The sequence below is a fragment of the Mauremys mutica genome, chromosome 2, assembly GCF_020497125.1.
Source record: "Mauremys mutica isolate MM-2020 ecotype Southern chromosome 2, ASM2049712v1, whole genome shotgun sequence".
Classification (NCBI taxonomy): domain Eukaryota; kingdom Metazoa; phylum Chordata; order Testudines; family Geoemydidae; genus Mauremys; species Mauremys mutica.
Window position 1 is genome coordinate 289,376,110 of NC_059073.1, and position 72,089 is coordinate 289,448,198.

At 47.1% G+C, this 72,089-nt stretch overlaps 1 long non-coding RNA gene across 1 annotated transcript; it reads left to right on the forward strand.

Moving 5' to 3' along the window:
• The first annotated feature begins 20,379 nt into the window (after window positions 1-20,379).
• LOC123364846 lies at window positions 20,380-48,263 on the forward strand. The gene is made up of 5 exons (XR_006577312.1): window positions 20,380-20,486; window positions 40,786-40,934; window positions 41,315-41,359; window positions 42,295-42,514; window positions 46,781-48,263. It is a non-coding gene; the product is annotated as an uncharacterized LOC123364846 (long non-coding RNA).
• Window positions 48,264-72,089: the final 23,826 nt, after the last annotated feature.

A 72,089-nucleotide genomic window follows, 5' to 3' on the forward strand; every position in this document is an offset into this window, starting at 1 on the left:
TCTAGGCAAGAACTGAGAACGTGAGCTGGCATTTTTGACAGGTCACCACAGTATATCCCCCCACTGCTTTGTCTGGGATTAAGAGTCAAAGGGAAGAGGGTTCCTTCTTTTCCCCTGGGAGACTCTTCCACGGTCTAGTAGAGGAAATATGATTCTGAGGAGTTATGTGCTAATTAGTAGTCTACATTTTCCTCTGCTTGTTTCTTCATCCCAGTATCACACCGAACAATGTCCTGCTTTCAGTGGTTCTGTACATTGAAGCTGGGCGTCAGCCTCCCAGCCTGGGTAGAGAGAATCATGCTAGCTTCACTTGAGTGTGGACATTGTGGCACAGGTGATGGCATGAGCTAGCTGCCACAGTCCAAACCTCCCCCTCCAGAGGTGCAGCAGGGCTAAGGCAGACTCCTTGCCTGCTCTGGCTCCGTGCCACTCCCTGCGGCCCCTGGAGGGGGGAGGGAATCTCCGCATGCTGCTACCGCCCCAAGTGCTGACTCCGCAGCTCCCATTGGCCGGGAATTGCAGCCAATAGGAGTTGCAGGGGCGGTGCCTGCGGGCAGGGGCAGTGCATGGAGACACCCCTCCACCTAGGAGCCGCTGCCAGAAAGATGGCTTTCAGGAGGCGCACAAGGTAAGTGTTACCTGGTGGGAGCCTGAACCTCTCACCCTCTCCTGCACTCCACCCCCCTGCCCCAGCCCAGAGCCCTCCCAGAGCCCACACCCCCTCAAACACTCAAACTCCCTCCCAGAGCCTGAACCCCTCACCCTCTCCCGCACCCAAACTCCCTCCCAGAGCCCGCATGCCACACCCACTCCCACACCTCAACCCACTGCCCCAGCCTGGTGAAAGTGAGTGAGGGTGGGGGAGAATGAGCAATGGAGGAAGGGGGGATGGAGTGAGTGGGGGCTGGGGCCTTGGAGGAAGGGGTGAAGTGGGGGCAGGGCCTGGGGCTGAGGAGAGGGAGTTGGGGGAAGGGGGGAGTAGGGGTGGGGCCTGGGGCTTGGGGGGCTCCCCAAAAATTATAAATCAAAACGTGGGTCCTTGGGTTTGCTGAAGTTTGAAAACCGCTGCTCTAGGTAGCTGCAGATTTGGTGGCCCCTAGCGGAGTCCTTCAGCAGCTCCAGAGTGGGGCTGGCTCAGCTGTAGGGAAGGAGTTGAAGCTGGAGGAGGAGGACGGATGGAGTGGATAAGCCAGTACCGGTCATATGAGCAGTGTTTTCCATCTCTGACTTCAGTGGGTCAAACCTGGGTGGGTTCTGAGTACCATAATTCACAGGGACTTAATAGTGCTCCATCCCTCTGAGGATTTGGCTCTGGGATGCTGGTGGAGTGGGAGCCTAGGGAGGATATGCCCCCCCCCACTGCATGGGAAGGAGATGCCCCAACACAGGATGAAAGGTGACGTTTCCCCTGCGGGCTCTCTCCTTTTGAACGTTCTCTCATGCGTGCTTTCCTTGCAGGTCACTCGCGGTAACGTGAGAAATCCTGTTCTCATTTGAAACCCTCGGGTGTCTGTGCTTCCCTCTCCTCCGTGGGTGCAGGAGTACGTGTGGGGCACGGCGCTGATGAACAGCTGTGGGGAGCGGTCACTCCCGCTGAACTCTGCAGTGGTAAGTAACCACAGGAGCATCCTGTACCCTCTAGCAGCACAGGCCGCCATGCTCTTTCCACGGCATGCCAGGCCCCGGTTCCCAGTCGCACATCAGGCTGTCCTCAAACCACTTCCCAGCCACATCAGATGGTATCGCTCCACACTCCCACTTACTGTACTTCCTATTGTACACATTTCCTGTTCACATCACACCCAGCTATGCAATTCCCTATCACATCATATTACACCCAGTTTCCTGTCACAGCCAACCCAGCCTATTTTCCCTTATTACACACTTTTTCTCCTGTTATTCTGTAGATCTCTCTAGGTTTAAAGGACATGATGTCATCTGATGCCCCCCCCCATTCCCCTTTGATTTAAAACTTGCCACTAAACCTAGGACACAATTTGGGGATGTGAGAACACGATGGGGATTCAAAAGAAGAGGAGGCAACAGGGTCTAGGTGTAGGGTGACCAGATGTCCCGATTTTGGGGTCTTGTTCTTCTATAGGCTCCTATTACCATGCACCCCCATCCCGATTTTTCACTCTTGCTGTCTGGTCACCCTATCTGGGGGTTAGCGCATGACACAGGAGGTAAGATCCACAGGGTTCTAATCCTTGCCAAGGGACAGATTCTTTGGTATGAGCTGGATGCTTTGTGCTGCTCCCGCAGCGCAGAGAGCTGGAATCTGGCCATAAATTGACAGTGGGGAATTCTCCTGCAAAAGGGAACGCGGCTGCTGTTCACCTGGCAAAGCTGGCTTCTGTGCCAGCCCCCGCAGGGTGGGGATGTGTGCTGGGAGAGGTGTGCTGAGAGTGGGCTGTGGATGAGGTGGATTGGAATGCTTCTACTCCACCCCATGCCAGTGGTGCAAGTTACAGCAGCTCCTAGGCTACTCTAACTGATCCATAGAGTTTAAAGCCAGAAGAGACCATTAAAGCATCTAGTCTGACTACCTGTATATCACTGGCCATTAAATTTCATTCTGTTACCCCTGTATGGAGCCCTATAACTTGTGTTTGGCTAAAGCAGATCTTCCAGAAAGGCAGCCAGAAAAGGGACAATCCACCACTTCCCTTGGTAGTTTGTTCCACCGGTTAATCACCCCCATTGCTAAATAACTGTGCCTAGTTTCACATTGAATTTTGTCTGGCTTCAGCCATTGTTTGTTATGCCATTCTCCACTACATTAAAGAGCCTGTCACTGGCAGTTATACACTGGAATCAAATCACCTCTGAGTCTTCTTTTTTGCAAAGCTAAATACAACGAGCTCAGTAAGTCACCCACCGTAAGGCATTTTCTCCAGCCCTCGCCTCATTTTTGTGGCTCTCTCCTGCACTGCACCCAATTTCTCACCCTCCTTTTTAAACATGGATACCAGAACTGTACGCAGGATTCCAGCCTCCGTTTCGCCGATGGCGTGTGAAGACGTAAAATCACCTCCCTCCTCCTCATCATTACCCGCCCCCCATGTTTATACATACAAGGATCCCATCAGCTCTTTTTGTCATCATATCTTGCTGGCAGCTCGTGTTCAGTTGCTTGCTCACTATGACCCCTAGATCCTTTTCGGAGACTCTGCTTTGCAGAAAAGAGGCCCCATTCTGTATCAGGTTGCATTTTGGTCGAATGGGCCCAGCTTATGAAGCAATTCAGATATTTCCGTATGACTGCCTTGTCATCACTGTTTACTACTCTGCCCATCTGTGTGTGCCACCCGCGAATTTTGTTGGCAGTGATTTTATGCTTAGTTCCAGATGAGCGGTGAAAATGCTCAATAGTATCAAGCTGAGAACTGGTTCCTGCAGAATCCCACTAGAAACACCCCCATTTGATGACGATTCCCTAGTGACAACTGCTTTTTGAGATTCTGTCAGGAACCCAGCTCTTAATCCAGTTAACGGGTGGCATACTGCTAATTTTTTAATTGCAATTTTGCGCAGTACTAATTCAAATGCCCTATGAAAGTCCAAGTATATTCCATCTATGCAGTTACCTTTATCAACCAAACTTGTGCTCTCATCGAAGAATGAAAACAGATTTGTTTTTGACAGGACCGAATTTCCATAAACCACATTGACTGGCATTAAATATGTGCCTATGTTTAATTCTTTATCAGTGGAATCCTGTAGCAGCTTTTCCATTATTTTGCCTAGGATTAATGGCAGGCCATGCGGCCTATAGTTATCCAGAGCATTGTGCTTATCCTTTTGAAGATAGGCACAACATTAGTCCTCTCCCAGTCTCTTGGAATTTCCCCAGTATTTCAAGATTTATTAAACATGCACATTAGCTGGCCAGCGATCTCCTCGGCCAGCTCTTTAGCACTCTTGGGTGCAAGTTATCCAAGCCTTCTGATTTAAAAATGTTTGTCCCTAGTAGATGTTATCTAACATCCTCTTCAGTTACTAATGGACTGGAATAATGTCATCATCCTGATAACAGATGAGTTCATCCTCCTGCTTCTTTCACAGACAAACCAGCAATGTTTGCTGGCCACTGCTGCCTTTTCGGCATCGTGATTAACAAGGTTACCCTCTCTATCTAGTAACACCATTGCTAGGATTTCTTTGGTTCCTAATATACTTTAAACATGTTGCAGCCAGGCTGACACTGACTCAGTGAAGCCATGACTGGGGCACTGCCACCCATCACAAAGGGCAGCTCTGAGCCTGGGGAGAACCGAGCCTGGGTTTTGTTTCCTGCTGCTGCCATCATGGCCGCATGACCTTGGGTAAGTCATTTAATCTCTATCTGTCTCATTCGGCGGGCCAGGTCATGGCACCATTTGGCCCAGCCACCCTTCCATCTGGACAAAGGGGTGGCCGGGACAAATCTATTCAGAGGGGCAGCTGGGACAAGTATCAGTGGCATTGTGACCATGCAGCTGGAGTGACACTCCCGACCGCTCCGGAAGCAGCTGTACAGATTTAATACAGGACCATTGCTTAAAAGTGGTTGGGGTCATACCCCCCACCCTGAGCTCTGTGGCCCATGGAACGTTGAGCCAGTGCAAACACTTGGGCGGTGGGAAGGTCGGAATGCCTCCCAACCCCGCATAACTGGCGCCACTGGCCTCAGTCTGGCAATTTGTACAATGCTCACAGGCTAATATCTTTTGCACAGGGATGTACTGAGGCTTAATGAATTCACGTCTGTAAAGTGCATTACAATTCCCAGGTGAAAGGAGCTAAAAAGGGCCATGTATCGTCGTTACAGAGAGCCACGTGGTTCTCCAACGCCGGCCTTTGGAAATGTCTATGGTGGGCCTAAGGGCTTGCCTCTGCTTGGAAATTTACCAAAAGAGCTATTAAAAGAGAACTATTGCAAAATAACTCCCCGATTGAACTTATTCTACTTCCAAAGTGGATTCCACTAAAGAGGAGAAAGTCACTCTTGTTTTAGAATAAGAGCAGGCCTGCACTAAAAACGGGCTTTAGTGAAGGGCTCGATGCCAATGGGAGAGTGCTATGTCAGTGTCTCCTGCTGCCAGAGCTCTGCCTACAGCAGCACTTAGGTCGATATAACGGTGTGGATTTTTCACACCCCTGAGCAGCGTGGTTATACCGAAATAATTCTGTAGTGTAGACCTGGTCTCAGAGCGTCCACATGGCAGGCTTATCCTGAATGAGCTATTCCGGAATAATTAGTCTGGAATTGCTATTTTGATCAATTTCCAAGCACACACCAACCCTAATTCTTCTCTGGCATCTGTGAAAATCAGGAGTGATTCCACTGAAGCCAGCGGAGTCAAGGAATAACTCCTGGCAGTGAGCGGAGTTCCTCCAGATTCACATCAATATGAGCGAGCACAGAACTGGGGCCAGTTACACTGCTGTAAAAAAGAGGAGAATCAAACCCAGTCTTTTGACCCCCAACCCCGCCCCGCCATCATCCCAGGGTTTAAAGAGGCTGGAACTTTTCACTTCATTACCCGTCTGACCCCACCCAGAGCCGTACAGCTACTTAGTAGGCCTCCATGACATTTTCCCCCCTTCCTGCTGAAGCTCCATGGGTGGTCCCTTGTAATTGTCTTCTCTTGAAGCCCTTCTGAGGTCCTGCCTCTCAGGAATCAGGCCTTGCAGTAGAGATAATCTCCAGGCAGCCTCATCGGTGCAGCCGGCTGATTGCCCACACCACCTGACTGGCTCGAGGGGCCAACAGGACGGCCCTTATTGCAGCAGCAGCTGGCTGGTGCTCAGTGCTCATGCCCATCAGAGTGACTGCTCTGTGCAACCTTATTCCTGTGCTCCTGCCTTGCCTCTGTCCTGCCCCGGCCTTGAACCCCTCCTGGCTCCGGTCACCGACCCCCGGCTTGACGTGTGCCTCTGGCTTCTGACTGCTGCCTCCAGTTCCGGTTTGACCCTGGGCTCTACTGACTCCGGCTTGACCCTCGGCTCTGGTCTCCCGTTTCTGACCTCCAGCTTGACCTTTGGCTCCAGCTACCGACTCCAGCTCTGATCCTGATCCCTGGTTCTGATGCTTGGTTCCCAATGCCTGCTCCCATTACTAGACCTGACGCTTGCTCTGACCTCTAAGCTAGACTGCACGCCCCCCCATTGCCTTACACTGCCTCCTTGCAAAGATCTAGTATCGCCAGTCCCAAATATTAAAAAAAATCATATCACCCTTCCCCATCCCAAAAATTGTGAGACTCGTTTAAAAATCATGAGAGTTTTTTTAAGCTGAATTCTTATTATTTGCCTTCTAGTTTTTGAGCTTTCTGGGTGCACTTGGATCAAATTTTTGAGCTTTTTTCTGCAACCATGAAGGCTAGAAACTTACTTTAAAAAAGATGAGGACAGATCTTCCTTTATTCACTTTCCTCCAGGAGCAGAGACCTTAAGGAAAACATCAACTATTGCGAGACTTATAATAAAATCACAAGAGATCAGCACACCCTTCGTTTTAGTGCTGGCCTAAAAATGGAAATCTGGATTTGTGAAAACTTCCATTGTGTTGAAGTTGTTTTTGCTTCAAAGGAGGAGAAACATGTTGTTTGTTTTCAAATTTTGTCATAAAATCTGTTTTAGTTGAAAATGCTAGTCAACAGTTATTAAAACTCCCAGTTTGCTCAACATCTGGTTTTGGGTTAAATAAATTTAAAAAAAAAGTTGATGAACATTCCAGTTAAAAATGTGCTTAAAATGTTACCCAACTCTTCATGAAAAATAGAAATTTTTATAATAAAATTATGAAAAAATTAGATACAAATTTCAATTAATAATTATTAAAATGGCACTGAATGTCCCCTGGAAAGTGGAAAATTTTAATAAAGGCTATGAAAATTGCAGGGGTTGTTTTTGACAGAAAAAAATTCAAATTCTTGACCAGTTGTACATCTCTAGCAGTAAATTTATCAGAGATGTCACAAAAAAAACCTCTACTGAAATGACTCAGGGACAGAAATTGTGGGTGGATTGGGATTTTTATGATTCGACTCTTGAGAAGAGAAATTGCATTTAACCAGTCATTGCACATTTTGTTGTGAGAAACAGACCAAGGATTCTGACTCAGGAACTTTGGAAAATCCCAGGTCTGTCGGAGAACCCATGTTATTACTAACACTGACCTAAATATAATTCCTGCCCTTAAAATGTTATAGAAATGGGACCAGCCCAAAAATGTCAGATCTGGATTCTAACTTCCCTGAAGTCTGAATTTGTTTGGATCTAGGGTATTAGTTCAGTTTCATTATAGAGATAACAGCCACTTACAATGTTTGGATCCGGATCAGAACATCACTTGTCTACACATGAACTAAATTTGAATTCATACCTTTTGTTGCTTTGGTAGCTTAAGCTGGTTAAAAAAATGATTACAGTATATCAGAAGCATTCAGATTATGATGTATGGCTACCTCCACAGGGAGGAAATGTGTACTAAAGGTTTCTTTAATCAGCGGGAAAAGGTATAACAAGAAGCAATGGCTGGAAACTGAAGCCAGATAAATTCAAGTTAGAAATAAGGCACAGGTTTTTAATTGTGAGGGTGATCAGTCATTGGAACTAACTACCAAGGGGAAGTGGTAAATTCCCCAGCTCTTGATATCTTTAGCTCAATACTGGATGCCTTTTTGGAAAAGGTGCTTTAGTTAAACATCAATTATTGGGTTCAATGCAGGTGTAACAGTGAAATATAACTGATGATGTATAGCAGATCACACTAGATGATCTAATGATCTCTTCTGGTCTGATCTAGTGTTTTGGTGCAGGCTCATTTCTAGTTATGCATGAAACGCTGCAAGTTTGATTGAGAAAATCAATGTATAGTGTGGACATTAGACTCCTTTCTAATAAGCTTTTTAGGCCCTGTAAGCATCATTCTCCCACTAGTGTCTCTTCATTGACTTCAGTGGAATAACTCCTGATTTACACTGACGTGAAGATGGAATCAGACTCTAGGGACCTGACTATCCTCTCACTGGCACTGGAGTAAACTGGGAGTAAGTCTAGTGAAGCAAATGGAGTTGACCCAGGGTGAAATCAATGCCAGTAAGGGGGAAATCAGATCCACTGACTCATTCCTTCAAGGAAACTGACCACAGGCTTGACCATGAGCGGTGCAGAATGCCTGCAGCTTTCACTGAGGTCAATGATAGCTGAGTGGGCTCAGCGTGAGGCCATATGATTCTCAAGGCAGCAATTTTGACAACTCACAATGGGCCCGATTCTATAGGAAACACTTTCTACCATGAATGGTGCAGAGAGTGTTGGAGGGGAAACTAAGGGCTCTCAGTATATGCAGTGATGGATAAGTCTCAAAAAGGTTTTGAAAGACAAGGTGGGTGAGGTAATATCTTTTATTGGACCAAGTTCTGTTGGTGAAAGAGACAAGCTTTCGAGCTACACAGGCGTGAAGGAGAGCTCTCTGTAGCTCAAAAGCTAGTCTCTTTCCCCAGCAGAAGTTGGCCCAATAAAATATATCACCTCCCTTGTCTCGCTAATATCCTGGGACCATCACGGCTCAGAAAAATTTGGCAGTTTGGTTTTGATAAGCACCCAAAATTTCACAGTGTTGCCAACATTCATGATGTAAGTGTATGTCTCATGATAGCTGCAATCTCTCTTAAAGCCCCACCTCTTGGAGTCATGTGATTACGCAACAATCCATTTCTTTTAAAAAAGTAAGTTTCTAGCCCTCCTGGTTGTGGAGAAAAGCCTGAACATGTGACCTGCGTGAACTCACAGGGCTCAGAAACCAGCAGTTCAAATGACAAGCATCCAAAGATTAAAACAAACAAATAAATAAACAAACTTCATGGTTTTTAAGCCAACCGTGTGGTTTTGGGCACCCTGGCTCTTCAGCATTGAGCCCTTGGGGTTGGCGATATGGAGTCCTGAGCTGATCCTCTCCACTTGCCCCTGCTCCCAACTTTTGAATTGCAGCTGAAAAAAAGAGGGGGGCAAGGACTGACACCTTTTCTCCAGCACTGTTCTCCTGTGGCTGGATCACCCATCATCTGCTCATTGTGGCGGAAAAAAAGAGATTTTTTACTTTACTTTTGTTAGCACTGCAGAGCTAACACAGCCAAACGGCGAACTGGGATTCTCTACCTCATGCTTCACCACTAGAATGTCTCTTAAGTACCAATGAGCTACACCAGGGGTGGTCAACCTGAGCCTGAGAAGGAGCCAGGCTCATTGCCAAAGAGCCACAGGAATGCACATTGAATGCACAATGAATGCACATTGCCAAAGAGCCACAGGAATATGTCAGCAGCCCCCCATCCGCTCCCCCCCACACACTCCCAGCACCTCCCACCCACCGGCAGCCTCACCAGTCAGCACCTCCTACTCCCTCTCCACACCACCCAAACAGCAGTTTCATGGGGTGCAAGAAGCTGGGGGTGGGGGGGGGCAGGGAGCAAGGGCATGGCAGGCTGAGGGGAGGGGGCAGGAAGGGGTGGAGTGGGGGCGGGGCCTGTGGCAGAGCCAGGGGTAGAGCAGTGAGCACCCCCTGTCACATTGGAAAGTTGGCGCCTGTAGCTCCAGCCCCGGAGTCGGTGCCTGTACAAGGAGCCGCATATTAACTTCTGACGCACGGCATGTGGCTCCGGAGCCACAGGTTGGCCACCCCTGAGCGACACCTCTGCAGTCCCATTGAAGACAACAGGATTGTGTAGGTGACACTGATTTGTAGACAACAGGGCTCCACAGGTTTCACTTTTGGATGGCTATCAAGGCAACAGGGTAGCACAGGTGTAACTGAAGCCAGTGTTCTGCAGACCTTCATTAGTGAGATGCCGAAGAATGAAAGAACCTAGCTTTGTAGGTTATGTCTACACGGCAGTTAAACACCCGTGGCTGGCCCATGTCGGCTGACTTGGGCTTGCAGGGCTCAGGCTATGAGGCTGTTTCATTGCTGTGTGAACAGCCAGGCTCAGACTGGATCCTGGGGTGTGGGACCCTGAGGAGGGAGGATCCCAACGCCTGAGCTCCAGCCCAAGCTCAAACGTCTACACTGAAATTAAACAACCCCATAGTCCAAGGCCCACAAAGCGAAGTCAGCTGACACGGACCAGCCGGAGGTGTTTAATTGAAGCGTGGGATAAATTGGATGGCCTGCCATGTAGTTTACAAATAAGCAGCCATGGTTCTGGCTTTACCAGATATCAATATGGAAATTATTAGGAGACAATAAATAATTGTTGCCCAGGAGGTCAATTTTGCAGCTACTTTTGGGGAAAGGACTGCACACAAGTACATTAGTTGTTGTGAACTCTCCGCCGATCTCCAGGTCTGAACTGCCTCACAAACGTCACATCTGGATCCTGATTCCCACCCGCTACGCCCATTTTTATTTATAAGCTAGTCCAATTTGCTGCTGTGAACTGACCTTCAACATATCTTTATGTGTCAGCTTTACCAGGCCACTTCCAGGTGACACCAGCCTCCCCTGGTGAAAGGCCCTCCCTTTGGGGTTTATTTGCTATTGTTCATCTCCGATTGATGAGATCCCAGTGCATCTTAAATAACATCTGTGGTATCCAAGAGATCGAGGGTGGCTCATGTGATGCACAGCCCCTAGCAAGCAGCCCTTCAGGACGGGCTGCAATCACACACAGCTGTCCCCAAGAGATTGACATCTGCCCCCAAGAGCAATGCAACCAGCTGCCTCTACGGCGACCCCTGCTGCCTGTGCAGATCTGAGCGTCAGGGGAGAAGGAAGAAAGGGCTTTCAGCTACACTTCTAGCTGGCTTTTTACAGCCCACTAATGGCTCATTTCTTTTCTCAGCCATCATTAGATTGAAATGTAACGGTCCAAACAACTTCCCACCTCCTGCTTCACCCCTTCCTTCTACGGGTATGTCTTCACTACAAAGGGAACCTGGGTCCAGGCATCCTGGGGAGCCAAGCCCAGATCTGAGCATCCACACTCGACTCAGACCACAACCACACTAACCTGGGTTAGGCGCTAGGATTTGTCAGCCTAAGCCATCGTTCTCAGTGCTCCACCAACCTGTATTGCACTATGTGTTGGGGGGAAGGGATAGCTTGGTGGTTTGTACATTGGCCTGCTAAACCCAGGCTTGTGAGCTCAATCCTTGAGGGGGCTGTTTAGGGATTTAGTTAGGGATTGGTCCTGCTTTGAGCAGGGGGTTGGAGTAGATGACTTTCTGAGGTCCCCTCCAATCCTGATATTCTATGATTGTATTTGTGGTGTATCACAGAACTCACTGGCCTTGCACCAGTACCTTAGGTCACCACAGTCCAGCTGGTATTTCCAGGCACTAATGGGCATGGCAGGGATCTACATAAAGGAAAAGTCCCTTTCATGTCTTTAAGGTGATCAGTACTCTACTAGTCCTGGATCTATATGGTAACACCACAAGAAGCCAGCAGATCATCTTGTCATGATCTCCTACAAAGAAATGCTCTGTAGACCTCACAGCTCAGGAGTTTACCTTATAACTAACACATGTATTTTTATTAACCATAAAATCTGTAGGAAAAGGGCCAGAAGATTCTATTGTATTTCGGCTGGGCTCCAGGGCTCCGTTGCCAAGGTGCGGCTACTGCTCATTGGTAAAGCAGGAAGTTGATACGGGTGTTTTCTGTCCATTGCTGTGAGGTGGCTGCGGGAATATGTTTTTATAGGGGTTCAGAGGAAACTTTATGGCATGAGCTACTCCCAGAGACATAATGGGAATTTGCGATAATAAAATCTGGTCTTGGGAGACTCGTTTGAGTTTTATTAAGTTTTGAAGAAAGATTAAAACCTCATCTAGGGGACATCCCATTATTGCTCCATGACACCCCTCTGCCCCCCCCCCCACTGCAGTGTCTCCTGGCATTTGGCTTTTATAGCAGTATTATGAGGTGGCTTGGAGGTATTTGTGTATTTTCACGGGCACTCTGGTTCATCGTCACCTCCTCCCTCCCAAACAGAGGCCCTCATTCTTCATTACTCTGTCGCTGGTGCTATTAGTCCCCTTGTGATCTCCGCATTTTGGAGCTATTTGGGGGGCCGGGATGGCTTCCAGCATCAGTTAAAACTATCTCTGCGTTGCTCCAAACTATGCTGTTATGCCCTTATAGACCACGGGAAACAGAGAATAGCCAGATGACAGTGTACTCCAGCCATGATATCCCTCCTCTACCCTATCTTTCCCCCTGGCAACTCCACTATGCTAGAGGCTGAGAGAGAGGTCAGCAGCTCTGTGTCTATGGGGAAACCCCCTTACACTGCCAGAGTGGCATAAATGATAAAAGGTTTCGGAAATATGACCTGCGATGAAAGGTTAAAAGAACTGGGCATGAGAAATGAAGATGGAGAGGGGACCTGATAAGGCTTCAGCTATCTTAAGGGCTGTTATAAAGAGGATGGGGATCAGTTGTTTTCCATGTCCACGGAAAATAGTGCACGAAGTAATGGGCTTAATCTGCAGCAGGGAAGACTGAGATACGATATTAGGACCAGGCTTCGAAGGGAGGTTGTGGAATCCCCGTCACTGGAGGTTTTTAGGAGCAGGCTGGACAAACACCTGTCAGGGATAGTCTAGGTTTACTTGGTCCTGCCTCAGCACAGGAGGCTGGACTTGATGACCTCACGAGATCTCTTCCAGCCCTTCGTTTCTGTGATGCTGGGAAAGGAGCATTAGCAGTGCAGAGAATTGGCCTCTGGAAATCCGAGCACATGTTCCTCTTAGATGTGCTGCAGACAGCTGTAAAATCAAAGCTTCAAAGGCGGGGAGGTTAAACATCCCTTAGCCACTTGGGACTACCCAAATGCATCCCCTATTGGTGGGAGCTGAGTGTTGGCTCCTCAGCTCGTATTCCAGACACCCCATGGTACAGAGCAGGGGACCTGGCATTCAGCACCCATGACACGAGGCTGCATTTGGCGGGTGCCAAGCGGATAACATGGTGCTTCGTCATACAGGCTTTTAAGCCTGGGATGACACTATGTGTAATTACACTTATGACAATTCTGCTTGTTTTGATAGGTGGCTACTGGTGTAACAACATCATTTTGTCCTCCCATTCCCCTTCCATTAGCCTGTTTCTCTACATCCTACCAGGGGCTGTCCTTGTGTTATTTCTTTAGACAGTGCCTGGAATAATAGGGCCCTGATCCCTGTGTGGCATCTGTCATCACTATTGCAATAGCCACATGATATGAATGTGTCTAGTTCCTGACTATTGAATTACTTTATAAGCACTGCTCTCCCGGCATGGTTTTGTTTTCGTTAGGTCTCACCAGCTTAGCAAGGTCACATGAACATGGTTAATGCTTGGCTGGGAGACCTCCAAGGAAAATCTGGGGGCCTGAAAGAAATGGTATTGGTGACTCTACCGTTGACACCCTTGTGTTTGAGTCAACATGAAAGCAATGCACCAGCATTTCCCTGGAGCCGCAAAGCCAACTCCCGGATTGCTTGAGGAGATTAAAGATCCCTTGCTAGTTTTCTTCCCAATATTTATTTGGCCTCATTTTACTGACCCTGACCTAGGAACACAGTCCCATCTCTAATGTTTAGGTTCGAATAAAACAGGGGTCCCTCCATGGTGGCTGGGTCAGCCTTGCAGGGGGAAAAATAGAGAATCCTTTGTTATACGACGCCCAGCACAGCTTTTATTTGGATGCCTCAATATGGAGTTCAGGACACTAACTTTCCGGTCCCAGGTTTGAAATTTTTGGACAATATTTCTAATCTTAACAATAAAAGGAACAAGCAGGATTCCAACTCTTGGGGACAAGCTGGGACACCTTTCTGGACTTCTTTATACAGCACCAAGAAGCAAGAAATGGCACAACCCCTTTTTTTAATCTTTGCAGGTCATTTGCTGAGTAATGTTGCTGTGCACTGTTAAGCAACTGGTAGGTTTCTAATAGACTCAGAGACATTAAGGCCCAGAAGGGATCATCAGGATCTCCTAGTCTGATCTCATGAACATCTCAGGCCATAGGAGCTCTCTCACTCACCCACTCCTGTAAGAGGTCCATAACCTCTGGCTGAGTTTCTGACATCCCCAAAGCTTGATTTAAAGACATTGTGTTACAGAGAATCCACCATTTACTCTAGTTCAAACAATCAAGAGACCCGTGCTCCATGCTGCAGACCTGTGCCCCAAAACTACCAGGGACTCTGCCAATCTAACCTGGGGAAGATGACCTCCAAACCTCAAATATGGTGATCAGTTAGACCCTGAGCATGTGGGCAAGACTCACCAGTCAGACACCTGGGAAAGAATTCTCTGTAGAAACTCAGAGCCTCCCCATCTAGTGTCCCATCACCGGCCATTGGAAATATTTGGTAATAGCAGTTATGGGTGGGCCATATGCCCAGAGGTGACTGCCCATCAGTGGTGGGTGCCTAATTCCTATCGTTAGGCCCTGATTCAGTAAGAGCCTTAATCACATATTTAACTTTAAGAACACGAGTTGTCCCAAAGGCACATGCTTGAGCCACTAGCTGAACTGGAGTTTCAGACTGGCACCTTTCACACACTTTCAGAAATTTGCTCTATATCAGGGTTTTCCAGACTATCAAGAGAGATGTCCCCACCTTCAGGAAATTAGAACATAAGAACGGCCCTACTGGGTCAGACCAAAGGTCCATCTAGCCCAGTATCCTGTCTGCCGACAGTGGCCCAAACTATTGAAACCAATTACGCCCGCTCCTGCATCCCAGCCATGTGCTGCTAAAAGCCTACCAATTTTTTATACACACCCCTTTGGCTAGTCCTTTGCACTCTTCCGGGGGCACCTCCCACACTTTGGGGGAATTGCTGCCTTAAACAATAAATACCATTGTCCCATCACCTCTCGCAGAAGCATTAGCCGCTGTTTGTTCTGGAGCAGCGAAGAGAGGCTATGGTTTTAGTTTTGCACAGCACATGGTTAGGGCTGGCTCAACTTGCGTTATGCTCAAGATGGAAAGAGCTTTGGTTTTTCTTTTCTTGCTGGTCCGCGTGTGATTTAGAGCAGTCACGTTAGACGCTGCAGAGGTTTCGCCGACCACAGCAGCATCTTGTTTTCATTCCTGGAAGCTCGTTCCTCTCTGCCCAGTTCTCTCGCTGTCGCTCATTTCCCTGAACCAGGTTTGCTCCCATTTGGGAGGGAGCAGAGTACTCTGCACTGTTTGGTTGAGTCCCAGAGGCTGGCTTGGATATGGGGGAGATAGCTCTGGAAGAAGGGTTGTTGTTTTTCCTTGCTGTGGTTTGGGACTGCCAAGCCGAAGAGGAGATGGAGCTGTAAGTATGGAAGTCGGTTTTGTGCATCGGTATGCTTTGTAATTTGCTACCGGATGGCGGATGGGGATTTTTCTTTTTTTTTTTTTTCAGCAAATGCTTTTGGTCTGAACCTTCTGCACTGTCCCTGGAAGCTCTCGCCTTGTTTTAATTTTTGTCTGTCTCCCTGCATCATGCTGCATATAATCATGTCCGACCGCAGCCCTTTTTAGTCGTGCTGTACATTCCCCTTGCTGCAAATTATGCTTTTTGGTGGTGCCTTTGACATCCAAAATATGTGGACTCAGTGAGCCCACATTGTGCTCGGCAGGGACTGGGTTCTCCAGTGGACCGAGTTTGTTAGTTTTCATTACTCTCTGTTCGAGCTTGAATGTCACTTTTAAATGGAACTGGCCAGAGGGACGGTGAAGATGCAGGACTGGTCAGGCTAACCGGGAACAAATTACTTAACAGAAGCAGCAAAGAGTCCTGTGGCACCTTACAGACTAACAGACGTTTTGGAGCACGAGCTTTCGTGGGTGAATACCCACTTCGCACATGCATCCGACGAAGTGGGTATTCACCCACGAAAGCTCATACTCCAATACGTCTGTTAGTCTATAAGGTGCCGTAGGACTCTTTGCTGCTTTTACAGATCCAGACTAACACGGCTACTTAACAGAAGCAGATCATGATTGTTGCAGACAGGGGCCTTATTTAAAATTGTTCAGCAAATAGTTTTTTGAAAACAGATTTGAGCCTTTGGAATATTCAGGGCAATCATTCCGTGTCTGGAATTTGCTCTTCCGGCTTTGTGATTGGCTGCCTGAGCAACATGGCATTCTTTCTGCTTCCTGATGGAAAGGAATGAAATATAAGGCCCAGATATTTACCAGCATGGATAATTGACCATTGGAACAAATTGCCAACGGAAGTGGTGGATTCTCCATCTGTTGCTATCTTCAGATCCTGACTGGATGCCAGGGGCGTAGCCACGAGTGGGCCCCAGCCCACCCACTTAGCTTCCAGGCCCAGCTAAATTTGAGCCGGGGACAGCCAGCAGCCTGCGTCCTTCCCTCCCCGCTGCTGCCTTTCAATTCACCTGCAGGCGGGTCGGGTGGGAACAGCACAGAGCAGCGGCAGGGGCCAAGTGCCCAGGCTGGAGGAAGCTCCAGACCTCCTTCCTCACTCTCTCTCTTGCTTGCCAGCAGGGGCGGCTCTAGGTATTTTGCCGCCCCAAGCACGGCAGGCAGGCTGCCTTCGGCGTCTTGCCTGCGGGAGGTCCCCGGTCCCGCGGCTTCAGCGGCTTGCCTGAGGGAGATCCCCAGTCCCGTGGATTTGGCGGCTTCCCTGCGGGAGGTCCCTGGTCCGGCAGCTTCAGCGGCTTGCCTGCAGGAGATCCCCGGTTCGGCGGCTTGCCTGCGGGAGGTCCCCGGTCCCGCAGATTCAGCGGTGCCTGCGGGAGGTCCCCGGTCCCACGGCTTCGGCGTACCCACCGCTGAATTACTGCCGGATCCGCGGGACAGGCAGACCTCCCACAGGCGTGCCACCGAAGGCTGCCTGACTGCTGCCCTCTCAGGGGCCAGCAGGGCCCCACCCATGGCTTGCCACCCCAGGCACGCGCTTGGAGCGCTGGTGCCTGGAGCCGCCGCTGCTCGCCGGATCATGCACTCCCATCACCCCGGCTGCTCCACAGCGCTCCCTGGGATTGCAGTCACTGTGTCACCGCCACCCCCACCCTCACCACTATCCCAGGGGTGGCCAACCTGTGGCTCCAGAGCCTCATGCGGCGCGTCAGAGGTTAATATGCGGCTCCTTGTATAGGCACCGACTCCGGGGCTGGAGCTACAGGTGCCAACTTTCCAATGTGCCTGGGGGTGCTCACTGCTCAGCCCCTGGCTCTGCCACAGGCCCTGCCCCCACTCCATCCCTTCCCTGAGCCTGCCGTGCTCTTCCCCCCACAGAGCATCCTGCACGCCACGAAACAGCTGATCAGGAGGTGCGGGGAGGGAGGGGGAGGCGCTGATCGGAGGGGCTTTCGGTGGGCAGGAGGTGCTGGGAGCAGGGTGGGGGAGCAGATGGGGGGCTGCTGGCATATTATTGTGGCTCTTTGGCAATGTACATTGGCAAATTCTGGCTCCTTCTCCGGCTCAGGTTGTCCACTCCTGGACTATCCGCTCTCACCCCACAAAACGGTCGGGGCTGCAATGTAATCTGAGATGTCGATTTCTCCTTTCAGATTCCCAACGTCTGCAACATATCAATCAAAAGGGGCTGGTTTTTGTTTTGGGCGGTGGTGGGTTAATCTGCTCTCCCCACTTCCACACAGCGACACGTGGCAGAGGGGAGCCTTGGATGCATACGTGTGTGGCAAACCCCTCCTCACTGCCTCTGTCTGGCTCCCTTCCCTTCCCCCAGCTGCCAGCCCCCTGCCTGCAGGCCACTGGGGTCGCTAGGAGTGGAAATCTGGGTGGTAGGCACTACCTGTCCTTGTTCACCCACCCAAAAGTCGGGGCTCACCCAAATTTCCACGCTTAGCTGTGCTGCTGCTGCTGCTGCTGCTGGCTGCCTTTCTGGAAGGTGTGCTTTAGTTAAACGCAAACTATTGGGCTTAATACAGAGGCAATTGGGTGACATTCTCTGGCCTGTAATATGCAGGAAGTCCGACCGGATGATGTCACGGTCCCTTCTGGCCTTAAAATGCCTGGAGCTATGAAACGTCTCCTAAACGACTTCTGTCCAAAACTGATTAAATGAACCTTGGCTACAGGCCCAACATTCACTTCCCGCGATGGTTTGTACGAACAAGGCTTTGGCTTCTGTGTTTGGGTTTTAGCCCCAGTTTGCACGGGTTGAATTTAGCCCTGCTCAGATGGCACAACTAGCATCTTTACTTGTCTATGTTAGGAATATGTGTAACTCACACACCTCCTGGGTGGGGTGCTCTGTCCCATCTAGTGGCACCAAGACCGCTTGAGAGAGCGAGAGATTAAAAAATGAGTTTGCTCTACAGCCTTAGCTAACAGCCAGTTGGCTTTTAGCTCATGCGGTAGAAGCTCATGCACTAAGCTTCAGAGGTCCCAGCTTCGATCCTGCCCACCGATGACTGGGGTCTGTTGGCGTTATATATGCACCTGTAGCCTGCCGATGAGTGTGTTATAGAACATAAGAACGGCCATAGTGGGTCAGACGAAAGGTCCATCAAGTCCAGTATCCTGTCCTCTGACAGTGGCCAATGCCATGTGCCCCCGAGGGAGTGAACCGAACAGGCAATGATCAAGTGATCTCTCTCCTACCATCCATCTCCACCCTCTGACAAACAGAGGCTAGGGACACCATTCCTTACCCATCCTGGCTAATAGCCATTAATGGACTTTACCTCCATGAATTTATCCAGTTCTCTTTTAAATGCTGTTATAGTCCTGGCCTCCACAACCTCCTCAGGCAAGGAGTTCCACAGGTTGACTGTGCGCTGCGTGAAGAAGAACTTCCTTTTATTTGTTTTAAACCTGCTGCCTATTAATTTCATTCGGTGGCCCCTAGTTCTTGTATTATGGGAATAAGTAAATAACTTTTCCTTATCTACTTTCTCCATATCACTCGTGATTTTATATACCTCTATCATATCCCCCCTTAGTCTCCTCGTTTCCAAGCTGAAAAGTCTGAACCTCTTTAATCTCTCCTCATATGGGACCCGTTCCAAACCCCTAATCATTTTAGTTGCCCATCTCTGAACCTTTTCTAGTGCCAGTATATCTTGTTTGAGATGAGGAGACCACTTCTGAACACAGTATTCAAGATGCAGGCGTATCGTTGATTTATATAAGGGCAATAAGATATTCTCCGTCTTATTCTCTATCCCCTTTTTAATGATTCCTAACATCCTGTTTGCTTTTTTGACCGCCTCCGCACACTGCGTCGACGTCTTCAGAGAACTGTCCACGATGGCTGCAAGATCTTTTTCCTGACTCCTTGTAGCTAAATTAGCCCCCATCATGTTGTATGTATAGTTGGGGTTATTTTTTCCAATGTGCATTACTTTACATTTATCCACATTAAATTTCATTGGCCATTTTGTTGCCCAAGCACTTAGTTTTGTGAGATCTTTTTGAAGTTCTTCACAGTCTGCTTTGGTCTTAACTATCTTGAGCAGTTTAGGATCATCAGTGCCTTGAAACAATGAACAAACATCACTTTGCCACCTCACTGTTTGGCCCTTTCTCCAGATCATTTATGAATAAGTTGAATAAGATCGGTCCTAGGACTGACCCTTGGGGGACACCACTAGTTACCCCTCTCCATTCTGAGAATTTACCATTTATTCCTACCCTTTGTTCCCAGGATATCATCAAGTGATCTATGCCCTGTCACCCAATCCCAGCTTCTGGCAAACAGAGGCTATAGGTCCCCCTCTGGGCTGAGCCACAAAAGATATAAGTTGTTACCGCCTTTCCCTCTGAAGTCTGGCTCTTTGCTCAAACAATAGCAGTTTGGGCTTTTAGCTCTGTAGATCCTCTGTTCAGTCCTGGTGTGTCCACTGGGAGAGGAGGGTCATTGCACGCTGATATCGCTACAGTGATGGCTGAATCAGAGCTAAAACCCAAGGCCTGAGAACAACTACAAATTAAAGAGCCGGAGTAGGTGAAACCACAGCCCCATTCCAGTCCATCGGTGCACAGGTTTTCCCACCAGTCCTAATGATGGGGAATGATCCTGCATTGACTGGCAGCAGTTCACTGTTTCTGATTACAGGCTGTGTTTTCAGCTGGCATAAATGGATGTCGCTCCATTGACTTAGGCAACCAGACCCATTGCTTAAGTAATGGTCTCAAGTTGCAGTGGGGGAGGTTTAGGTTGGATATTAGGAAACACTATTTCACTAGGAGGGTGGTGAAGCACTGGAATGGGTTCCCTAGGGAGGTGGTGGAATCTCCTTCCTTAGAGGTTTTTAAGGTCAGGTTTTGCAAAGCCCTGGCTGGGATGATTCAGTTGGGGATCAGTCCTGCTTTGAGCAGGGGGTTGGACTAGATGACCTCCTGAGGTCCCTGCCAACCCCGATATTCTATTATTCTATTCTAGGATTCTATGATTCTATGGCATTCCAAACATCAGATCATTGACTGAGGCCAATGGAGCTACAGTGATTTACGTTGGCTAAAGGTTTGGCCCCCCTGACTCTGTCTGCCCTGTAAATGGAGGTGTAATAGCAGCACAGGTAAGCCTAACCTAGCTCCAGCTAGCACTGCTGAAGATAGCAGTGAAGATGCAGAGGCATGGGCTAGCAACAGGAGGACTACCCAGGATCCCTGGTGCGCTTATACAGCCTGTCTCAGGGCCCATGCCACTGCATCTTCACTGCTAGTTGTAGCTGTGCTAGCTATGTGAAAGCTAGCATGGGAATGCCAACCCGGGCTGCAATCACCCGGTGTAGCAGTCGCAGCAGATAACAGCAAAGGTGTGTAGCTGCCTCTCTAGAGTGGCCCACAAGCTGAGAGCTGGGAGAATGAGGTGGCTTAGTGTTTCCCAGGCATTCCTGAACGGACCAGTTGCGAAGTCGCTGGCCTTTTATTGTTTTGACTGAAGGTTCAGGAATACTGGAACACCATCATTCAAGGTGGCACGCTGGAACACTTCCATTGTGCGCCGCTCGCTGATCCACGGTGCTGCTGCGAGATGGAAAGATAAGGCTCAGGGAGGCTTGGGGGTTTCTATTTTCTTTCTTTTTTTTTTTTTGTTATCACAGTAGATGCCACTGAATCGGTCCCCTGGTAAATGTCACCCTCCCTCACCTGGCGAGATTTCCTGGGAACCAATTCAGTGTGAGTCATTTCAGTGCCTTGAAACAATGAACAAACAGCACATCTAATCCACCAAAAGGGCATGCTAGAGGGGATGGCTTAGCTGGCTAAGCATCAGGTTTAACATGCTTAGACTCCCTGGAACCACAGCTTTGAATCCTACGGGGTGTCAGCTCAGCCTTTCACCAAGCGAACAAACTGAGCAGGCGGAGGTTTAATGTGTTGGCGTGTTCGGGACAAGACTTTACAAGCCAAGAGCCTGATATTTAAAGATCCAAAGGAATATTTCATAAGAATGGGAGGTTCCCCCCCCATTATCCTTGGCCACAGCTTCCTTTCTGCCTCGGGCTGTGGTCCACGGGGGTCCTGCGGCCAGAGAGGACTGCCTTTCGGTAGTGGGGGAAATGACCTTTGCCTGTGTAATTTGTGAAGTGCTTTGGGATCACTGGGGATGAACGGCTGTGTGTAAACGCAAAGGCTTTATTATTAGCTACTGGGGATAGACTGCAGGCCACAGGTGTGAATTGGTGCTTGCTTAGCTAAGACGTTCTGGTGTGCTCCCCATCAGTTTCTCCTGGCCCTCGTGCTCTGTGGCTGCTTCCAGGACTCAGTCGTGCCTCGAGGCAGCTCCACAAATATTTGAATGCTTTGCATGATGGCTGTAGTTCAAGACAGTGCTGAAATGAAAAGGCTACCCTGAGGTATTCCACTTAGGTGCAAAGATGGCCTCGTTATTAAGAGAATGGCCTGGGCTCAAACAGGCCCGGTTTCAAGTCTTGGTGCTTACAAACTTTCTGTGTGGCCTGAGGTGAGTGACTTCATTTCTCTGTGACTCAATTCCCTGTCTTTCAACAGCACTCCTTTTTCCCCCACCCTTTGCTTATTTTGACTGCAAGCTCTGTGAGGCAGGGGCTCTCTCTCTTTCCCCGTGTGTTTGTACAGCACCTAGCACCTCAATCTCCCTTGGGGTGTCTAGCCACTGCAATGACGCTAATAATCATAGATCATAGAAGAACAGTGTCCACCAGTGCCTGTGAGAAAAGATCAGATTCTTCTCTGGTGCCTGTGGAAAATGCTGTTAAACTGTATCATTCCCTGGGCCCCACTCTTCTGGTAATTACCTCAAGATAACATCCGTGTCAGATGATTCTGATAGGCAGTCACTGGGGAGCAATTCCTGGGGACAGTGCCTTTTTAAAGAACTGACCTGCCACTGGCTGCAACAGGGGGAGGGATAGCTCAGTGGTTTGATCAGTGACCTGCTAAACCCAAGATTGTGAGTTCAATCCTTGAGGGGGCCATTTAGGGACTTGGGGCAAAATCAGTACTTGGCCCTGCTAGTGAAAGCAGGGGACTGGACTCTATGACCTTTCAAGGTCCCTTCCAGCTCTAGGAGACAGGTGCATCTTCATATGTTATTATTTTAACTCATGTCCTGCATAACAATGAGTAAGAAGGGGACAAAGGAGCAACTATGGAGGAAGCCAGTCAGATCACAAATCATTCCCTTTTGTGTGCCCAAAGCATATTGCTTTTTTCCCCACAATGTGTCACAAGCATGGACTGTAGTTTTGCATAATGACACAATAACTGCTTTCAAAGAGGGGTGAGGCTCAGCCAACCTTCACCAGTTCCAGAACAGAACTTTTTGGAAAGCTGTCATCATAGAATCTCATGGTTGGAAGGGCCCTCAGGAGGTCATCTACTCCAACCCCCTGCTCAGAGCAGGACCAATCCCCAGACAGATTTTTAGCCCAAATGGCCCCCTCAAGGATTGTACTCACAAGCCTGGGTTTAGTAGGCCAATGGTCAAATGCTGAGCTATCTCTCCACCCAGTGTGGCATCTTTAAGTTGCACCCCTGGCTCTGGGCAATACATTTAAATGTCCTGCTTCTCCTTTACCTCAAGGCCGCTTGTCTTCCTTCTGGCCATGTAAAGGGAGTCTTAAAGTGGATGCAGATGTAATTTAACCCCTTTACTCTGCCAGAGTGGCTTGAGAATCAGGCCCAAGGTGTATGAGACAGAAAGGGATTTGGGAGGAGAGAGAGAGAGGGGCAGAATGCACAGGAGAGGAGCCGGAGAACAGGAACTGTAATGCAGGGAAAAGAAAAAGGTGTAAGAAGGAATGGAGGGAGAGAAAAAAAGGGAAAGAACAGATGGTGGTGCTAAAATGAACACCGGAAAAGATGCAATGTGATTGCTGTGATGAAAGAAAAACTGGAATGTCACAGAATGAAGAAACAGTGTGTAAGAAAAGCCCAGCAGACATAGTAGGTTATGGCTTGTTAAGATGTATTAAATAGAAAGTTAGGTGGCACTACTGCACCCAAATTTCAGTATACAGCCGCTTTAGGGCCTGATCCAGAGACCGCTGAAGTCACTTGACCTCTCAACTCTATGAGCACCGGCCTCTAGGCAGGCCTGTGTCAAATGCCCTTGAACCAGCTGGCGACATTAGGATTTCAGAAGACAGATTATAATCAAAACATCTTCTCTCACCACAATACTTTTATGGCATCATTTCTCACTCAAAGACACACAAATATGCGGCGAGCAGCCATCCAGGAAGGAAAAATAATCCAGGCTTCATAGTGCCAAAAAAATGGGGCCGGGCAACGGAGCAAAGGGTGAGTTGTTGGAATAAACCAATCAGCAAAGACACACAGGATAGTTCGGGAGTGGTATGAATAATTCTTTAGATTTCTTTAGGCAAGGGTGTGATTCCTAGACACGGTTTTGTCTTTTAAACTATGGCTTTGGTGTTGGCTTCTCTGAACTTGTGAGCACTAGCAGCAGGTTGGCACAGGAGGAGTTTTTCAGGGGCACGTTAATGGAAGTGAGTATAAATGAGCTGTCTGACGTGGGAAGAGCTTCCTGAATATTCTGGTATTAATATTAAATTCCTTCATAATATGATCTCAAGTGAGGTTTCCAGTCATATCACTGAGAGCCGGCTAATGACAAAAACATCTCCCTTTTGTATGTAAGTTTGGAGGATGGCTTTTCAAAAAAACACCTCCTCTCCGTGGGCTCAATAAATCATGGTTGTTTGCCGTGCAGCCAGTCATAGGGATTTTGGAACCGTGGGGAATTAGTTGGAGAATGCGAGACCATTAGCAAATGTGAGGCAATAGTAACACAACAATGGCCAGATTTTATCACTACCGTGACGACAATAGCATCTTACGTGGTTATCGCGCCCCTTCGTCCAGAAGAATCTCAGACCACTTTACAACCATTATATAAAATAAGAGAAGGAGAGGCTACATGATGATGCCTTGGAAAGGCGTTAGCATGAATGTGGGCTAACTGGGCTGGGCAGAAGTGGTGACACCGAGAGTGGGTTATACAGCAGTGCCAACGGTTCTGCTGCCTGCCAATAAATCCTTTACTCCGACATGTATTCGGCATGTGTCACATATTGCAGGAATATTTAAAGAGAACTTTACTTGAGATTTTTTTTCTTTGTACCCCACCACCTATAATGCCAGTTGCCTTAGTCCCTGAATCAGCAAAGCACTGAAACACGTGCTTAACTATGCCCATCCCTACTCAGCAAAGCACTTAAGTGTGTGTATAGGCCCACTGACTTAAGTGCTTTGCTGAATTAGAGCCTTCGTTACCAGGAGACCAATTGCCTCGACTGCAGAGTTAATCATGGAACCCTTCAAAACACCTTGTTTAGACCTAAAAATGTCACAGCTCATGCTGGTGTGTTAGGATGCTCCAGGGATAGAAATTGTTTTACCACAAAATGGAGGCTGTACAGAATTGAGGCCCATTTCAAAAGTAGGCCTATAGTCTAGGGCCGTCGCTTCTCTCTCTACTGAACCACAGGCATCTGTAGGGCAACCCTTGGTAGCTGCCTGACAGCTTGAGGCAACGCTGCTCAACAGCTTCGCTCAGCAAACGAGGAAGAATGTTGTTTCGGGTTAAACTAGCATTGTGCAAGGACAGTGCTTTACCAGTGACTCAGAGATGACAGTGCCACCGAATGAATCACCAGTGGAGCGTCCCTGCTCAAGTCAGGAACCGGCCCAGGACTGTGCGATATAAAGCGTAGATAGCTCGAAACGAGAGAGAGGGAACAAGCCGTTAGTTTGGTCACAGGAATTCAGAATGACTGGCGTATGTTGGTGGACAGGGAGGAATCCAAAATGAATCATAAATGAGGAAGCGTGAGAAGGAGATACGTTGACAGGCTGGATACCGTCATTTCGGCACATTCCTGTTTCATTTTAGCTTAGGCCACATTAAGCACTAGAGTCACTGGGCTCAATCCTGCACGGTGCTGGGCGCCTGCGAGGAGATACTGAGCATCCTCAGCTCCCCTTGGCTTCAGTGGGAGTTCGCTTAGTTGAGTTAGGCCCTTACGTGGGCCCTTATGAGCCAGCACTTGTGGGAATCAAATTTAGCTTGAGGTCTTATTATTTTTTTTCCAGTGAGGGCCTGTGTGTTTTCACTTTATGGGGTCTGCCTCGCTCAGTCATACAAAGCAAAAATGGCAAAGGGACCTTCTTTATTTCTCCCAGCTGCTGTTTTTGTTTTGTGTTTTTGGCATCTTAACTTTGAAAACTTTTTTTTCCCCCTTCTGGCGCTCTTTTATTGAGGATGTTGAAAGGTTTCTGTAGTCAATCTTTCAAAAGGCATCCTGGCTCACACGCTGACAGCTGCAATCACTGTTGCTCTCAATCTTTGCTTTGGTAAGGAAACAGATCTATATATCAGCCCAATGACACATACTGGACTCTGTGCTTTGCAGTAAGAAATGCAAGCAGTATGGCTGACCGGTCGCCTTTAGTAGCAACAGCTGAAGCCACACAACATCCTCTGGTGGTCGTCCCTTCGGGGCGCATTCTGATCTCGGTTACAGTGCTGTAATGCTGGAGTAACTTGACTGAGCCAGATCCTCAGCTTCTGTAAATCAGCACAGCTCCATTTACTTCACTGGAGTACAACAGGCTGACTGATGTCAATGACGTCACTGCAGAATTACTCCAGTTTAAATGAGAGAAGAATCTGGCTCTTAACCCCTTTAGGTCCTTCCCTCTCATTAGCTGCTTTGGAATCTCCCACCATCTTTATCCAACAAAGAAACAGTCCTTACAAAACTGGATGTCTGCTGTAGTTGCTTCACAAGTTGTTGGTGTGAGGCCTGCCTGAGTCAAGGGTGACCAGATGTCCTGATTTTATAGGGACAATCCCAATTTTTTGTCTTTTTCTTATATAGGCTCCTATTACCCTCCCCACCCTCGTCCCGATTTTTCACATTTGCTGTCTGGTCACCCTACCTGAGTCTGACAGTTTGCTGTGAATTTCTTTCAATAGCCCATGTCAGCATTTGTAAGAACAGGGTGTCATGGCTGGTGTGAGATACCTGATGTGTGAGGCTCAAGATGCCTTTTGCTGGATCTGTGCCCAGGAGAGAAGTTCACCCCTAGTTTACATGGGTGGTATTGTCAAAAGTGCTTAGCGTTGACCTCACTTTGTCCCTGTTGAAGTAAACACCCATTGATTTCTCTGGGAGCAAAGTAAGGGCAATGCTCAGTGCTTTCACAAATCCCACCTCATGTGTGATCTTCACAAATCAGTTACTCAAGGTTTATGCCTCACTAATTTTGAACCTAGCAGGTTGCATAGTGTGATGGGGCAAGGCCAGATGGCTACAGTAAAGTTGTAAGGAACAGGTATGTTAGCCACAGGGTAACCAAATCCCATGTACCATGGTAACCAAATGGCAGTTGCTCCAGGTTAATCAAGACACCTGCGGCCAATTAAGATCTTCTAGAAGGCAGTGGAGATAGCTACATTGATTGGGCCACCTGAAGCCAATCAAGGGCTGACTGGAACTAGTTAAAAGCCTCCCAGTTAGTCAGTGAGTTGCATGTGAGGAGCTGGGAGCAAGAGGCGCAAGGAGCTGAGAGGGAGAGGGAGAGGGTGTGCTGTTGGAAGACTGAGGAGTACAAGCGTTATCCTGTGGTGAGGATAAAGAAGGTGTTTGGAAGAGGCCATGGGGAAGTAGCCCAGGGAGTTGTAGCTGTCATGCAGCTGTTACATGAGGCACTATAGACAGCTGCAATCCACAGGGCCCTGGGCTGGAACCCGGAGTAGAGGGCGGGCCCGGGTTCCCCTCAAACCTCCCAACTCCTGATCAGACACAGGAGGAGTTGACCCAGACTGTGGGTTCCACCAGAGGGGAAGATCTCTGAGGTGAGCAAATCCGCCAATAAGCGCAGGACCCACAAAGGTAGAGGAGGAACTTTGTCACAATAGGTAGACACATATTCCCAAACAAAGGAAGCGTTTTAAGGCCAAAATATAACCACTGGGCATTATGTTACATGGTTGATTACAGCCAATGGATGTCATGAATGTAACAATACAATACGTGATACTAACAGTAGATTTCCGGAAAACTTCCATAGATTAGAAGGAACCATTAGATCATCCAGTCTGACCTACGTAACACAGGCCCGTGAATTTCATCCAGATACTCCTCTATTGACTCAAGTAACTGGTGTCTGACTAAAGCGTGTCTTCGAGAAATGTACCCAGTCTCAGAATCATAGAATCTCAGGGTTGGAAGGGACCTCAGGAGGTCATCTAGTCCAACCCCCTGCTCAAAGCAGGACCAAACCCAACTAAATCATCCCAGCCAGGGCTTTGTCAAGCCGGGCCTTAAAAACCTCTTGATTTGAAAACTTCAAGAGATGGCAAATCTACCCCTTTCCTTGGTAGTTTATTTGCGTGAATAATCACGTTCATTGTCAAAAAGTCTGCCTTGATTCTAATTTGAATTTTTCTGGCTTTAACTTGCAGCCATTGGTTCTTGTTACACCTTGCTCCATTAGATTAAAGAGTCCATTAGTACGGAATAGTAGCTCCCCGTGAAGGTACTGTAATTCCTGTCATACACTGCAATCAAGTCGCCTCTTGATGACTTGAAGGATGCCTGAATAATCCTATTGGAATATAGTTAGTGGAAATAAATGCAACAGCCCAGATTTTCAACAGGATTTAGGCTCCTAACTCCCATTGATTTCAATGGGAATTAGGCACCTAAATATCATTGAGGATTTGGGCCAATGTCATTGGTCAATTCTGTTCCTCACATTGCATAAGCTTTAAAACAAATGTAAATTATGTTTAGAACTGTGCTATTTCCATTTCATTATAATATTTGATCAATAGCTCTAACACCATTTCAAAAAATAAAATTACTCAGTATAATATGTATGTGGGGACTGAAACCCTCCTACTTCAGGTAGTCCTTAGTGGTAGAATTCACACTCCGCGCCGGTTGTGACCACTGACTGGCTGCACAGGTTGAGGTAAGGCTTGGTAATAACAGTGGCCTGGGTGAAGGGGTGGGGACATGACTCTGGGCTTGCCCAGGGCTGACCAGTTCCAGCTGTGACAGGAAGGGGACGCCTTGGCTGGAGAACCAGAAATATTGGCTGGTGGTTAGGTCAGTCGACTCTGCTGGCCACCTCTGGGGAGTATCTCAGCTCAGGAGCACAGAGTGCTGGCTAACAGAGACCCCGTGCTCTGGCTTATGTTTAATATGAAGTCATATGTGTTGGTTGCCATGTTGACTTTCGGTTACTAATGGCATTATGAAAAGGTTGATTGTATCTGGTGAATTTTGCGTGCAGAGAGAAAGATCTAAACTTTCCCTAAAGGGTGGATCTAGGCTGTTGGTTCAGGCTCACCTCAAATTACTTAACAGGATATTCAGACAGTGCTAACTTAGTGCTATGTTGTTGTTAGCAATATTATGGTAGCACATGCAATTCCTACGTAAGGTAAGGACCCCCTTGGCCTAGGCATTCTTCATACTTGCACTTAGAGCCAGTACTACGGACAGAGATCTAAGGCAGACAAAGGTTTTGCTGGTAGGAAACTGAGGCACAAGGAGAGTAAGGCCCAGATCCTTAAAGGTATGTAGGCATTTAAATACATTGGTGACTCCAGCCCAAAGCAACTTTCCCAAAGTCACACTGGAAATCAGTGGCAAAACTAGCACTTAACCCCTGAGTTCTAGCCCAGCGGCCTGCTGAGGAGGCCACTGCTGCTTCTCTTTAAGAACCTGTAATATTTGGATTTAGTGGTTAAATTTATATCAGAAATGCTAAAACCAATTACCGACAACATGAAAAAATAAATAAACTAAAGAAACAAATGAAACTGAGCCAGCCAGCAGCAACAAGCAGGCCGAGCATGAAGAAAGAACAAAGTGTTTTTAAAAGGATCCAGTTTAAGCTGTTAAAAGCTGCTGTGGCCAGAGAAGAGTCTATTTTGAATAATGCTGATGCTTATCGGTGATCGGCGACTGTGGTAAAACAGCAGCTTCACTGCAGTGCAGCGGGCCAGCATAAGCCCATCCTGCAAGGGCTCCAGTGGAACGGAAATAGTGCGCAGGACTGGATTGCAGCTTCCAGACACGTTAGTCCCCAAGTTGTTCTCACCTCACTCTGAGATAAATACTTTGGGGAGGAGTTTGTCTGGACAGGCCTGTGTACTATCTCAATCCCACAGAAGCCCTAATTGGAGTGCCCTACGCCGACTCGCTGCACCTCCATGAATTTCACCATGCGTCAGTAAATTACAAGGGGCTGAATCTCCTCTCTGACCACTTTTTTCCACCGATTTAACACCACTGACTTCAGCAGAGGTGCTCCTAACATACACCAGTGTAAAAAAAGCTTCCTTAATGGGTGGACTCCCAGGCAGCATCGGAAACCACTTACAAAGTGGAGAACAAGGGTTAATTGCTAACTTCCTAGGTCCTGTCTCTCCAGCGGATGAAAGGGACCTACTGGCTCATCAGATTTTAGGAAAGGGGTTGGGCAAGGAGAAATGCAAATGAAAAACAGCCACGAAAAATAGTCGTAAGACTAATGCTTAGTCCTGCCTTTTGTTTGCCTGCTGTGTTTTTCAGAATCGGCCTTGCGATCTCAATGATCATACTGATTGCAGTCGGAATGAGGCACCTAAATATCTTGGAGGAGCTGGGCCTTAGTGGACATGTGTTCTTTTAGTCAGGTGTTGCAGCAAGTAAGGGGGAGAGGTATTGGCGCTGACCCCGGACTCTGGAGATCTGTGGTCAATTCCTAGTTCAGCAATAGCTGTTCTGGGTGAGTCACTTTCTCTTTACCATCTTTCCCTAACTATAACATGGGGCCAATCGCACTTTCTTCCTCCCGCCTTTGTCTGTATTAGCTATTCAGACTGTAAGCTCTCTGGGGCAAAGACTGCCTCCCACTATATGTATGTACAGTGCCTTGCGCAATGGGATGCCGATCTTAGTTGGTGCCTTTAGGTGCTATTGTACTATAAACAATAATAACAACACTGTAGAGATAGATCCATATTATAATCCCCATTGTACGGCTATTCTGGGATGTATTCGCAAGAATGTTGTAAGCAGGACCCAAAATGTAATTGTTCCACTGTACTTGGCACTGATGAGACCTCAACTGGAGTACTATGTCCCGTTCTGAGCACCACACTTTGGGAAAGATATTGACAAATTGGGGAAAGTCCAGAGGAAAGCAACAACATTGATTAAAGGTCTAGAAATCATGACCTACGAGGAAAGACTGAAAAAAATGGGTTTGTTTAGTCTGGAGAATAGAAGACTTGGGGGGGGGATTTGAGGGAGGGAGGACATGATAACAGTCTTCAAGTAGGTAAAAGGTGATTAATAGGAAGGTGATAAATTATTCTCCTTATCCACTGAGGACTGGCCAAGAAGCAATGGCCTTAAATTGCAGCAAGGGAGATTTAGGTTTGACATTAGGAAAATATTCCTAACTGTCAGGGTGGTTAAGCCCTGCAACAAATTACCTAGGGAGGTTTTGAAAACTCCATCACTGGAAGTTTTTAAGAACAGGTTGGACAAACACCTGTCAGGGATGGTCTAATAATACTTAGTCCTGCCTCAGTTCAGGGGACTGGACTAAATGGACTATCAAGGTCCCTTCAAGTCCAACGTTTCTATGATTCTGGACTGACCTTTCCCCAGCCCCAAGAGGCGTTTAAAAGAAAGTGGCTTCTCATGTGTCCAAGGGTAGGTTACACAGACAGGGGAGTTGTCTCCAGGGCCTAAAAATGTAAAGGGTTACAGAGCATCTACCTCATGGACTGTCCAGCCCCTCCCTTGTCCCAGGTAAGTTCTGTCAAGTGAAAATCCCATTTTAATGGCTACATTTCCAAGGAGGGAGTGACATGTTAAAGGCTCCTTGGGCATCAGCCCTGTAGCATCTGCCATGCCTTAGAGAATGGAGAAGCCACGTCTGCAAGCTGTGGGACATGCTCCATTGACTGGGTCACAGACTTGTTTTATCTCCTTCAAATGCCTGACTTATGAGACACTCCTGGCCCAGGCAGGGAAGACGGGGGAGTAGGCTGCCCAGTCATTGGCCAGATTTATTAGATAGAAAAGTTGTGATGGACTTGCCCTGCGTGCAATGGAGCTAATGGAAACCAGGATGCACACATGGCTCCCTCAACCTCCTCCTGCTTGTAGGTAGCAAATGCAAAATGCCAATGCAGTTGCTAGCTGATATGGCTTTTGTATATGCATGCATGGTGGGGAGGTCTGCAGTGGGCACACTTGGCAAGTTAATAAATAACTGCTGTCAATGCAACTACAATGCTGAAGTAAGGCATGAAGATCTACCTATCTCAGAACTGGAAGGGACACTGAAAGGTTATGGAGTCTAACTTCCTGCCTTCACTAGCAGAACCAAGTACTGATTTTTGCCCCAAATCCCTAAGTGGCCCCCTCAAGGATTGAGCTCATAACCCTGGGTTTAGCAGGCCAATGCGCAAACCACTGAGTCATGGAGTCCATATTGCTGGTGGCACTGACTGCTTGTCTTGGTGAGCTTTGCGTGCCTTCATAGGCTGTGCACCACTGCTTGCCTCCACCCCCTGTGTCCCACTATAAGCATCACAGATCCCCTGGATGTTTGCATGCAGGCTGCACATTTCATACTTACCTGCACAGTAGGGAGGAAACAAGCCACGTGAGCCTAAGAAGTCTTGCTTTGCCCTCAGGGAGAGCACTGGGCCGAGCTCACCCATATCATTCCCCCTCTCTCTTCCTCTCCCATCATCAATCTCACTGAGCCCTTACATTTCTCTCCCCGATATGTATATGGAGCACAGTGTCTGTAGTGTGTGTGGTGTGTGTATATATATATATATATATATCCCCACACACAAACTAAGGACTTAATACAAAGCCCACTGGAATCAAAGGAAGCCTTTCCATTAACTTCTGTAGGCTTTGGATCAAGCCCTGAAAACCCAGCTGATTCCATAGGCTCTTGACCAGATCTTGTGACCGGTGTGTGAGTAATGTGCTCAGCATAGTAACCATCAGCTGAAGGAACGATGGTGATCGTTGCCATAGTGCAGGGATACAGGCCTTACAGGTGTTTCCTTTGGGTTGCCAAAGGCATCCCCGGGTGAGAGTCTGAGTAATGTATAAAGTGACATGGGAGAAGGAAATTTCCCCAAACCCATTGCTGAAAAAAATGTATTTCTTTCTTAACCAGGGTGGTAGCAGGCTAATCAATCTTTAGCTGGCCTAGCCACCACTAGGGGGAGACAGAGTGCCACTCTCAGCAGGTAGGAGTTACGGAAGCAACAAAAATCACGGTCTTTTTTCCCTGCAAAACCCCAAACCTGTACATCACATTTAATAACAAACGTCTCTAATGAACACTAATGACTGAGAGACCTGATGTGAATTAGTGAGTTTTGCAAAGAAGAGAAAACACATGGTTTAAAAAAAAGAAAAATATATTGCACAATATATCTTTCCCCCATTTATTTTGTCCATTTTAAGATAATTGTAACATGCCAATGACTGACTGGAGTATATTCTGATATGAGACCACACTCCAATATATTTTATTAAATCTTGGCTTAGAAGGGGGGTGACATTGATGGGTTCTGCGTGCGTGTGTGTGTGTGTGTGAGAGAAAATAATGGGATGAGTCTATTAGCCATGTGTGATTGAATGAGATTCTATTTTGCAAATACATACACGTATTTATATGTTGATCTACAGTGCAATGTCAAGATTGTCCAAAGTGACTGACAATTAGGGCTGGCCATTGAGTTTTCATTGAAAAATTGGGTCTGTTTAGTTGAAACTGAAACTTTTTAAAGGGAAAAGGTAGCTTTCCATGAATTTTTCAACTCAAAAAAGTGTTGAACAAAAATGTTTTGAAATTGGTGACACAAAATGTTTTGACATATTTGAAACAAAAAGTCTGATTTTCTGGTTCAAAACAACTTTTTTTTTTAACAAAATTAAGTTAAGTATAGTTAAAAAAAAGTAAATGGTCAAAAAATTGAAATGATCTTAAATGAATGTTTCCATGTAACCATTTTATTTTTTGTTTGTGAAAATTGTCAAGATTTCAGCTTTTCTTCCTGTTTCAAGATGGGGAATATTTCTGAAATCTCAGTTTTCATGAGACAGGAAACCACTTCCTGCCCGGCGCTACTAATGCTGTGGATGAAATTGAGACTGTGCTAAGGGGCCTGATTTTCAGAAAGTGCAAAGCAGCTGCCTTCTGAAAAATTTGGTCATTTTAACGAATCTCAAGCCGGGCACCTGAAAACAGAAAACACTGGACAATCTTGGTGTAACGGGGCACTGACCTCTTGAACACCTCTGAGCAGCGGGGTGCGGTGCCACAGTCCTATTCTCACTCCTGGTGCCCCCTTGCAGACCAACCTTGTGGGTCTTCTGTGGTTTGGCCCCTCCGGCCAAGTCACAAAGTCCAAATGAACCTCTTCCAGGGTATAACTATACAATCTATTGGCCCTTGCTGGGGTCTTCAGCCCCAGCTCTGGGATATTTAAATTCAGGCCCTTGTTTGGGCTCTCAAGAAGTCCTGTCTCCCTTCTTGGGCTTTATGCCACTTTGCCTGTGGCTGGTGGGGGAACCCACGCTCACCCACTACTCCAGATTCCAACCCAGGGACCCTATAATTAGCAGCCACATACTGCTTGATTCAATTTGTTGCTGCTGTTCCCTGGACATGTTTTCATCTGGCCCCTGTAGCTTCACTCTTATCTCAGGGTAAAGTTTCTTAGGGCCTCTCTCTCCCTTCAAACCCAGCTTTAAAAAATGCAGCCAGAAAACAAACTCTGACTGTGCCTCAAGTTCCATTAGCCAGAGAGGAGCACCCTCCCTTCCCCCTCTCATCCCAGCCAGGAACTGAACTTCTGAGGCCAAGCAGCTCCTTTTATCTGGGCCCTGATGGGCTATTGCTAGCCCCTCTAGCTCTTGGAGGACTAGCTCTCGGTGATTTCCAAAATGGCCACTCCAGGCAGTCCTCTGTAGGCAAGCTTGGAGGACCAACTGCGATGCATTTTTCCTCTCAACTCACTGCTTCTTGGGGTGGGGTGTTAGGATCATGGGGCTGCCTATGGGGAGCCACAATAACGGAGCACACCGTGTCCCACTCAGTCTATAGCTGTTTGGATGGGAGACCCGATGAAGCAGGCCGAGATGTGGAATCTGTGAGGGCTGTTCCAATCACTGAAGAGTAAATCCAGAAGTAGGCCTTAAAGGTGTTTGTGCATGCGATGTCCACCAAACTGCCTTTGTAAACGCGGGTGCTGTGTAAGGACGGGGTAGCATTTGGCTGCAGAGATCAAATGGGTAACCCCCCCCATACTGGAAGCGAGGCTGTTGGCTGCAGGGATAGGGATGAACCGCAGGCTGCAGCTAACGGCAGGCTTTGATTTCCACCATATCCCGCAGTCTTTAAATAACAATAATGTAGCTGTTACATACAAACTTGGCCAAATGGTGGTGGTGTTCTCAAATGAGAGCCATGGCTCGGTCTACATATGACATGCTGGGCAAGGGAATGGAAAAGCAAAAAGGACATGCACAAGGAAAATATTTCTGTAGGCTGAATGGGTTATGCAGCTAGGGACAGCAGAGCTGGAATTCTGCCTGCCTGGCTTGCCTTGATGGAGTGAAAGGAAAAAGCCTGCCTTCCTGGAGGATTTGGTTCTTCTAGAGCATGATTTTAAATACTCTCCAAACAGCCATTAAAGGATGTAACATGTTCTCCCCAAAGCGTGTGGTTTGGGACTCAGACATCTGAGTCTTATCTTGGAATACCGAACGAAAATCGGATATTACCTTGAAGGGACGAAGGCAAGCGTCTGGCCTTCCCAAACACATGACATGTGCCGTGAACCTTAGGAAAGGTTCATTCATTACAAGGGCTTCAAGCGCCCCTACTTCTCCGGCTGATGGTATGGCCAATAAAAAAGCCATTCTCTCTGCAGTAAATACCTCAGCTCTGCTGATTTTAAAGTCCACAGGGGGATTCCGATACAGCGGTTAGAGCTGTAGGCATTTCGCTGCCCTCATCTTTCTGAAGAAACTGAACATTCAAGGGGACAAGTTCCATTTCGACAGGGCAAAGCCCTGAAAGTTACTGGGCTGAATTCATTATGGAACCAATCCCTGGGTCTGTATGTGTCACCTGTCCTACTGAGTGCTGAGCCACAAAGGATCTGAGTCCTTTATGGCTCCCATCTTACAGGTGCTGGTCCCTCAATATGAACTAGAGGGACTTGTGCTTTATTTTTTAGCTGCAGAGTCTCCCTGGTTCAATTCCTAGTCATGCCAAGATCCAAGGAGTTACAGTGGTATCTGCAAATCTCTACTGAAGACAATGGGCTTGCACCTGAGTAATTGAGAGTAAGATTTGGCTCATTGGTCTTTTGTAGTCACCATGCAAAATGCTTCAAGTTTGCCCACCAGCAGTTGTAAAGTTCTTTTCAGGCTCTTTAAAAAATCCCTCTCCCTGCTGATTCTGATCTTTCACATCTGGACTGATTTATCTTTTTTCCTGTGTTCCTAATAGAGCAGACCCCCATAGGGTTCCCTTTTGTTTTCTTATTTCTCTGTGCACTCTTGTCATTGGGTAGGATTCTTCCTTTGGGAGCAACCATGAGGAAAGGGAGAGGTGTAAATTGCACCACCCCAGGTGTTGCCCCAGGAGCGGCTGTGAGGCAGAGACACATTTCCAAGGCACAATTCCCTCCTTGCTTCTTCTTTGCTGTGGGGGCACGGGGATACTTTAGAATTTTGCTGCTGAGAGAAAAGAAAACTGAGGGGGGGACCTGATAACAGTCTTCAAATATGTTACAAAACTGTTTTAAAGAGGCCTGTGATCAATTGTTCTCCATGGCCATTGAAGGTAGGACAAGAAGTAATGGGCTGAATCTGCTGCAAGGGAAATGTAGGTTAGATATCAGGAAAACCTTCCGAACTCTAAGGGGAGTTAAGCTCTGGAACAGGCTTCCAAGGGAGGTTGTAGAATCCTCGTCAGAGGCGGTTTTTAAGCACAGGTTGGACAAACACCTGGAAGGGATAGTCTAGGTTATCTTGGTCCCATGTCAGTGCTGGAGGCTGGACTTGATGACTTCTTGAGGTCCCTTCCAGCCCAACACGTCTATGATTCTGTGTGCCCGCTCAGCTACGTTTGCTGGTGGATGGGCAGAGCCAAGCTGAGGCTCCACCCATTCTCTGCCCGCCTACTCCGGCTGGAAATAACAAGCATGCAGCACTCATTTATTTTTGTGCGCCAGACCCAAGATGTGAGTATCCCATGCAGGGATGAAGTGTGTGTGTGTGTGTGTGTGTGTGTGTGTGTGTGTGTGTGTGTGTGTGTGTGTGTGTGTGGAGGGGGGGGCTCCTTAGTCCCCGCACAAGTTACAATCGAGCCCACTGATTGTACCCGCTGAAATGTACATAAGCTCAATAACATGAGACTATCTTTGCATTTCCACTATTACTAGGGTGACCAGATGTCCCGATTTTAGAGGGACAGTCCCAATATTTGGGGCTTTGTCTTATATAGGCGCCTATTACCCCCCACCTCCCATCCCAATTTTTCACACTTGTTATGTCATCACCCCTAACTATTGTTCCTGTTGTAATCAGTGGACTGATCTCATGGCGATGAGCATGACAAAAGTCCCCAAAGCACTCTGCTTTTTTTTTAATCCCAACAGGGGCAGAAATTTGCACACCGTCATCTACCTTATCCATACACCTATGACATACATATATTCCCACTTGGGCTGGCAATTAATCGCAGTTAACTCAAGCGATTACCGCAAAACAAATTAACTCAATTTAAAAAATAATCATGATTAATTGCAGTTTTAATTGCACTCAAACAATAATAGAATGCCAATTTTAATGTATCATGGATGTTTTTTCTACATTTTCAAATATATTGATTTCAATTACAACACAGAATACAAAGTGTACAGTGCTCATTTTATATTATCATTTTTATTACAAATATTTGCACTGTAAAAAGATAAACAAAAGAAATAGTATTTTTCAATTCACTTCATACAAGTACTGTAGTGCAATCTCTTTATCGTGAAAGTGAAACTTACAAATGTAATTTTTTTTACATGCCTGCACTCAAAAAGAAAATTGAGTAAAACTTTAGCGCTTACAAGTCCACTCAGTCCTACTTCTTGTACAGCCAATTGCTAAGACAAACAAGTTTGTTTACATTGATGGGCGATAATGCTGCCCACTTCTTATTTATAATGTCATGTGAAAGTGAGAACAGGGGTTCGCATGGAACTGTTGTAGCTGGCTTTGCAAGGAATTTAAATGCCAGATATGATAAACATTTGTATGTCCCTTTATGTTTTGTCTGCCATTCCAGAGAACATGCTTCCATACTAATGATAGGTTCTGCTCAACCGCTCCAAAGCAGTGCAGACTGAAACACATTCATTTTCATCGTCTGAGTCAGATGCCACCAGCAGAAGGTTGATTTTCTTTTTTGGTGGTTCGGGTTCTGTAGTTTCCGCATCAGAGTGTTGCTCTTTTACGACTTCTGACACCTCGTTCCTCTTAGGTTCTGGAAGGCACTTCGGATTCTTAAACCTTGGGTTGAGTGCTGTAGCTATCTTTAGACATCTCACATTGGTACCTTTGCATTTTGTCAAATCTGCAATGAAGTGTTTTTAAATTGAACAACATATGCTGGGTCATCAGGCGAGACTTCCATAAGATGGGTAAAACAGAGCAGGAGACATAAAAGTCTCCTCCAAGGAGAATTTGATTAACACTTTTTTTTTTAACGTGTATCATCAGCATGGAAGCATGTCCTCTGGATTGTGGCTGAAGCATAAAGCATTTAGAGTGATAGTGCTACAATTTTAATGCAGTTTTCCATACTCAGATCTGGCCTTAAATATCTGGCTGATGGCCTCTAACAATGAAATGCATATGCATGGAGATGAATCAGAAAATCACATGCACCAAGTCTGCTCGCATTTGGCTTTGTCAGCGTTGTGGGCTGTAGCATTTGTAAATTTATGAGTCTTTCCCCCACCCCTAATGTGTGCAAAAGAAACTCAATCCCCTTCATGATGAGATATTCTGTGTTTGTTGTGTTTTTCCATGTCAAGCTCCTTTCAGCCAAGCAAAGATCATAACAGCAATGTCATGCATCATGAATTAACACTTTATAGATGATGGGTGAACACCGCATTAGATGTGCCAAAGCTAAGGAAGGTGAGGAGAATATATATAGGTTGCTCGTCAAAAATCCTTTCAAGACACTGTCCTTTCTCAGCTCTCACTGAACTTTTCCTTGTTGCTTTAACCGCCTTTGTGTCACTCTCTGGCACGGAAGCGTCTTTTAAAAATAAAAAAAGGGGGGGAGAACATTGTTTGTTTTGCCTATATTGGCCACCCCGTGGAAGCCAAATAAATCAAGTTATTAGGTCGCTCTTGAAATATTTTCCTAAAAATAGTTTTATGTGACTGCATATAAAGCCAGACACCATGTTAAACATGTAGCAATCTTAATGTTTTCCACTTCTGGAGTGCAAGGATGCCAAAGTTCTTTCCAAGCATTAATTAATTAAGTTCACATTCCTCTCTATGAGAGTAGGTGGTAGCCATTCTTTATGGTGGAAGGAGATGATTAAGGGACTTGCCCAAGGTCATATAGTCAGTCAGTATCAGAGCAAGGAATGCAATCAAAGGAATCCAAGTTCTGGAACCCAGCGGTCCTAGTGTCCTACTTTCAGCTGGCCAAGCTTGCAGCAGCCTTGCACTTGACTCTCTCTCTCTGTATGTAATGCAATTACTTTTGGATGCCACAGCTGGTCATTTCCAAACTTACCTGGAGCACTAGTCGGGTGTGGGGGAGGGATAGCTCAGTGGTTTAAGCATTAGCCTGTTAAACCCAGGGTTATAAATTCAGTCCATAAGGGGGCCATTTAGGGATCTGGGGCAAAAATCTGTCTGGAGATTGGTCCTGCTTTGAGCAGGGGGTTGGACTAGATGACCTCCTGAGGTCCCTTCCAACCCTGATATTCTATAAAACTTGCAGGGCATGTCCTAGGCCGCAGCGGTCAGACCCCCTACTGATTTTTGGGAAAACTGAAAGGGGGGTGTAGCAGGGTGCTGGTGCAAGGCGCCTAATTAGCCCCTGCTCAGCCAGCCCCAATCAGGGGAAATAGATTGGGGCTAGGGAGAAGTCTGGTGCCTGGCCGTTAGAACTGGCTGTGCCTGAGGGTTCAGGGGCTATAAAAGCTGGCTGGCAGCCAAAAGAAGGGGGATGGCCAGGGGAAGGTCAGTCTCCAGGCTGAGGGCAGACATTGTCTAGGAGAGGAGATTGTCAGGCCTGCAAGCGCTGTATATAGTATATCACTGGTGGTGGGAGAACATGGTGTAAATAAAGCCACGGGTGCTGCAGAAGGAGGAGCCTCTCTGTGCTTTATTGGGGCAGCCAATGGGCCCCAGGAAGAGAGGCGGGCAGAGGACCTCGTTACAGGGGGGCACATGTGGCTCCTGTGAATTCTTCAGCACAGCCGCAGCCTCAAGCACCTCTGCAATTGTCTGTGATCAAACCTCAGGCTGAGGGCAGCCGTTGCTGCCTTCCAGCACAAGCATACATCTCATCTCTGCCAACCTCCCAATACAGCGTAACCTGTTGGCATCCTGAATGGCATCTCCCAGACAGAAGGAGGAATGGGATGGGGAAGAGCGAAACTTGCACACAGCTGCTGGCATGGGGGGTGGGGAATGGAGAGCCTGGCATGGGGGGATGGGGAAGGGGAACAGATAGACTCAGCATGGAGGGAGATAGGAATCGGAGGAAGGGGTGACAGACACAGCCACTGGCATGGAGAGAGAACGGAGACTGCAGTGGGGGAAGGGGGAATAGGACAGACCCAGAGCCTGTGCCATGGTGTGTGGGGGGAGAAGAGGGGATCCTGGAATGGGGAAAACGTGACCACACAAAATCCAGGGCATGGGGGAAGGTGGAAATGACCAGGAGGGGCTGAGGCACACACGGAGCCCCTTGCCATGGAGGGCAGGGGGGTAAGTGGGAACGCAGCTGTACACTGTGACCCAGGCACTGCTTGGTGCCAATTGGCAGGGGGCAAAGAGGGTGCAGAGAGTTTTACCGGGATCCCCTGGGTCAATTATATCAATAATAATTCACTAAAGGGTGAAGTGTGAGGCTCAGCTGAGGGCCAGTCACATAACTGGCCACCATAACCATTGCAAAATGTGTGTGAGGCCAATCTTTAAGGGGTTGTGTACAATACTGGAACTTATGTTCTTAAGGTCCGTGAGTTAAAGCAGGTCAAAAACATGCACTTTTCAGACAGGCAGGAGATGTTTATTGATCAGCCTATATGCCAACTGAGTACTGTATGCTTCACAACGGATGCCTATCTGCATACTGAGCCACCAGCTAATCCAGATTGAACAGAGACTGCAAAATCCGCAGGGAGGACCACACGGCAGGTGCAGGTAAAGAGCGAAGGACTGTTGTGTGACAGCTGGGGTTGCAAAGGGATGCCCTGGTACTTACCTGGCGGAGTGCAAGCGCATGTGCACGGATGTGGTGGGAAGCAGTATGAGGACACGACAAGCAGACATAGAGGGGAAGCTGACTGTGGGGTTGCTTCATGAACAGGAGATCGCAGCCAAGCGCGCCCGTAATGCGCTGGAAGGATTCGGGGTGTGGTTTTGCTCTGATGACATAATAATGTCCTGTTTGTTAAGTGTAGGCTCTAGAATGTGTGTTGCAATTTTATTGTCTAGGTAAGCCTTTGTCTCCCATGTTTCTGCTTGCTAACATTCAAATCCCTGTTCTTTGCTACATGATCTGACACTTGCTTTCTCTACAGACAAACCTACGGTGCTGTACGTTAAGCAGAGCTGTGGTCCAAGGTGTAAGTAACTGGTCAGCTGGGGTGTGCTAATGCTTTGGGAACAGCGGGTCTGGTAATTGTGGGATGGCCCAGGGCAGCAGGGGCTGGGCATGACAGGGTGCTGGGAGGACTCGGGGACTGGAGCAGGCCTATCCATGCAGACAGACAGTGGAGCCGTGTGGGCTGAGAGGGAAGTGCTTGTACAGCCTGTGGCTGGTGGAGCCCCGGCAATGCTTCCTCATTCTAAGGGCAGGTGGTAGCAAGGTGGACAAATTAGAGACAGTCCAGAGGAACTCAACAAAAAATGATTCAAGGTCTAGAGGACATGAGCTATGAGGGAAGACTGAAAAAACTGGGTTTGTTTAGTCTGGAGAAGAGAAGACTGAGAGGGGACATGATCACAGTTTTCAAGTACATAAAAGGTTGTTACAAGGAAGAGGGTGAAAAAAAATGTTCTCCTTAACCTCTGAGGAGAGGATGAGAAGCAATGGGCTTAAACTGCAGCAAGGGAGGTTTAGGTTGGACATAAGGAAAAATGTTCTAAGTGTCAGGGTGGTTAAACACTGGAATAAATTGCCTAGGGAGGTTGTGGAATCTCCGTCATTGTCGAGTTTTAAGAACAGGTTAGACAAACACCTGTCAGGGATGGTCTAGCTATTACGTAGTCCTGTCTTGAGTGCAGGGGACTGGACTAGATGACCTCTTGAGGTCCCTTCCCAGCCTACACTTCTATGGTTCTATGAATCCTAGGTGCTGCTGGGAAGCACGAGGGGGAGGAAGACATGATAGGACAAATGCAGCCTTAGTGTACGCAGCGACAATGCTAGTGGCAGCTCGTGCCAGGGCTGAACATCTTGCATTAACAGTGAAACATGAACCTTATCGAGCTCTGTGGGTTTCAAAACCTATCCATGGAACTAAATCTTTGGAACAGCTCCATGATGCTTTACCGACAGAGTGAATTCCTCACAGCAGAAAGTGCAGACCTCAACTTTTCCACCCAACGGGTCCAGCTGGACAGCAGCAGGGCACGCTACCCAACGCTGACCTCCCATCCTCATGACCCCAATTTGCGTCACAGCAGGAAGGCAGATTAGTCAGTCTCCACTGGCCATTCAGACTTTGCCCTGTCCCAACTACAGCCAACTATGGTGCCAACTGGAGCCAACCGCGGAGGTGGGTTTTTTTTGGTTGCCCACAAATTGTTTTGCTTTTGCAAAGCATCCCAGGCCAGGTCAGCTAAGTTACCAGCTGAGTGACTAAGGGGGGCAGTGGAGTGATGTCCCTATGTGTAGAAGAGAAGATATTCCTCCTGTACGGGCTGACTCTCAAGGGAGACCCATGTGTACAATTCCAACCATACCTGCTAAAAAAAAACCAGCCCATCCCCTGTCCTGAGCCCTAGCTGAGCGCCTTAGCCATCCACCCACCCCTTATCTTCTCATCAGTGCAGTGAGAGAGCTAGTTTATCCTCCAACATGCCCCCCCACCCCCACCCCCAAACTCTGCTCACACTACTCGGGTAGGGATGCAAATTTTTCCCCGCTGTTAGCTCCCCTACGGTCTCAGTACCTTGGGTCTCGGCTGCTGCCTCTCACTCTTTTTTCTCAGAGCAGCCTGTTCACTCTTGAGTTTGACTCCGGCCCCGGGGCCAGGCGGCGTCAGGTTTTTGTGGACAAGCCCTGTAACACACTGCGAGTGCAATCTGCTCTTCAGGGAGTCTGCCCAGCCCCTGGTGCCAGCCCGGAGTCCTTGGCACACAGCAATCCCGCTGTGGGGGCCAGATGGCAATACCTGAGCAGTTCCGCGAGAGCTGCAGCAGGTCCTGGGAAAATCATTAGGACAACAAAATGGGATGTGTAACAGGAGAGCCCAAGAACATCCAACTGGTACTACGCATGCAGCCTGCAGGCACGAAGGGGAGAGCTTGTCCGAATTAATCCCCGTCCCACCCCTCCTTCCCGCTGTGGGTTCACAGCCCAGCAACGGGACTGAGCCATGCGGGTTCTGCTTTGGCAGGAGAACACCCCTCCCGTCTCTGCTATCAACTTATCTGATCCTCGGGCTGAAAGTGCTTCCATATGTTTTCTGTTGGCTGCGACCAGTGCACCCCAAATGGCTACACAAACATCTCATATCCAGGAGCTAAACTCAGAATTTAAACTGGTCCATTTTTTTTTCCTTTAAAAAAAATGCAATCATATTATTTTACCAGTTATGGGCCTAATCTCTGGATGCATTTGCTCCAGCACGAGGTGGGTCTGACTCTGTTAATTTCAGTGGTGTTGTCCTGGACTAAAATTGGAGAATCACAGTGGGGAATCAGGCCTTATATGTTTATTTTTAACCTGCCATTTTATCCCTGCTGTACCACCCTGAGACTTGGCTGGCAGCCGGAGACATTCCCTATCAGACATCCAAGGACAATCGATTCAGTTCAACGCAATGAGACTCTATTGGCCTGGCAGATGGCACAAGCCTAGACAAAGTGTGATGAGCGAGGTCGTCCATTAGAGGCAGATCAGAGTCACTCAGGATGGGGCTCCGCTCTGCATTCAGGGTCCGACCCCTGTGTTCATTTGTCAGCAGTCTCCATTGCTGATGGGATGGCAGATCGCAAAGTACCGCAAAGTTTCCTTATTCACTTTTCCTTATTCACTTTCTCCACACCACTCATGGCCTTTCCCCTGGAAGGAGGCACAGCGTCCCCTCATTGCTTTCGGATGACAAGGCTTTTAGGGCTCCTGATAGGCGCAAGGGAACTGGCAATATGAGATTGTACTTCCAGACGGTCCAATTCTCGCCCTGCCCTGGCTCTTTCCCATTAATCTAGCAGAATAACAGTGCAACGAAGGGGACACGAAAGGCCCCCGGGAAATACCCACAGTGTAAGGCAGCTCCCCGGGATGCATAGAGCTGCTGCACTGGTCAGCACTGCCCGTTTCTGTGACTCCCCAGCACACAGGACATATAGCTGAAGCACATTGGTCTCGTAAGAATATAAGAACTGCCATAGTGGGTCAGACCAAAGGTCCATCCAGCCCACTATCCTATCTGCCGACAGTGGCCAATGCCAGGTGCCCCAGAGGGAGCGAACCTAACAGGTAATGATCAAGTGATCTCTCTCCTGCCATCCATCTCCACCCTCTGACAAACAGAGACTAGGGACACCATTCCTTACCCATCCTGGCTATTAGCCATTAATGGACTTAACTCTAGACATTTCGCCGCCCTAAGCAGGGCGGCATGCCGCAGGGGGCGCTCTGCCGGTCGCCCGGAGGGCAGCAGGTGGCTCCGGTGGACCTCCCGCAGGTGTGCCTGCGGAGGGTCCGCTGGTCCCGTGGCTTTGGTGGTCCACCAAAGCCGCGGGACCAGCGGAACCTCCGCATGCGTGCCTGCGGGAGGTCCACCGGAGCCTCCTGCCGCCCTCCCAGCAACCGGCAGAGCACCCCCCGCGGCATGCCGCCCCAAGCACGCGCTTGGCGTGCTGGGGCCTGGAGCCGCCCCTGGACTTAACCTCCATGAATTTATCCAGTTCTCTTTTAAACCCTGTTATAGTCCTGGCCTTCACAGCCTCCTCAGGTAAGGAGTTCCACAGGTTGACTGTGCGCTGTGTGAAGAAGAACTTCCTTTTATTTGTTTTAAACCTGCTGCCCATTAATTTCATTTGGTGGCCCCTAGATCTTATATTACGGGAACAAGTAAATAACTTTTCCTTATTCACTTTCTCCACACCACTCATGATTTTATAGACCTCTATCATATCCCACCTTAGTCTCCTCTTTTCCAAGCTGAAAAGTCCTAGCCTCTTTAATCTCTCCTCATGTAGGACCCGTTCCAAACCCCTAATCATTTTAGTTGCCCTTCTCTGAACCATTTCTAATGCCAGTACATCTTTTTTGAGATGAGGAGACCACATCTGTACACAGTATTCAAGATGTGGGTGTACCATGGATTTATATGAGGGCAATAAGATATTCTCTGTCATATTATCTATCCCTTTTTGAATGATTCCTAACATCCTGTTTGCTTTTTTGCTGCTGCACACTGCATGGACGTCTTCAGAGAACTATTCACAATGACTCCAAGATCTCTTTCCTGATTAGTTGTAGCTAAATTAGCCTCCATCATATTGTATGTATAGTTGGGGTTATTTTTTCCAATGTGCGTTACACCTCTATCCCGATATAACGCGGGCCTCGGGAGACAAAAAAATCTCACTGTGTTTTAGGTGAGACCGCGTTATATCAAACTTGCTTTGGCCTCCCTGTTCCTTGTTCCCTGACTGCCCCCTCCAGAGACCCCCACCCCCTACCCAACCCCCTTTCCCCCTTACTGCTCCGACCCCTATCCACCGACCCCTGCCCCCCCCAAAAGGCACTCACCGGCAGCGGCAGGAAGCAGAGCAGCACGGCCCCAGTCTGCTCCACTCCGTCACCTCCCAGCCCCGGCGCTCCGCTTCCCACTGCCACTGAGTGTGGGGAGGTTGGGGAAAGGACGCCGTCCCGCACTCACCTGCGGTAAGAAGCGGGGTGACGTAGCCTCAGCCCCAGCTGTGTCGCTGGGGGGTGGCTGGGGAAAGGTCCTGCACTCAGCAGTGGTGGGAAGAGGAGTGATGCGGCCCCAGCCCGCTCCACTCTACCACCTCCCAGCCCCGGCGCTCCACTTCCTGCTGCCAGTGAGTGTGGGGATGTTGGGGAAAGGATGCCCCCCATACTCACCTGTGGCAGGAAGCGGAGCACTGGGGCTGGGAGCTGGCGGAGTGGAGCGGGCTGGGGCCGGGCTGCTCCACTTCCTCTGCTGCTGGTGAGTGCTGGGGGGATCCTTTTCCCCAAACCCCCTTCCCTGAGCGACAAGGCTGAGTCCAGGGTGAGGGAAGCAGATCTTTTTCCTGATTTGTTGTAGCTAAATTTGCCCCCATCATACTGTATGTATAGTTGGGGTTATTTTTTCCAATGTGCGTTACTTTACATTTATCCACATTACATTTCATTTGCCATTTTGTTGCCCAATCACTTAGTTTTGTGAGATCTTTTTGAAGTTCTTCACAGTCTGCTTTGGTCTTAACTATCTTGAGCAGTTTAGGATCATCTGAAAACTTTGCCACCTCACTGTTTGCCCCTTTCTCCAGATCAGTTATGAATAAATTGAATAGGGTTGGTCCTAGGACCAGTTCTCAATCCATGAAAGGATCTCCCTTCTCATCCCATGACAACTTAATTCATGTAAGAGCCTTTGGTGAGGGACCTTGTCAAAGGCTTTCTGGAAATCTAAGTACACTATGTCCACTGGATCCCCCTTGTTCACGTGTTTGTTGACCCCTTCAAAGAACTCTAATAGATTAGTAAGACGACATTTCCCTTTACAGAAACCATGTTGACTTTTGCCCAACAATTTATGTTCTTCTATGATTCTGACAATTTTATTCTTTACTCTCCACAGAGGACCATTGCAGCTGATCATAAGTTAGATCAGTCCTGAGGCTGCTCTAACATACACCAGGGGCTGGGCACATTCCCAGATGACCGGGCCATACAGGAGATGCAAAAGTTACTTAAAGCCATCTTTGCCCCCCTGCCCCTGTTCCTGCATGACATGTGACTCGGCCAGAATGGAGAATCAGACCCAAGCACTCCAGAGTTGCCCTGTTTGTCATCCGGTACAGCAGCCCCGCTCACCGCAAAGGGTGGGACCTGTGGTGTGCAGGAATGATTATGGACTTCGCAACAGAAGTTTTCTTTAGTGGCAGGAAAATATGCACGAGGTGGGCAGCATGAACATTTCAAGGACACTCGTAAAAGCAACTCCAAAGCCACTGCAGCAAATATAAAACATCTGGGAGAGAGAGACTGAAAGTTGTGGTCGAGAGCCAGAGTTAGTCCATGGCAGAGATCTATGTCATCACACAGGGCCTGATCCAAAGCCCATTAAAAAATATGGAAAGATTCTCATTGGCTTCATTGGATTGGTCAGGCCTTTCTTGAATCCCTACTGTCAGTGCCCCATCATTCCCCACTGTCTGATTTCTAGTGCTTGGTCCAGCCCATTTTTTCAGCAGAGCTGGCCAGAAAACAAGAATTCCATTTCAGAAAATTGTCAAGGTTTCGGCATTAGGTTTTGTGCCACAACAGGACCAAATTAAGACCTTTCTAAAAAAAACCACCCACCCTAGTAATTAGGGCACTTGCCTGGGATGTGGGAAACCCTAATTCAAACCCCTGCTTGGCCTGATTTGAAACAGGGACTTGAACCTGTGTCTTCCACATCCCAGCTGACTGCTCTAACAAGCTGTAGGGTCAGACTCTCCCATTAGAGAGATGTTGCACTTTGTGTAAGTTTAATTGGGCAAGAAAGCAATGCTGATTCTATAGCCCGGTGATTTGGGCATTCACCTGGGAACTGGGAGAGCCAGTTTCAGGTCTCTCCTCTGAAACAGGCAGGAGGGACTAACGTATCCCAAGTGAATATCCTACCCACTAGGCTATCAGCTATTCCGGTCCCAGTCTCTCCACCTGAGAAATCCTCCCGAGTGAGGCACAGGGGACAATTCCACAGAGCAGTGCTTCATGGCCCACAAAGGAGGTGGGAATCACCTGTGTGGTCTCTCTGGGGTCCATCCCCCACATACACGGGTTCAGTTGTGCTTCCGGTCTAGCACGGCCACACAAAGAGGGGCAGGTCTCTCCCCTCCTTAGCCACTAAACACATCCATAAAACGACCTGTTGACTCTGGTTTTCTGAGCGCTTGGAGTCAGGCAAAGGACCACCAACAATCTGCAGCAAATAATGTCGAATATATGGTCGAGAAAGGACTGTTTTGTAGCAGTGTGTAAGCTCTTTATGTTCTTGGGAAAAGCCAACATAAAGCATTTTTATTGCAATAATAAAACTTGAGACTCGTATGTGGTCGAAAGAAGGAAGCAAGGGGGAGGCTGTGGCAATTGCTTCTACCAAATTACTACATGGGACAACAGAGGAGAGAAGTATCAATGGGATCAGATGGGACACTGCATGGGAAAAAGCACCAGAGAATGCTCAGGTGTTCACACCTATGGGAGGGGTCAGTTAGGCAGACCCTTCTATGCATGGAACTCACATCAAAGCCAATAGGAGTGGTTGGGTGATCACCAGGTCTTGGGATTTTATAGCTGCTTTATTTTTTCCCGGGTGTCTTTCTTTAAAAAAATAAAAAGAAGAAAATGTGCTACCCCGGAGCATGGATCTGAGAGTCAATAAATGCCTTTCTCAGCTGCTTTCATAATGTACCTGAGGACTTTGTATTTGGAATACAGGCCTGTCATTAATCATGTAGTGCATGTCAAAGACATGCATGTAGGAGTGAGGAGCAGAGCAGAGCAGGGTGGTGGAGTGATGGTACTTGTGATGAGGTCCGTATGGTTGGGATGCTGGGTGTGAGAACACGGTGAAACTGGTTCACAGTTTGAAGGTGGAAGGCAGCTGGGGTGAAAGTGATCATGAAATGATAACGTTCATGATTCTACGGAATGGTAGGAGGGAAAACAGAAGGATGGAGGTAATGGACTTCAAGCAAACTCAGAGAATTGATAGGTAAAGATCCCGTGGGGAGCAAGTCTAGGGGAAAAAGTGTTCGGGAGAGTTGACAGTTTTTTAAAGACATTATTAAAGGCACAAGAACAAACTATCCCAATTCATAGGAATGATAGATAGTATGTTAAGACTGCCCTGGCTTAATCTCCAGTGACCTGAAACTCCAAAAAGAGTCCTACAAAAAGTGGGAACTAGGTCTACGAAGGATGAGTATAAAACAAACACAACACAAGCCTGTAGGGACAAAAATAGAAAGGCCAAGGCACAAAACAAGATTAAACAAGCTAGGGACATCAAGAGTAACAAGAACACATTTGACAAATACATTAGAACCAAGAGGAAGACCAAGGAGAGGGTGGGCCCATTTCTCAATGAGGAGGGGAACACAACAGCAGAAAATGTGGCAGTGACTGAAGGGCTGAATGCCTTTTTTGTCATTTCTCACCAAAAAGGTTAGCAGTGATCAGATGACTAACATTGTGAATATCTGTGCAAGTGGGATAGGATCTGAGGCTAAAAGAGGGAAAGAACAAGTTAAGAATTACTTAGACACGTTAGACATCTTCATGTCAGCAGGGCCTGACCAGATACATCCTGGAATACTTAAGGAACTGGCTGAAGAGATCTCTGAGTCATTAGTGATGATCTCTGAGAACTCATGGAGGACGGGAGAGATTCCAGAGGATTGGAAAAGGGAAGCTATAGCACCTTTCTATAAAAAGGGGAATAAGGACACCCCAGGGAATGATAGGCCAGTCCATTTAACTTTGGTACCCAGAAAGATAAAGGAGCAGATAATCAATCAATCAATTTGTAAGCACCTAGAAGATAAGGTGCTAAGTAACAGTCAACATTGAATTGTCAAGAACAAATCATGTTAACCTAATATCCTTCTTTGATGGAGTAACAAGCCTTGTGGATGGAGGGAAGCAATAGATGTGATATACCTCAACTTTAGTAAGACTTCTGATATTGTCCCACATCACTGCCTCATAAGCAAACTAGGGAAATATAGCTGGAAGCGCATATTAAGTGTGGTCCTGCAGGGATCTGTCCTGCATCTGGTTCCATTCAATATCTTCATAAATGATTTGGATAATGGCATAGAGAGCATTATCTCTCTATGGAGCTTTATAAGTCTTTGTATGAAAGTCTTTGTATGAAGACTTATAAGGTCTTTGTATGAAAACCAAGCTAGGAGGCGTTCCAAGCACTTTTGGGGACAGGTTTAGAATTCAAAGTGATCTTTGCAACGGTCTGAAATACATAGGATGCCATTCAATAACAAGAAATGAAAAGTACTACGCTTCGGAAGGCACGGTCAGTGACACACATACAAAATAGGAAATGCCTGCCTAGGAAGGAATACTGCAGAAAAGCATCTGGGGGTTATAGTGGCTCCCAAACTAAAGATGAGTCAACAGTGTAACACTGTTGCAAAAGGAGAGCATGTCCTTCTGAGAGGTATTGTCAGGAATGTTGTACGCAAGACCTGAGATGACTATAACAGGGTTAAAAAAAGAACTAGAGAAGTTCATGGAGGATAAGTCTGTCGATGACTATTAGCCAGGATGGGCAGGGATGCAAAACCAGAAGTAATTGTTCCACTCTATTCAGCAATAATAAGGGCTCAACTGCAGCACTGTGTCCAGTTCCAGCACCACACTTCGGGAAAGATTGGAGAAAGTCCAGAGGAGAGCAACAAAACTGATTAAAGGTCTGGAAAACATGAGCTATGAAGAAAGACTTGGAAAAAATGGGTTTGTTTAGTCTGGAGAATAGACGACTGGGGGCGGGGGAAGGGCATGACAACAGTTCCAATATGTAAAAGGTTGTTATAAAGAGGAGGGTGATAAATTGTTCTCTTTATCCACTGAGGACAGAAGAAGAAGCAATGGGTTTAAAATGGAGCAAGGGAGGTTTAGATTAGACATTACGAAACCTGTGTAACTGGAAGGGTAGTTACAAATTTCCTAGGGAGGCTGTGGAATCTCTGTCAGTGAAGGTTTTTAAGAACAGGGTAGACAAACCCCTGTCAGGGATGTTCTAGATAATGCTTAGTCCTGCCTCAGTGCAGGGGACTAGAGTAGATGACCTGTTGAGGTCCCTTTCACTCCTACATTTCTATGATTCTACGCGTGATGGTATGAGTATGATGGAGTGTGTGTGATGTATCCATGCAGGGAGAGGTGTATGTGTGTGAGAGCACATATGTGACGGGGTGTGCGTGTGTGAGAAAGAGAGACAGATAGTACACGTGATGGGGTTTGTGTGTGTGAGAGTACACGTGATGGGGTTTGTGTGTGTGAGAGTACATATGTGATGGGGTTTGTGTGTGTGAGAGTACACATGTGATGGGGTTTGTGTGTGTGAGAAGGAGAGACAGATAGTACACGTGATGGGGTTTGTGTGTGTGAGAGTACATATGTGATGGGTTTTGTGTGTGAGAGTACACGTGATGGGGTTTGTGTGTGTGAGAGTACACATGTGATGGGGTTTGTGTGTGTGAGAAAGAGAGGCAGACAGTACACGTGATGTGGTTTGTGTGTGTGAGGGTACAACACATGTGATGCTGTGTGTGAGGGGGGTACGTGGGTTTGGGATGCTGTGCATGAAAGGGCCAGACCCAGAAAAATACACACACATCTTTTGTAGCCTCAAAAGGGCCCAGATGCCAACCTCAGAGAGGGTCAACAACCTTGGCGTTAGATCCAGCCTCACATGGACACTGCCCCCAATTCCCTTCCCTAACCCAGCCCCCAAATATCCAGGGGCACAACCATGTGCTTTAGAGCCCAACTGCACATCAGTCAAGTCTATCTTCACTGGCAGCCCCTACCCTGGAGCTATACTCACTCTGCTATAGGCTGACAGGCTGCCTGGGTCGCAGGGTTTGTCTCTGGGCTGGATAGTTAATGATTAAATTAAAAAAAAATCCTGTTCGTTGCCTTTCTGTTGTGCCAGTGTGGAGTCGGGGCAGGTGGGATTCAGACCTTAAATTCTGCCTCTTTGGCCTTTGAATCAAGCCTTTAATCCTAACCTGACACCGGTTGATGTTTTGACACTTCATTGTGGGGGAGGTTGATCCTGGGTTTAAGGCACTGGAGCAGGATTCAGGAGATCTGGGACCTATTCCTACCTGTGCCACAGACTTCCTGTGTGATATGGGGACACGAGTCACATAGGGTCTGTCATCACTGCAGAGTTAAGTTGGGTGTTGCCTGTAACCCAACTCCCGTCTACACCCAAAGCCTTCTCACCTGAGCTTCCGAGCTGGGCTAGCTGGCTTGTCTTGGCATGTGGGTTAAAGCCTGGGTTCCACTTTGACTTGGGCTGGTACCCGCTCACTTCGCAGTGAGGATACAGGCTAAGCCACTTGAGGGCTGACAGTCCTCCAGTGCCTTCCCACAATTCCCCAGCATGCCCAGAAGGACAAACAAGCTCTCCCACAATTCACCGGGAAAGAAGCATAGAGGAGCTCAGCTTAGTGCAGCACAGAGAACTATGGGATGCACCCCCAGAAGTCCTAGCTTCACAGTGGGGTTGTGGGGCTCTTACCCAGGCTAGGCTGACCTGGGTGCTCAGACCTGGGTGGTAAACACCCGAGTTAGCTCTGCCGTGAAGATATACCATAAATGTCTCAGTTCTCCATCTTGAAAAGGAAGATAACAACACTTCCTTTCTCCCACCTTTGTCTGTCTTCTCAATTTAGACCACAAGCCCTTTGGAGCTAGGACGGTCTCTTACTATGTGTTTGTGCAGCACCGAGCACAATGAGGCCTGGATCTTGGTTAAGAGGTTGGTTGGTTCAGGCAAATGATAGTAAGTTAGCTCATCATGCACTTTCTGGTGAATGTTCACAAAGCAGGCACTCTGCGAAGCTCAATTTAGAAAGAAACACACACACACACACACACACACACACACAATGGGCAAAACTGTTCAAATCTAATTGTGACAGGAGGACCCCGAGAGTCGGCCCATAAACCACGTCAGAGTTCAGGAGTTTAGTTCCACAAATGTCAGTGCTTTAGTGTGCAATAAAATAATAATAAAAAAGAACAAGCAGGCAACATTTCAACTTAGCATCCTGCATCAATCTACCTTCTGCTACTCATGGCTGACTGAGGAGTGGTCTGCTCTCAGCTTCCTCTGGGATTGGACAGTCCAGGTGCTTTCCCAGCATCCACTGGGTCTCATTCTGCTCTCCCTGGCACTGCTGTAAATCAAGAGTAGCTCCATAGAGGTCCATGAAATTACTCTGCGGTAACACTGGAGTGAGATCAGAATCATACAACATTGATAATCCATAACCATGGGCGGCAGTCTATTCTCAGTTACACCTGTGTAAACGTAGAGCATAAAACGGAGGCAAATTCAGGTTTCCCATGTCACCTTAATTCAACCCCCTTGTGCATATGCACTATGCTAGTCTTTAATCACATGAGCACATACTATTTTTTCCCATGGGAACCCTGCTTCATTGAGCGAACAGGATGGATCCTGCTCTGGGAATGAATCAGGGTTATGCAGTGAAGGAGGCTGTTGAAGGACTCCTGCAAGGTATGGGGTGAGTGAGGCAGAGGATTGCAAGGAAAGAAGGAGGGTCTCCTGCTTAAGGCAACTGAATGTTTCCCAGGCACATTGGAGTCTATCCCTGCCTCTGCCACAGACGTCAACAAAGACAAGTGCAAAGTGCTTCACTTGGGAAGGAAAAATCAAAAGCATAGCTACAAAATGGGGAGTAACTGGCTAGTTGGTAGTGCTGCTGAAAAGGATCTGAGGGTTATAGTGGATCACAAATTGAAAATGAGTCAACAATACGATGCAGCTGTGAAAAAGGTTAGTATCATTGTGGGATGTATTAGCAGGAGTGTCGTATGTATGCCACGGGGGGTAATTGTCCTGCTCTACTCGGCACTGGTGGGGCCGCAGCTGGAGAAATGTGTCCCGTTATGTGTCTCACACTTTACGAAAGTTGTGGACAAATAGGAGAGAGTCCAGAGAAGAGCAACAAATATGATCAAAGGTTTGGAAACCTTTGCCTATGAGGAAGGGCTAAAAAAACCCTGGGTTGTTTAGTCTTGAGAAAAGAAGACTGATGGGGGAAACCTGATAACAGTTTTCAAACATGTTAAGGGCTGTTCTAAAGAGGAGAGAGATCCACTGTTCTCCATGCCCACTGAAGGTAGGACAAGAAGTGATGGGCTTGATCTGCAACAAGGGAGATTTCGGTTCGATAGTAGGAAAAAGCTTTCTACCTCTCAGGGTAGTCCAAGGCAAGCTGTGGCACTCCCCACTACTGGAGGATTTTCAGAACAGGTTGGACCAACACGTGTCAGGGATAGTCCAGGGTGACTTGGCTCTGCCTCAGTGCAGGGGGCTGGTCTTGATGACCTTTCAAGGTCTCTTCCAGCCCTCAATTTCTGTGCTTCCTAGGGGACATCCATCTACATCATACAAGGTGCCTCCACACTCAAGATGACACCCAGTCTCCTCACAGAGGCTAAAGGCTAAACTGACCATACAGACCGGACTATTCCCCTGTCTGTAAAGCTGGTCCCTGCAGAGCTGGGTTAATGGCCATTGTGCGTCTGGGTGGGTAAAGCTGCACTGCCACTGTCTGTGCAGCACCTAGAAAAATTCACCAGTTGTAGCCTTGCCATGGTTGGCCTGATTCCGAGATTGGGTCTGTGCAACTTCAGGCTAATGATTTCCACCTGTGTGAGAGCAGAATTACTTCCATGCTGTTCTCGTTTTGGACAGATGCTACCGGTATCAGCCAAGACACACAAGGGTTCTTCGATTTCCTCATCTTAAGTGGATTCCAGGCTGTGCAGTTGATCCAATTCAGGGTGACTGACGTTGACCCCTGCTTTCAAGAACCTACCATGCCTCATGGTGAACGAGCCAGTGTTGTACCACCAGCACGTTGACAAAGAATTTCGGAGTGTTGTCCCTGGGAACAGCTTGCGGCAGGATGCTAAAGGCCAGGCATGCGTGCCTGTTGGTTGGAGAGCAGATATGGAGCTGTGCAATGCCCTTGTGTGACGGCAGCTCTCAGGGGTGACACATCGGAGATTGAACCTCCAGAGCTCAATGGCTATATCTTGAGCTAGAAAGCCAAGGCTCTGCAGCAAGGGAGGAGAACAAGTGATATCCCCTGTGGTGGAGCACAGCAGGGGCTCTGGAACACTCATGCACCAGACAGTAACACTTGCAAACAAAGCTATCCAAGGGCCCGGCCAAACCCTTAGATATGAACAAAATCAGACACTGAATACTGAAGCAGCCTTCGCTCTATGGTGGGCTGGTTATATTACAAGCTAAATTATCCTCCTTTTCCCTGCCTGTTTATTGACCTCACCAATTACATCTGGTCTATTTAGACTGGAAGTTCTTTGGTGCAGGATCTGTCATTTACTATTTCTACATGCCCGGCACAATGGGGCCCCAACACAGATGAGGGCTTTAGATGCTGCAGCAATGCAAATAATTAATAGCAAATCCTGACAGAGGATGTGATGGGCGAGTCCTGAATCAGCCTTGACTCAGCAGAAGGCTGATTATTGTCACAAATTATTATCACAAACACTGCTAATGCTGTGCCAGGAGCAGGACAAACACAACGTAAGAGACTGTCCCTGCCTCAAAGAGCTTACAGTCTAAACAAGCAAGGTAGAGGAAAGGGGAAACCGAGGCACGGAGTGTGGAAGTGACTTGTCCAAGGTCACAAAGCAGATTTGTTGCAGAGCTGGAAATAGAAACCAGGTCACTAGTGTTGCAGTCCACTGCTCTACCCACTGTACCACACTGCCTCACACTAGAAAGGCTTATGTCATGTCTTATAGCAGTTTTTAATCCTTTAATATCTTTAAAAAAAAACAGAGTCTTTTCCTAACTACCTAGTTGGTAAATGGCAACGCAAATGCAGCAGAGACCTTTCAAACTGCAACACAACAGCAATTTCTTGGGCTCAGAGACCAACAGCCTAGTTCCCTTCCCTTGATTATGGTCCCTGCAAGCATTTATGTGAAATAATTCTGCCTAACATACAGCAAGATTTTGCGAGGGGCTCGCAGAACTCAAGAGGTTGATTTAGCTTGCTGGTGTGACCAGCCTTTCTGTGACTGAGAGCAGCATTGCATTAGCAGACACCAAGCATGCCGCACTGAGACCACATCCTTGCTTGGCGCAAGACTGGCCAGAGCTGCGCTGTTTGCCAACCATAAGTGGTTTCTGAGATGTACCAGGTGAAACAATCAACTGTTCCCTACTGGTGATGTTTAAAATGAGAAAAACCACCTATCTTGGCCAGCACCTAATAAAATTCTTCCTCTCACAGCGCAAAGGAGAATGAAAGTGAATTCTAAGGCAAATTTTAGAGGTAAATGGATTCCCAGTTTCACTTTGAGTCCAGCCTAGGTCAGCAGTACCTGAAATCTGATTCCACCCAATGACTGTTTGGTGGCCTCTGTGAAACGAACAAACAGGGCTCATTCCAGTTCCTAGTGGGCAGATACCAACATCGCCAAGCTCAGACTAGAGCTGGGTGGGAACCTGCTTTCCCACGCTGAGAACAGTTTTGAGATTTTGAAAAAAAATAATAATAATAATCTTGATTTGGGAAGAAAAAAATAATATTGGTTTGGGTCAACCAAAATATTTTGTCTTGATTAGTTCAAAATGTTTCTTTTTGATTTTTTGAACATTTTTCATGTTTTCAACTGGAATGTGCTGAAATTTCAAATTGGAAACCTGGAATTTTTCATTTAAAAAAATTGTCCAAATGAGACATTTCCACAAGTTTGATGTCTTTTCCACAAAAGTTTTTTTCAGTTGAGAAATTTGTCGACACTGCCCCGTCTTGCAAAAAGTTTTGGTTTTGAAGAATCAGCATTTTTCAATGAAAAAAATAACAACATGTAGCCAAAAAATTCCCGACCAGTTCTAGTCATGACCACACTTTTTGTGGCTAGCAGTCCACACCCTGTATTCCTCTGTACCTCCCCTCCCTTACATACCCTTCTGGCTGGCATTGCTTTTCTTTCTTTCTGCTGAATATCTCTTCCACACCTGCCCTTCCCCCTCCCCTCTTTGCTACTGTCTTTCTCAGACACTAACAGCAAGAAGATGGCCAACACACTATGCATGGTCTAAGACCCACATTTCTTTTCCAACCTGTGTCCCATCCTATGTCATGTTTTTGTGTCTATCCCTCGGATTTACACCTCCAGAACAGGTAACTGAGCATTTTTCATGCTTCTTGATTCCACACCTATTACCTGTGTGGTCTCTAAGGTCCACAATTTTGTCAAGCTTTGAATCACAATGACAGACACTCTTGTCTGGTCAAATTTTTTATTGTCCTTTGTACAGCAGGGGCTGGAGGAATTCTATTCTCCAGGGCCAGAATCTGTTCTCATGCAGGTATAAATCAGGAGGAACTCTACTGAAGTTAAGAGAGTTACTCGAATGTAAGAGTGAGGTAAGCGACAGGAGAATCAGGCCAATTTATCTCTGATGCTCTTGCTTTACACAGGTGTAAGGGCAGAATGTTGCACACTTTGAAGAATACAGAGCATACATCTTAACTGTGATTTATTACATATTACCTAAAGAAAGGGTGGTCTTAGGGTGACGGCACTGGACTGAGCTCCAGGTTCTGCCACGGACACCTTGTGTGACCTTGGGAAACTCAGTCTCTCTTGATGCCTCAGTTCCCCATCTGTAAAATGGGGATAATAATAGTTCCTTTCTCTGCCTCATCTATTTAGACTATACAGTCTTCAAGATGGGGACTGTCTTACATGTACAGCAGCTAACACAATGGGGCCCTGGGCTCAGTTGAGGGACTTTTGGTGATATGGCAATACAAATTATAATCATGTGTGCACCTAAAATATGTCCACCCAGGTCAGAGAATGTGTGTGTATACACAGATACACACAAAGGGTAGGAAGAAATGGTCAGTTTGCAGAATGGAGAGAGGTAAAGACTAAGTGATGTCTCCCGGGGTCTTTACTAGGACCACTATTGTTCAATATAATCATAAATGATTTGGAAAAAATGAGTAAACAGGAAAGTGGCAACATTTGCAGATGATACAAAACTACTCCAGACAGTTAAGTCCAAAGCAGACTGTGAAGAGCTATAAAGGGACCTCACAAAACTGGGTGACTGGGCAACAAAATGGCAGATGAAACTCAATGTTGATAAATGCAAAGTAATGCACATAGGAAAACATAATCCCAACTATACATATATAATGATGGGGTCTAAATTAGCTGTTACCATTCAAGAAAGAGATCTGGGAGTCATTGTGGACAGTTCTCTGAAAACAGCCCCTCAATGTGCAGCAACAGTCAAAAAAGCGAACAGAATGTTGGGAATCATTAAGAAAGGGATAGATAACAAGACAGAAAATATCATATTGGCTCTCTATAAATCCAGGGTATGTCCACATCTTGAATACTGCGTGCAGATGTGGTCGCCCCATCACATAAAAGATATATTCGAATTGGAGAAGGTTCAGAAAAGGGCAACAAAAACTATTAGGGGTATGGAACAGCTTCCAGATGAGGAGAGATTAATAAGGCTGGGGCTTTTCAGCTTGGAAAAGAGATGACTAAGGGGGGATATGATAGAGGTCTATAAAATCATGACTGGTGTGGAGAAAGTGAATAAGGAAGCGTTATTTTCTCCTTCTCATAACACAAGAACTAGGGGTCACCAAATGAAATGAATAGGCAGAAGGTTTAAAACACACAATGCATAGCCAGCCTGTGGAACTCTTTTCTAGAGGACGTTGTGAAGGCCAAGATTATAAGAGGGTTCAAAAAAAGAACTAGATAAATTCATGGAGGATACGTCCATCAATGGCTATTAGCCAGGATGGGAAGGAATGATGTCCCTAGTCTCTGTTTGCCAGAAACTGGGACTGGATGACAGGGGATGGATCACTCAACAATTATCCTGTTCTGTTCATTCCCTCCGAAGCACCTGGCATTGGCCACTGTTGGAAGACAGGATACTGGGCAAGATGGACCATTGGTCTGACCCAATGTGGCCATTCTTATGTTCTTATACTTATATACACACCATAGGTTGTGTATTACACAGAGTCTGGGGAGACTAATTGACATTTGTAGCCATAGGGAGTAGCTGAATTAATGAGCCATCTTTCCTGATTGCCCTTTGTGAAGTCACTAACCTGGGCTGCATAAAGGAAATTAACCTTTCAGGCATTTTTCTTGATCGCTTAGTGTTCTCATAAATTGCATTGCCTACAGTTCCTATGCTGAAAAGACTCAACCAGCCTTCTTTTAAAACAATTTTCCTCTCCTTTTCTCAGCATAGTTTAGCCTGGCTTGTAATAGAGCTGGATATTTTCCAAGTGTTTAATTTGGAACTCGATACCTTTTGTAAAAAAAAAATAAAAAAAGCTCAGTTGTAGGATCAGAAGAGTTTACGCTGGAGCTGCAGCAAGTTACTCACCAGAGAGTTGAACTCCGGTGAACAAGGGCTGGCTTGGAAAAGCAATTGAATTTGCTCATAGACATGGGTTAAATTGCAAGGTTGAAGGGGGAATCCGCGGAGCGGCTGTTTGCTATAGGACCTTTGGAATGCAAACCACTCCGGTATCTTTACAATAGCCTGTCTTTGCCCCAAAGAAGCTGCCCGATGTGGCATGAAGGCTGAGAGACACAAGGGAAATTAGAGGAATACAAAGCTTCAAAGGATGGGGGGGGGTTATTCATTTCAGCACAAGTGGCCTTTTCCTAATAACCCTCACCCTATGGTTAGACTATGGTGTGGACCTACCACAGACATGAGGGCCTCGCTCCATGGGAGACAAATAAGTATCTAAGATGGAAATGAAGCTGAGAGTGCAGGATGGCTTAAGGAGATGGCATGGCACCTGACCCGCTTCTCTCCTACCCTATCCCCTTCACTCCCCTTCCCTTCAATGCACCCGCTCCCTTTTCATTGAGATCATCCGCTCCTAACTACCCCCATTTCAAAAAAAGAATGTGGAACTCACATACCATTTGCTACCATCACATTAGTCCCTCTGCTGGTGTGTTCCATCCCTTCCCCCCAATCCTGTCTATGTCTGGTCTATTTAGACTGTAGGCTCTTCAGGGCAGGGACCATCTGCTAGTCTATATCTCTACAGGGCTTAGCACAATGGGGCCCCTTCATGGCTTGTCTTTAGGCACTATCTGAATAGACATGATTTATAATAACGACACTCCTAAGTAACACAGCTACACGATTTTACATTCTTCCCAAGAGGACACCAATTATTTAACCACAAGTATCTAGAGACATTAGCAACCAGTGCACCATCCATTATTTAACTGTAGCACCTGGAGTAGCTGGCTATGAGGATGCCAACAATTATTTGACCACAGCATCTGGAGAACCTAGCAACGAGGGCACCATCAATTAATTAACTGTAGTATCCAGAGAAGCTAGCAATGAAGACAATGCCAGTTATTTAAATTACAGTGTGTAGAGTACTGCAGAGTCACAAAGTTCAAGGCAGAAGGGACCACTAGATCTTCTAGTCTGAGCTCCTGTAGACCACTGGCCACCAACACCACCCAACACCTGCACTCTAAACCCAACAATCGAAATTAGACCAAAGCAATACATCCCACAGGAGATTAGACTGTTATGGGCCACAGACAGAGAATAGGACTGGGATGCACCACTGCTTGAGGCCTCCACAACGTCAAGGAAATGATTAAGTGAGATATATGCAGATAATCTTGGCAACACACTGCAGAGGAAGTCGAAAACTCCCCAAGATCACTGCCAATCTGACCTCGGGGGAAACTCCTTCCCAACCCTATATATGGCAATCAGTTAGGCAATCAGAAAGAACCAGCCAGCCAAGCATCTGATAGCGACTGCTCAGTGTCACCTGGCCCTCCCTGACTAATGTCCCATCTCCAGCTATGGCTATCCCTGATGCTTCAGAGGAAGGAGGTAGCTAGCAACCAAGACAACTCCAGCTATTTAACCATGGTGACCAGAGAAGTTAGCCACCTTAGATAGATTGTGAGACCACAGTCAGTCAAGAGATGACTTACCCCAACTTGGGTTCACAGTTGGACCTGCAAAACCTTGGATTCAATGCTATCAAAAGCTGCTAACAGATCTTAAGATTAGGTTTCCATGGGGATCCTTTATCTATTACAAGGAGGAGATCATCAGCCAATGAGGTCAATGTCATCTCCATGCCATGCCTAGGGTTAAATCCAGAAGGAAGGGGTGGAGAAGGAAATCTGCACACTTCAGAGGTCAACAGCACGGCCCACACCTCCTTGTTCAGAAGTGCCAGTGGAGTTTTGATTTCATTTAGAACATATGAAACCTACAAAGTTTAAGCCGAGAAGCTTTCTCCACTCCCCAGCTAAAATTCTCACTTAAGAAATAGTGAGGATGTAATTACTGAAGAAAAAAATATGGGTTGAAGCCCACATTTCAGCTAAGTCCAGATATCAGCATAGTGTGAGCAGAAAGTCACTGACATAAATTTGTCAAGCAAAGGCCATCAGCAGAGGAAGGATGGACATGCAGTTAAGGAACTGAGCGAGGACTCACTGTACGATCTTAGGCAAGTCTCTTAGGTCATGTCTACATGTGGGGGGTATTTTTGATTAACTCCACGCATGAATAACAAGTGCACTCTTATACTTCATGCATGAAGTTAATCAAAAATATCCACTCGTTTTGAATTAGCTTAATGCAAATTCAGAACGTCTACACGTGGAGTTATTTGCAGTGTTGTAGTTGTCTTGGATCCAGAAGATGTGAGAGACAAGGTGGGTGAGATAATATTTTTTGCTGGACCAACTTCTGTTGGTGGAAGGCACAAGTTTGTGAGCTCTGCAGAGCTCTTCTTCAGGTCTGGGGAAGGAAGCAGAGTGTCAATGAAAACATGAGCTCACACACGGAGTCAATCAGGAATAGTTAATCTGCTTTAAATTCACACCCTACTTTACTTCACCTTAACTTTCATGCATAGACAAGCCTTTAGTCTCCCTCCCAGTAAGCGGGATAACACTTCCTTTCTCTCTTTTTTCCTAGATTGTCAACTCTTTGGCGCACAGACTGTCTCACACTGTGTGTTTCTGCACTGCCGAGCCCGCTGGGGCCATGGTCTCCGACGGGGAAGCTAGGACTGGATTCCATATGCAGGAGGCACAGCCCCATTGCAAGCGCCATGTACCCGGGCTAATCATATCAAAGATGTTCTAAAGAAATGATGGTCAGGGAAGAGTTATTTTTTGAGGAAGCTGCTTCCACTGGGAGATGTAGATTTGCAGCGAGCGAGGCGTGGGGGTACTGCAGTTGTTTACCTTCCCTCTGCTCCCACTATTCCTACATCCCTCTGAATCCCCACTCTGCCTCCACTGTTCCTCTCTGTTCCTACAGTCTAAACCCAAACTCCCATTTGAACTCTCTTAGCCTTTGAGTCTGGCAGGCAGCCACTCAAAACGAAGGCAAATCCTGCTGGGCATTCACCAAATCGGACAGAAGCAGGGGATTGCTTGGTGCTCAGAGGAGCCCTCTTGTCCTCTGAATCCCCCGAAAGAGGGGACCCTTCCTTCACCCCGCCACTAAGGAGCTGGCAATTCCCCAGTGCCGTGATGCCAACGACTAACTCAAATGGAAAGTAGGGCTGGAGTTACTGCTGTTAGCTTCTATCCCGTGTGGCTTTCCCCGCCCCCCCAACTTCCCTTCATCAGGTTGTTGTCTATTCTGGCTCGCGGCGCACAAACAAAGTATCATCCAACGATTAGTTCAGCGTTGTTCTCGCTCCTCCGCTTTTGTGTCAGCCGCTATTGCTCCCAGATTAAAACAATATATGACCAAATTAGACCCGCTGATTATTGACCTTGGTAATTATATAAGAATTAAATGGCCTGTGTGTTTTGGATGAGCCTCAGAGGCCTATGGGATTCCCACACATGCACACAGAGCTGTGGGGTCCTTTCAGCTCTTAGACAGATGGCCACGTCCAGGCCTGCTATTTCCTATTAACGTGAAACTATTATTACCCACTTACTAAATGCTTCCTGTTGCTCTCCAGCCAGGAAAGAGTTTGTCCAAGATAACAGCATCTGAAAACCCAAGAAGGGGTTGGCAGATGGGTCTGTTTCCTAAGAAACTGTTTGTAGGGAGATTAATCTCACTTTCCATTCCCCCTGCCGGTGGGTGTGGTTGGGAGGGTGATGTAATTTCTATCAGCCCAGGCTGTTTAGCAAGCATCTGTCATAACAAGTGTGTGAACTTCTTGCACCAACCCGAGGTATGGTACACGCAGTGGGAATAGTTCCTATTAGTTAACAAGCAAGTCTGAACCTTACCACAACCCTGTGACTTCCTCAATCCCCTCCTGGCTTCAGTTTAAGCTAATTGTGATCCCAAATGCACTTGGAATATTGCATTGGTCTCTGCAAAGAAGGGTTGCCCGGATCGCAAAGATATTTAGGCACCTAACTCCCTGGGAATTAGACCCCTTTGAGGATTTGGCCGACTTTGCTAAGAATTGGCCTTCTGGTTACTTTTGAGATGCTAAGCATGTGAGTTATCTAGATACTTATATAGCGTCCATCACCCTCAGATCTGAACATTTCAAAGACATTGTAGATTATATCCCCTCCGCACTCCATGTGCAATAGGAAGTGCTCTCCTCCCATTTTATAGATGGGGAACTAAGACACAGAGGGCCAGATCCATCAAGGTATGTAGGTTCCTAACCTCCACTGAGTTCAACAGAAGTCAGGAACCTAAATGCCATTGAGGATCTGGGCCAGAGAGACTGAGCGACCAGATTGTCAAAGGAAGTCAGCCATTTGCTGCTCTAATTGTCTCCAATTAGGGGGATTCTCCATTGTTCACAGTGGGAGCTACTGGGTGCAGAGCACGCCTGAAAATTTGCCACTTCATTCAGGAGTGCAAATGGAAACCAAGCTCTTTTTGGAAATCAGGCCCCAAATAATTTGCCCATGGTCACCCAGGAAGTCTAGAGCAAAGGTAGGACTTTGCCACAAGACCATCTTTCTTGGCAGCTCTTGTGACATGCCCAGAGGAATTACTCTTAGAATATCAGGGTTGGAGGGGACCTCAGGAGGTCAACTAGTTCCATCCACTGCTCAAAACAGGACCAATCCCCAGATTTTTACCCCAGCTCCCCAAATGGCCCTCTCAAGGATTGAACTCACAAACCCTGAGTTTAGCAGGCCAATGCTCAAACCACTGAGCTATCCCTCCTCTTTTCTGTCAAAGCCTGTTGGATTCTGCTAATGATGGACCCAAGCTGCACAATGTGGGTGCAGATCTGATCATTGAGGACAATCAGGACCCTCATAATGGTTTTGCCAGGCTATGTTCAGTCACTGTACATTTTCATCCCAGCAGAGTGATCTCTCTGGGTGGTTAGTTGCAACAGTGTATGATCCACACTACGTGGCCTGCGGATACTCTTGTCTGGGACACTCAGCAAGGAAGGCAAATTACAAGAACTTGAATTTAAGCTTAGAGCCCACAAGTGTGTCTCAGCCTTCTGGGACTTCTAGCATGTCAGGCTAAAATCAACCCCAGAACAACAGGCTGAAACCATAGGTAAACACTCAGGCTCAGCAGCTGCGGGTCATTCTGTTATTCTACGCTCATATTAATACTCTCAGTCTTGTCTTATTTCACATGGATTGCAGGGATTAACCTGGATTTTGTCCATGTGGCTTCAAAGCATCATGTTCACCAAACCTCTCTCAGTTCACGGTGCTTTTGTGGTTGGCACGAAAATAAAATACAGCATTCCAATGAATAAAACCGCACCATTACTGGATCTCTATAGAGATTTCAAAGACAGGGCAAGGTGACCAACCTCAATACAGAGATGCTGCATATTCCTGAATGCAACCTCACTATGCATGACCGAAGTCTGCCTGCATGCTATTATTATTTACGTTACAATAGCACCTTGAGGACACTGACGAAATTAAGGTTAACGTACAGATACGTAGTAAGTAGGGTGACCAGATGTCCCGATTTTATCGGGACTGTCCTGATATTTACTTGTTTGTCCTGCGTCCCAATATTTTGCCCTGCGGCGCACAGGTGGAGGGGGCTCACGTCCCCTGCCCCAACTCCACTCCAGCCCTGCCCGACTCCGCCCCTCCCTCCCCCATTGGATCCCTCCCCAAATCCCCACCCTGCCCCTGCCCCCAGCCCCACCCCCTCATTGCCTTATTGGATCCCTCCCCAAATCCCCCCCTGGCCCCGCCTCTTCCCCAAGCACACCGCAGTCCTCCTCCTCACCCCTCTCTCCCAGGCTTGCGCTAATCAGCTCTATGGCGGCGCAAGCGCTGGAGGGAGAAGGGAGAAGCAGGATGCGGCAGCCAGCTCAGGGGAGGTGGAAGCAGAGCGAAGGCGAGCTGGTGCGGGGGGGCAGGGCGTGGAGCTGCCCCCACCAATTTTTCCTATGCCCTGGCGGCTCTTGGGGTTTTTGTTTTTGTTGTTGTTGTTGCTCCGCCAGCACCCCCCCGCGTCCCGATATTTCACATCTCTCATCTGGTCACCCTAGTAGTAAGAGACCATTTTCTCTGCCCAAAGAGTTGATGCTCTAAGTTAAGAAGAGAGGAGCAGGGATGTGATCTGCCCAAGATCAGTAGCAGAGCTAAGAACAGAACCTGTCTTATGGCTAGACCCACAGCAGCCTATCCACTGGCCTATGCTGCCTCTGTGAAAGCTGCTTGCAGTAATCAAAAGACTGTCCAGTTCATAGCATTTAAAGGAGCCGAGGCCACTTGTGATGAAACATCTGCCTTTTTCAAGGGAGGCGCAAACTAGAGACAGCCTCCTCTGAGCTGTTACTTATGATCCACTTTCTAAACAGACCTGAACCACAAAAGAAAGAAGCATTTAACTGTGAAAGTGCCCTGGACTGCAGACCTTCTTGCTATCAGTCCTGGATGACTATTACTGACTTGAGTGACATGTGTCTTTGGGAATTTCAGCTGTACCAAAGCCAGGCTCTTCTTGGGTGGGCTTGATTCGTAAAGGGATACATTTCCAAAAGGGATTTAGCTACACTGGGGGTTCAGTCCCCCAGACATCACTTTGAAATTGTATCCAATCGACGAGATGCCCTTATGTGTGCATTTCTAAACAATCCGTGCCTCTGTGTGCAAAACAGACCATCATAAATAACACGGTATTTCCCGGAAAGCAATGCTATTGCTTAAAAATTAAATGTCCTGTGATTGACATTTAATAACAAAAAAAATCACGTTTGAAATGAACACAAGAAATCATTGTTATTTTAATTCCACAACGCTGAGGGGAAACATGAGCGAGAAAATCATAAATAAATACTCACACTATTCAATTCTATATAGGTTCTTATACTGCATTCATCACCGTAGGCCAAGCACGCAGTACTGCTGATAACAAATAATCCATCCTGTATGCGCAGAATTCTGCTGTGATTGAAGTCATTAGCAAAACTCTCACTGACTTTAATGGAAGCAGGGGCTAGCATCTATACCTTACTAAGAAGCTCTTATTCCTTTACAGCCATAGAAATCGAAGTCCTTTACAAGAAGGCAAATTTCATTGCTCCCTTTTACAGCTAAGAAGTAAAACAATTTGTATGATCATCATAGGGTGACCAGATGTCCCGATTTTATAGGGACAGTTCTGATTTTTGGGTCTTTTTCTTATATAGGCTCCTATTACCCCCATCCCCGTCCTGATTTTTCACATTTGCTGTCTGGTCACCCTAGATCATCATCAAGAGAGGCCAGACTTGAGTTTAGGTCACTTGATTCCCGGTCTAGGGCCCAATCCATAAGGCCACACCCTTCTAGCTAGATTTATGCAGTGCCTTTAACTTGAAATGTGTCCGACATGCTTCACAACAGTGAGTCACAAACTTTCACATAGCATGGACCATATTACAATCAAGAGATTGTCCTGTGAGGTCTCTCTTCTCTTTGCAGCCTTGCAAAGTTCCTGTAGCAACTACACAGAACAGAGAGCTTACGAAAGTTTTGATACATTTTTCACCGTCTTTAATGCACTAAGTGTTGTGTCATTTTAAATAAAGTACCTGGAAAAGCAGCTGGAAGCAAGCAGACAGCACTAGGAGGCCGTGACGTCACAGCTCTGCAAACTGCCAGTGATCAAACCACAATTTGGGAACCATGGCTTTAAAAACTATGGCCCCAGTCCTGCAACTGGCTCCATGCAGATGCAAGGTCCACACATGTGGAATCAGATGCAGGATCGTGGCCTGTACACATCCACAAATTGCTTTTCTCAACAATGAAATGCAGCCATCTCTGGGCTGTGACTTGGCAGATGGCTAACACCAAACATTAACACAATACCTTAGGACAGAAAATGCATAAAAATACTGAGTATCCAACTGAAAGCTGTAGGAGGACTTTCAATTCAGCACAATATAGTGACCAACACTGGCATCTGAACAGGACTCTCCTCTTCTTGCAGAATTACAATGGGTTAGGTTTTATTATGAGCACAGGAGGACAGGACTTCAGTTCTGCATTTCCATGCCACTTCTAGCAGCACAGCACCCCCTAGCTGTACGGTGAGCCATTGATTCAATGCTGATGCAGAGGGAAGACTGTCACTTTCCGAATCTCCAGCCGCGATCCAGCGTACAGTACTTCTCCCATGCAAGCATTGATCAGGCCTGAACTTGTGCTATCTGGGGAGATAAGAACACAGCTGGAGGTGGGGCGTGCAAAACAAATCTGCCTTTGCCCCATTTCTTCTTCTTCTGAATGTCAGCCAAAAGTTAAGGAGAAAGAGGCTGATCCAAAACCCAATGAAGTCAATGGGAATCTTTTGGACGTCTCTAAACGCTTAAGTACTTTGGATGTTTATACTTGGAGGCAGAAACACACTCGTTTTATGCAATGATGTCATAGGTTCCATTAGCCATTTGACAATAGCTATTAATAATGTAATCTTATACTCCGAACTCCACCTACTACCCCTGCTTTTTCGTATAAAACACCTCCCTCCGGGTGCATCTTGTCTTATCTGTGCCTGGCTTCTCGACTATAAGACTTTGACGCAGAAGCTGCCTTTGTACATTGACAGACCGTAACAATACTAAGGACAGAAACAATTGTATATTCATTGCTCCACAAGCAAATGCAAACGCCACTTGCAAACAGAGATGGAACATAAAAAATGCCCTAGTGGATTAGGCAATTAGCTATTCATGTTTATTATTCAGAATCATAGATTCATAGATGCAAAGGCCAGAATGGACCATTGTGATCATCTAGTCTGACCTCCAGCATCACACAGGCACGGTGCTTCCCCAAAATAATTCACAGAGCCGACCTTTTAGAAAACCATCCAACCTAGATTTAAAAATGGTCAGTGATGGAGAATCCAACACACCCCTTGGCAGACTGTTCCCGTGGTTAGTAACTCTCACTGTTAAAAACATACGCCTTATAGCCAGTCGGAATTTGTCAAGCTTCAGCTTCCAGCCATTGGATTGGGTTATTGCCTTTTTATGGTAGATTGAAGAGCTAGATTGTTCTGTGTTAAAATCCCAAGTTAATGGAGTCCAAGGCCAGCAGGGGCTATTGTGATCATGTCGTTCCAACAAGGTGAATTGAGCCAACAGTTCCAGTACTCTTGCAATTGCAGCAGTAGTGAGTCCTTGATACTGCGACAAAATAGCCGCCGTCACCTGAAAAACTCCCCCAGACACATAGACTGTGATTTTCAAAGGAGCCTGTGGAAGTTCTGCACTCAGAGAACATCGACTTTGGATGGGATTTGGGCACTTAACTCTCTTAGGTTCATGGCTATTGAGGTATGAATAGTTCAGCCTCAGCGTGCAGGGCTGCACTCGATGAGCTCTCGAGGTCCATTCCAGCCCCCGTGTTTCCATGGAAATCCCAGTTCAAATGCCTACAGCTCATTGCGCAATGCTGTGCTCAACCCATGCAGTGATCAGTTTGTGCCCTGAAGCTTGAGGGTTGATTATGCTCAGTGCAGCCAGGAGAACACCCAAAGAGAAAGGCTGGATTTGAGAGGCAGGGTGACCTGGTGGCTACAGCATTAGACTGGGAGTCAGCAGGGCTTAATTTGTGCTAGGGCGTGCCAGGGCTGAGTCCCGGCACCTCTGGGTTTGGCAGTTCAGAGCCCCGGCACGCCTAGGCTTGGCAGTTCAGACTCCCGGCACGCCTAGGCTTGGCAGTTCAGAGCCCTGGCATCCCTAGGCTCGGCAGTTCACAGCCCCGGCACCTCTGGGCTGGCAGTTCAGAGCCCTGGCACCTCTGGGCCTCACAGTTCAGAGCCCTGTCACCTCTGGGCCTGGCAGTTCAGAGCCCCGGCACCTCTGGGCCTGGCAGTTCAGAGCCCCGGCACCTCTGGGCCTGGCAGTTCAGAGCCCCGTCACCTCTGGGCCTGGCAGTTCAGAGCCCTGTCACCTCTGGGCCTGGCAGTTCAGAGCCCCAGCACTCCTAGTCTTGCCCCATCATTTATGAAAGTAAAACAATGTAAAATGTGTCTCGCTTGAGCCTCAACACCTCATTGCTTGAGCCCCGGCCTCTCTTTCAGTACAAATTAAAGCGCTGGGAGTCAGGACACCTGGGTTCAATTTCCAACTGTGCCACAAAACTTCCTGTGGCCTTGAGCAAGCCACTTAATTTCTCTGTGGCTCGGTTCCCCAGTTGTAAAATGGAGAAGGAGGGGGGAGAAGTAAAAAAAAACTCTTTATCTCACAGGGATAAATTCTTTACTGGCTGTGAGTGCTCACATACTGGAGAGACAGGAGTCATATAATACGTAGCTAGATGCAGTAAGCATGGTGCTGTGCTCATATCCATTTAATTAACTAACTAAGGTATTCGTAGTCCCCCCCCCCATTGCCACAATATCTTCAGATTGACCTCATTATCTATCACCGTTTTATGGGTGGGGATTCAAGGCTCAGAAAGGCTAAATGACTTGCCCAAGGTCACATAAGAAGTTTGTAGCAGAGCTAGGACTTGAACCCAGCTTTCTTAGAGGCCAATTTAAGCACCATAACCACAGGTTCAACCTTCAACTCTTAACCAACCTTCCTTCCTTTATTCCATGTGAGTTCAACCAAGCCACTTAGACTAGGTTATCAAAGGTGCCTAAGGGCTTTAGGCAGCCAGCTCCTATTGACTTTCAAGTGGCATTGGGTGGCTAATTCCACTAGGCTGTTTGGAAAGTTCCATTCCCACACACTATTTGCCTGTGTGTTGCTGCACAAGTGTAGGCTGTGAGACATGTAGTCTCACTGGTGGCCAATAATGCTCGAGTTCTTCCTCAGACCTTGTGCATTAAGCTATAAAATGTGCAAAAGCAGGAAAACCAACCTCATTCCACAGCCAAATGGTGTTAACCAGCTGCTAATACAGGAACAAATGCAGTTGGTAAAGGGACAGAACCCTGTTCTGGTTCTGACCCAGCATGCTCAGAGGTGGAATGTCTTTGCATAGCTTGTGAAGTCTTGCATGTCTGATGCAAAGTTTCTACAGCTGAAGGGCCACTAGTAGAGGCAAAAGGATGGTTAGCTCAGCCTCCATGGACCAATCAATGCTTGGCTTCTCTGCTGAGACTGCTAACAGGGTTACCAGTTGTAGCCAATAGTTTTTTTGTGCTGTAGGCTGAGTTGTCCATTAGGAGCTGGGCTGAGGCCACAAATCCCATTTCATATAGTCCATTAAAAAGCTCTCAGCTGGTAACTAAACACCTTCAGTCACTGCCTGGGCTGTATGTAAACCAGGAACAGAGAGGTGAAGGGATGCCTTAGCCTTTTGCATCCCCTCAGTTATCCATTCCACCTAAGCCAATATGAGCTAGGGCCTGGAGATTTTGGATGCCCATATGTTTGCGTAAATGCAAGAGATACTTTGAAGGTTTTAAGAAGGAGATGAACACCCATCTGAAAATCAGATGTCTTTGATTGGTCAATCAAAATCAATACTATGGTCTGAAAATGTAGGACAAAAACCAAAACAAACACATGTCTAACTCAAGCCTTAAACTGGCATCCCTACAAAATCATTAAGACACTTACTGAAAGCCATTGTGTGCCTTCTGAGTACAAGAGACATAAATCTGACACAATTTTTTCCCAATGCTTGGTTAATGCGAGTTCAAAAATCCGTCGACTAAAGAAATGTTCCAGAGCTTTTGCCATGAGTAATAGGCTTTTATTCAATGTGTGCATCTTCCTAATGATTCACTCTTCTCTTCTGCGCATTGTACTCCCTGTCTGCTATTACATTTTACATCATTGCAAGCTCTAATTCCGCCTGGCGCGCCCTGCCAAACCACAACATGTGAAGTCATGCACCAAACAGAATGGCATGTAAGTACCTCTCAAGTAGGAGCTTTGGTGGTAACTGATGGCCCCTACTGTACCTTTCTGGCTTGTTCTGAAAGCCTCTGAAGATTTCTGATTTTGTCCAAAATGGCGATCTCTCATATTTGCCTGTTTTAATTTTAAATTCATAATTGCTTCTCTGCTGATCTAAAATGCATCTTATTAAATAAGACTAAATATGAAAACCCACAAACTTCTTTTCCGGGACTTGACCCAAGCCTGTTGCAGTCTATTAGGAGGCAAAAGCTGGCAAGTGACTTCAAAAAACATTATCAAGTTAATGGTCACTGGAGGCCTCTCTCGCTGCAAGAGGGGGAAAACGTTGTGGACCCGGGCAGGACATAAATAATGCCATTATGGCAGAAAATGAACTGCCGTTTGTTGTTAGTCGTCGTCTCTCAGCTCAAAAGTGACAAAAAACAAACACAAGGAATTTGTTTCTGTGTGGAGACATTGTGGGAGTGAAGGATCGTGCAGTTCTTGAGAACATTCAAGGAAACATCCGCCTGCCAAGGATCCGTTACTGCTATAAATCTGTGTTTTGCCTGCTGGGTGCTTATTATAGCAGAGATTTTGTTGACAAGGCTGGGAAAGTCAGCGAGAAGAGTGATGGGGCGGAAAAAAGCAAATTTTCTTTTTCTTTCCACAAAATTAATGATGGGCGAACCCAGCCCAAAACTGCGAGGGCAGGACTCTATAGAAAGCCAGGAGCCTCCCACTACTGCAAAGAAGGCTCCAGGAAATATA